This window comes from Cyprinus carpio, chromosome A3 (genome assembly GCF_018340385.1).
Source record: "Cyprinus carpio isolate SPL01 chromosome A3, ASM1834038v1, whole genome shotgun sequence".
Lineage (NCBI taxonomy): Eukaryota > Metazoa > Chordata > Actinopteri > Cypriniformes > Cyprinidae > Cyprinus > Cyprinus carpio.
In genome coordinates this window covers 37,077,425-37,137,997 of record NC_056574.1, presented here as the reverse complement: position 1 = coordinate 37,137,997, position 60,573 = coordinate 37,077,425, and the positions used below count along the sequence as shown (strand labels likewise).

The 60,573-nt window shown below is 37.9% G+C and overlaps 2 protein-coding genes across 6 annotated transcripts; one reads left to right on the top strand and one right to left on the bottom strand.

The window, feature by feature from the left end:
* Nucleotides 1-19,532: 19,532 nt before the first annotated feature.
* On the bottom strand, nucleotides 19,533-43,323 carry LOC122138545. Of its 5 annotated transcripts, none has more exons than XM_042731905.1 (8): nucleotides 42,679-43,323; nucleotides 42,198-42,283; nucleotides 41,374-42,019; nucleotides 20,668-20,841; nucleotides 20,281-20,311; nucleotides 20,126-20,195; nucleotides 19,919-20,010; nucleotides 19,533-19,796 (listed from the first exon to the last, which is right to left on the bottom strand). In XM_042731905.1, the coding sequence occupies exons 3-8, from the start codon at nucleotides 41,386-41,388 to the stop codon at nucleotides 19,576-19,578; spliced, it is 603 nt and encodes a 200-aa protein (XP_042587839.1). In that variant the 5' UTR covers nucleotides 41,389-42,019; nucleotides 42,198-42,283; nucleotides 42,679-43,323; the 3' UTR covers nucleotides 19,533-19,575. The 5 variants fall into 5 exon arrangements, 4 of the variants coding, with proteins under 4 accessions (XP_042587839.1, XP_042587846.1, XP_042587824.1 ...); XM_042731912.1 differs by lacking the exon at nucleotides 42,679-43,323 and having other exon boundaries at nucleotides 41,374-41,845; nucleotides 41,908-42,019; nucleotides 42,198-42,646; XR_006155666.1 differs by lacking the exon at nucleotides 42,679-43,323 and having other exon boundaries at nucleotides 20,126-20,187; nucleotides 42,198-42,641.
* On the top strand, nucleotides 30,146-33,369 carry LOC122138541 (E3 SUMO-protein ligase ZBED1-like). Its single transcript, XM_042731878.1, has 2 exons — nucleotides 30,146-30,523; nucleotides 31,412-33,369. The coding sequence occupies exons 1-2, from the start codon at nucleotides 30,501-30,503 to the stop codon at nucleotides 33,090-33,092; spliced, it is 1,704 nt and encodes a 567-aa protein (XP_042587812.1). The 5' UTR covers nucleotides 30,146-30,500; the 3' UTR covers nucleotides 33,093-33,369.
* Nucleotides 43,324-60,573: the final 17,250 nt, after the last annotated feature.

The following is a 60,573-nucleotide window of genomic DNA, read 5'->3' as shown; positions in this document are numbered from 1 at the left end:
CTGAGTGCGACGCACATTATTTATTCTTATTTTTCTACTTATTTATTATTAAAGTGAAAAAAAAAAAAGTGAAAGTGACGTGACATACAGCCAAGTATGCTGACCCACACTCGGAATTTGTGCTCTGCTTTTAACCCATCAAAAGTGCACACACACAGCAGTGAACACACACCCGGAGCAGTGGGCAGTTGGGGGTTCAGTGCCTTGCTCAAGGGCACCTCAGTCGTGGTATTGAAGGTGGAGAGAGCGCTGCACACCTTTTTACACTCAAATCCCACTACAATCCTGACGGCTCCCGAGACCGAACTCACTAACCCTTGGATTGCAAGTCCACAACTCTAAACCGTTAGGCCACGACCTTACTCCCCCCCGCCGGCCTTATCCCCCGACTTATTATTATTATGGTTTATTGGATAATTGCATGCAAAAAAATACAATAAAATGATTTTCTTGTAAGCATATGCATAAAATTTGTGAATTATGATACAAAAATTAATAATGTGCATTCATGCACAGGGAGGCGCCCTCTCAATCACTTGAATTTTTTTCCTGCTAAATTAAATACTTCAAAATCACTTACAATCCGGCTCGCTCCCTCCCGTTTTGGTGGACACCTACTGTACTATTAAACATCGTAAGATTTCTAAAAAATCTCTTGCTATTTCTTATAAACCCGGAATGGTTTCGCACCTTCCGTACTTGAAACAAGCTCCTTTTACATTATAGCCTCCCCGTCCGCTGCATTCTCACAACTCTGGCATTTGAATAATACCTAGAATATCAAAATCCCAACCTGCAGTGGCAGATCCTTTCCTCTTTAGTGCCTACACTCTGGAATACCTACCTAACCTGTTCACTGAGGAAGACACAAACTCTTGCAATTTATATTCTAGATTAAAGACTATCCCTTTAAACCTTGTTTACACATACACCACGAATACGCTCCTATGTTCATAGATCCCTTAAAGATTTTAAGGCTGACATTATTAGGTAAACCTGAAATCATGGGGAACACTTCCCATACCACGCGATGTACTTTTTTCATTGTTAGAAAATGCTGTACGCTAATATTAGTCCGTTTCCTCGTAAGCGGGTCAACCGGGAGCCACCAGATCCAGTACGTATCCGGCCCAGATGGTTGATCAGCACCTAGAAAGGACCTCTACAGCCCTGAAAAGACAGCGGAGAACCAGGCCGACTCGAGTGAGCCCAGAAGATACAGATCCCCTGTTAAAGACCTTGTTCTCAGGACAACTTGGACAAGACCAGAAGAAAACAGGATGAATCTTCTGCAAAATCTGACCATTGCTGCAGCCGGAACCTGACCTGCTGGTTTGGTATGGCCAGGAGGAGAAAAATGGGCCCCCGACTGAAGCCCTGGTTTCTCCCAAGGGCTTTTTATCTCCATTCTGTCCGCCGATGGCAGTTTTGGTTGCTTGCTTGCTGTCCGCCTTCTGGCTTTGCTGTAGTTGGGGACCACTTTATTACCAGCGTATATCGTTGACTTGAATTGCAAATGATTGCAAAGATACTATTTAAAATGAAGAGAGCTGAACTATTAATGATGAATTTAATGATGAACTGCTTGGACATTTTGCATTATTGACACTGTTTTTCCTAATTAATGTGTTCATTTGCTTTGACACAATCTGTTTGTATAGAAGCGCTATATAAATAAAGGTGACTTTACTTGACTTGTTGGGAAGAAACCCAATTGGAGCCTCATGTGTAACTACAAAAGAATGAAAGAATTGGTTTTCAAAGTTTTATGGGGAATAAAGGGCTAAGATTGCGTATAAAGACTACTTGGAAACACTAAGGAGGGGGAACTGGGACTTTTAGATCCATTTTTAAGAATGAGAAACACTGAGAATTAAAACCAGTTCAGAAGTTTCTAGAGGGAACCAGTGATGTAAGTTGGAAAAGTGTCATGGAATATAACCTGAAAAAAATGGAATATGGGATGTAATGTTTTATGGATTGAAAATGACAAGCTGGAATGTTAACAGGTCTGGCCATTGTTTATGTGGAGGTTTTCTGGAATCAATGGGAGGTAAATTTTTAGAAAATGTGCTGAATTTTGTACCTGAAGGAAGGGCCGCACCTTTTAAGAACAACCAGGTGTTTTTAAATCTTTCAAATAGTTATAAGCGGAGGTTGAGGAACATAAAGAAAATGGTGGGATTGTGGTTGGAGACAAATAAAAGATTTGTTTTTTATTATGAGGTGATAGAGGGTTATTACCTTTTAAGGTACAAACCCGCATTCCCAAAAAGTTGGGACACTGTACCAAGTGTGAATAAAAACAGAATGCAATGATTTGGAAGTTTCATAATTTCAATATTTTATCAGAATGCAACATAGAGGGACATAGTCAAATGTTTTTAACTGAGAAAATTTTCATTTTTAAGGGAAAAAAAATAAGTTGATTTTAAATTTAATGGCATTACCACATCTCAAAAAAGCTGGGACAAGGCCATGTTTACCACTGTGTGGCATCGCCCTCATCTTTTTATAACAGTCTGCAAATGTCTGGGACTGAGGAGACAAGTTGCTCAAGTTTAGGATAGGAATGTTTGGGACCCCCCCCCCGGGTTGTCCCATTCCCAATGTTGTCTAATAATGACTTCTTGTTGCTCCAACTGTCTTAGGTCTTCTTTGTCGGCATCTTCCTCTATATGATGCGCCCAATCATGTTTTCTATGGGTGAAAGGAATCCGGGACTGCAGGCTGGCCATTTCAGTACCCGGATCCTTCTTCTACGCAGCCATGATGTTGTAATTGATGCAGAATGTGGCCTGGCATCGTCATGATGGAAAATGCAAGGTCTTCCCCGAAAGAGACGAAGTCTGGATGGGAGCACATGTTGTTCTAGAACTTGGATATTCCTTTCAGTATTGATGATGCTTTTCAAGATGTGTAAGCTGCCCATGCCACACGCACTCATGCAACCGCATACCATCAGAGATGCAGGCTTCTGAACTGAGCGCTGATAACAACTTGGGTTGTCCTTGTCCTCCTTTTAGTTCGGGCAGGACATGGCGTCCCAGTTTTCCAAAAAGAACTTCAACATTTGGATTCGTCTGACCACAGAACAGTTTTCCACTTTGCCACAGTCCATTTTAAATTAGCCTTGGTCCCAGAGAAAATGCCTGCGCTTCTGGAATCATGTTTCGGTATGGCTTCTTTTTGACCTATACAGTTTTAGCCGGCAACAACAGCGAATGGCATGGTGGATGTTGTGTTCACTGAAAATGTTTTTTCTGGAAGTAATCCTGAGCCCATGTTGTGATTTCCATTACAGTAGCATTCCTGTATTGTGATGCAGTGCCGTCTAAGATTCAAGATTCAAGATTAAGGATCTAAGGGGCCCGAAGATCACGGGCATCCAGTGTGGTTTAGAGAGAATATAGTGCACCTTGTCTCAAAAAGTTTTGATTGATGAGGGTCATGAAAGACCATCTGTTTTGTACACCTGTTTGGACCCACCCCCCCTCCCTGTACAGCCCTGTGTGTGACCTTTTTATGAACCTCAATTTATGATTCGGAGGGGAAAAGTGTTTTTTGTGTGTGCGTGTGTGGGGGGGGGGGGGCTGGGGCAATTTGAAAACTGTTCAAAAACTATGTGCTTTAAACTTTTAAAATGGTGGAAAAACGTGAAAATGGTATAACGGAAGTTTTTATTAAGGTTTTACATACACAATGTATTTCAAGAAAAAGGTTAAAAACATCAGACGAAATAGAAACAGGGTAATGATCATATTTTTGTACTTGAAAAAAGAGTAAACAGGTTCAAAGGTATGTATTTAAGAGATGTTTAAACAATTTAAAAAGGTGTTAAAGTTTGTTACAAATTAAATAAAAAAAGAAAACTAGGTTATTGATTATCTATCTATCTAAAATAAACACACGATATGGCTTCTTTAGTAAAAGTTTGTAACATTTACAATTTAAACAAAGGGGGATGTTAGAGTTTGTTACCAGTTAGAAAAAGAAAAGAAAACATAGGTTACAGAGTTATATGCATTTGTATCTTACCTCAAACTAAAACAAAAAGAAGCGAACGTAAAGCAAATGGCAGTTTTTCAATGTTACAAATCAGGAAAAGTTAGCGTATTGTCACGCCGGTCAGAAAAAACGTTAAACAAAAGAAATAACACCACACAGCAGAGCTTATCCGGTGGATCGACCTCACGAACTGCTGTCAAACTCAGAATGAGCTCAGGAGAGCTTCGATCAAGCCACGCCTACAGCCCTGCCCCTCTAACGATAGAGAAGAAACCAGCGCAAAATGGATTTAAATGTTAAAAGAATTAAAGTAACGTTTGTTTAATAACGTTTTACACCATTTCTTAATTGTTGAAAACGTTCTACCTGTTTAAACATTAGACCAATGTTTTTTACTTTAAAATGAGTTTAGTCTATAGGTTTTTTCGTCTAAACAAAAGTTCTTGTTGGGAAAAAAAAAAAAGTTGTGATTGTTTTTATATTTAAGTTCAACCACTCACACTAATCGAGTCTAGTCGAAATCTAGAGTAAAAATCCTTTAATATGTCTTTTATTTTGTCATATTAACTTCTGAATGAAATTTTACACTTCATACACGGTGTAGGTTTTTAGAGTTTAAATGTATGTTAAAATAATTAAACAAAGTAACGTTTTTAATAAATCGACATCAGTTCCATAATCGATAAAAACATCTATACTGTTTTTGTTTTTTTAACATGAGGACGAGCGATGTTTTTTACTTTTAAAATTAGGGTTAACCTATACGAATTTTATTTTTTTTTTCGTCTAATAAACAAAAGTCCTTGTTGGAAAAAAGTGTTATTTTCTTTTATTTTAAATAAGCCACTTACACTTACTTTATTAGCCTAAATCCTTTAATATGTCTTTTATTTTTGTCCATATTAACTTCCGGCATTGCTATAAATCAGCATAACACATGCGTACGGCATCCAAAACAAAAAGCTAACTGGAATGAAATGTTTTGGAAAGTCTTTGAGTTTTCTTGCCATAAGACTTGTTATTCAGTTGAAATAGATGTAGAATGTCTAAACTTTTACAACATTACACCATCTCTACAGTAGGTGGGACATCCAAACGGTACTTTCGTCTCTAATACGGTCTACCGCCGCCGCTCGTGATACCGCCGCAGCGTCTGCAAAGTGCATTGCAGCTTTTGACCGCATGAGTGGCGCTTTAAATCACAAGTTTTCAAACAAGCGCAATCAAAGCACATTTTCGCAAATAGACGTCACTTTTGCCTAGCTGATGTGTTACATTTGACGGCTGCAGTCAGGGAAAATGAAAGAAAAACACTATAGTTAAAAATATTTAATATTCACAGATGAAAGTTTGGTAATTATGAAGTTATGTTCATTTCTTAGAACGAATTCAAGCAGGAGACAATGTCAAGCCTGTGCCTGTGCTTATATTGTCTCTAAGCTACAAAGTATTACACCATATTTTAGATTTGACACATTTAATAGGTGTGCAGTATTATTTATATAATATGAATTGTGTTATATTATTCAAAATAAAATTGTGGTTTACTTTGCATCAGAGCATTAAAAGTGGTAGCCTATTTTAGTGAGCTTGGCTACATGGATTTTATATGCAAAATGTCATATTCTCATATATTAGGCCTATAGTTTAATTTATATTTTAAAATTTCCTTTAATAAAAACAACATGCATTTTTGTTATTCGATACCTGTCCCTTTATTTTGACAGACAACTTCTTGGGGAAAATATATTTGTCTGTACACTCATTAAGAAATTACTGCGTGTTTTAATAAATTATTTTTCTTTATTTTAGTGTAAAACGTGAGGCACTGTATAAATTCGTTCCCATTATTTAGGCTAATTAAACAAGAAACGAATAATCATTAAACCTGCACACGATTTAGCTAAATCATTGAAGTCTAAAGAATGGACGGATTAATAAAACGTTCTCATGTTTAAACTCAAGTTCTCTCTTTATAATCAACAAAATACACACGATGTAAATAAGCAGCTTCATTTTTGACAACTTCAGTGATTTTAAAGGGAGCCTTCTTTACTTGCTTTCATATAATTAAGTAAAAAAAATTTTAATTGCAGCAGGCATTTAAATATGCAGGTGTGTAAATTTGTCTGGTGCAAAATTTGCGCGGCGCGAGTCATGCTGAGTGCACGCGCAGCATTTATTCTTATTTGTTTTATCTTCATTACAAATCTTGTTTTGGCTTTATTTTGGATAATTGCATGTAAAAAATAATTTACGTTGTAATGCATATGCAAAATGTGAATTATTATTCATATTCAAGTGTTTGTGCGAAAATTTATTAATGCGCATGCAGGACAGGGGAGGCGCCCTCTAGATCGCTTGAAATTTTTCCTGATAATGAATTAACTTAAAATTGTGGTGTCTCACATACATGAGAAATATATCTACAGAAAGCTTGAAATGTCTTCTTTTAAACGAATCAATTCAGAACGAAAGCATTATGTAATCTGTGAAGGTTGTATTTCTCTTTAAAGGTAAATCCATGTGGAGAGAGTCAGCACTGTGAATTTCATCTTGCAGCCGACAAGAAAACATTTGTTTATATTAATAAATAATTAAAATGTCTCCTTTTTTACAATTATTGGGCTACTTCTGCCTGTGCTTGTGGCAAACTTAATGCATCTGCTTGAGCACAGAATATATTAAGGTTCATTATGGATTATAGATGTAAATTTAATATAAACCTCTGATTAGTTGAATAATGACACAATGAAGGACTAGTAACTAGAAAAATCTTATGTGGGGGGCAGACCTATTAAATACCCTCTAGACATCTCTGTTAAAGCTTTTTAAAGCATTTTATACATTAAAATTTGTTTACTGTGGGTTAACAGTAATTATAATTTTATTATATACTTAGGAACAGAGTCTGGGCCTAATAGGCTATCCAGGGTTTTTTTTTTTTTTTTTTTTCATTGCATCTGAAAATGACTTTGTGCAGCACATTCACTTCGCACGCTCAACCTGCCTCGCGTGTTGCTCAGCTGTGGACGATTTCAAAATGTTTAATATAAAGGTTGGTGTCCCATTTTATACCGGAATTGTTTATTTAAAAAAAAAAAAAAAAAAAAAAAATCGAATTATATTGTCAAATGAACTTGTTAACAATATAATTAGAACTATTTAACATGCACTGTGACATTTTACCCTTTTTAACTTATAAACTCTTTGAGATTTTAAAGTTAGTTTAATAGTATTGAAGTTCAAGTTTTAAAAAAAAAAAGGTTTTAATTGCTAAAATTATTTCTATGAATTGATAATATGTTATCAGGTTTTAATTGCTTAAATTATTTCTATGAATTAATAATATGTTATCAGGTTTAAATTGCTTAAATTATTTCTATGAATTAATAATATGTTTATCATGTTTATTCTTGTAGATAATTAGTGTTTATTCTTTAAGGAAATAAGGGACTATCCAAATATTTTTCATATGTTGTTTTGCTTCACCTATTTATGTAGGCTACAATTTAAAAATAAATAAATAAATAAATAAATAAATAAATAAATAAATAAATAAATAAATAATGTCATTAAAAGTGCCATCGGCCTGAGTAAATTTGACCATTATAGAATTGTGACTTTAAAGGTTAGTGATTTAGGAGGTGAAATACTGTGAAATTACAAATGGTATGGGATTTTAAAGCATAACAACTGAAGGTCTGTGAAACGTTAGCCAATAAAGCATTTTTTTTTTAAACAATGGCACTTAAAGTTTTGAACTAAATATTATTTCAACCATATAGCCTGTGAATAAACAAAAAAAACATACTTTTCAATGAAAGAACACTGAGAGTGTAGGTTGCGTCTGGTGTTTGGATTTGTACTTCAATATAATGAGCTCCAAGGAATAGGCCAACACGGTTTCTCTCTCTCTCTCTCTCTCTCTCTCTCTCTCTCTAACACGGTGTGTGTGGGGCGAGTGGAGCGTGGATGTGAGAGCGTGGTGGGTGCGTTGGAGATAGAGCTTGTGGTAGTGTGAGTGAGTTTTCTAAACTTTTCTCTTTCTTATTTTGTTTTTGATCGTTGTTTTTGTTTGAATTTTAGTGTAGGATATTGTGAGTTGTTTAGAGCGGCGGCTGCAGCATGGCTGCGGGCGATCAGCTCGGTTTGTTTAAGCTCACACGCCGGCACGCTATTAAGCTGTCTCCGCCGCCCGGTTGTTCGGTGGAGGATTGCAGTTTAGCGGTCGGAAAAGAGGTCGGTTATGGAAGCATCAAATCTGCTTCGCGGATGAACAGCGCGGTTGTGATTTTTTTGGATGATATAGATAAAGCAAATCAGCTAATTGAGAATGGAGTTGTAATTCAGGATACGTTCATACCTGTTCTTTCTTTAGTGAATCCTGCAAAAAAGGTAATTATTTCTAATGTTCCGCCTTTTTTCAAAAATGAAGTTTTGGCTAAAGAGTTACAAAGACACGGACAGTTAGTGTCTCCGATTAAATTGATCCCCATGAGCTGTAAATCCCCTCATTTAAAACATGTCATGTCTTTTAGGAGGCAGATGCTCATGGTGCTCAAAAACAATGATGAAGAGCTGAACTTGGTGTTTAAGTTTAAGATTGATGGATATGATTACACAGTACATGCAACATCAGAGACGATGAAGTGTTTCGGCTGCGGAACTGTAGGGCACCTGGTCCGGTCATGCCCAGAGAGGTTAGCGGAGTCAACCGCTGACGCGGTGGCGGAACAACCGAGCACAAGTGGAGCCGGCGTTTCAGTTACCACAGAAGGAAATAAACGAACTGCAAGTGAGGAAAGTGACTTTAGAAATCCTGTGAAGGAATTAATGAGCAAGCAAAGGGAGTTGGAAGTTCAACAGGATCCAAAGGTAGACGCTAATAGTATTCATATCGTTACTAGATTAGCTGAATCGGCGCTTCTTGATGAAGAGAATGTGGTGTGTGATAGCGAGCTGGCTAAGCAGTCTATCAAAAGAAAGGAGCTAGATAACACGAAGAACGCAGAACAGGCCAGTAAAGTATCAAAGCTGACTTTAGCGCACGGCTCGCAGTCTGAAGAGAAGTCGATGGACTCGCAGGAGAGTGTGTGTGAGTTTAGTGCTGACACACAGGTGGAAGCGGACAGCGTTTACTCTTTCACTAGACTCCGTTCATTCCTACAGGACACTAAAGGCATGAGATCAGTTAGAGTTGATGATTTCTTCCCGGATTTAAAGTTGTTTCTCGATTCAGTTAAGCTGTGTATGAAAAATACTGATCGGACTGATCAGTCTATTTTCAGTGATCAGGAAGTCTATCGTCTTAAGAAATTGATGCTCAAAGTTAGATCGCAAATAGCTAATGATGGTTAATTTTCTTTTGTACTTCTCTTTTCTCTGTGCTCTTTTCTCTGGTTTGTTTAAATTGCAAGCTCAATACAATTCTTCATCTAATATGTGTGAAGTAAAGCTTGGATCTTTAAACATTAATGGGGCAAGGGAGGATGTGAAGAGGGCTGCTCTATTTAATCTATTTAAAGTGAGAAAATGTAATGTTGTATTTCTGCAAGAAACACAGTTCAGTAGAGAATGAAACAGAGTGGAAGAAAGAATGGGATGGGGAAGTTCATCTTAGTCATAAGAGCAATAACAGCGGTGGAGTTGGCATTCTTTTTTCTAAAGATTTTACTCCAATATCTTCTGTTACTGAGGAAATTATTAAGGGCCGGTTATTAAAGCTACATGCTGTCTTTGAAAATGTAAAATTGATTTTTATTAATGTGTATGCTCCAACTGTGGGAACTGAAAGGGTGTTATTTTTAAACACTTTAGATAATGTCATAAGAAATTGTTCTGATGATTGTTATATGATTCTGGGGGGTGATTTCAACTGTACTGCTGCATGTGCTGATAGAAATCACATAGAACCTCATGGTCCTAGCAAAAAGTGTTTAATCAATTTAATTGAATCCAATAGTTTATGTGATGTTTGGAGGTTTTTTCATCCTTCCCAGCATCAATATACCTGGGCTCATGCTAAAGATAACTCTTTGTCTTTAGCTAGACTGGATCGATTTTATTATTGGTTAAATCATATGATGTGTTTTGTGAGATTTTTTTATATATATTGTTTTTGTTTTTGTTATTTTTTTTTTTTTGTGTTTTATTTTTTTAAAAGATGTGAAATGTAATAGTGCTTTTTGGCATTTTAATGTAGCTTTGCTTGATGACATTTCTTTTAGAGATACTTTTAAGTTTTTTTGGGATGGTTTTAAAAATACAAAATCTGAATATGTTTCTTTGCAACAGTGGTGGGACATAGGAAAGAGTAAAATTAAACAGCTCTGTTTACAATATACTCTAAATGTGACAAAAGATATGACCAGATCTATGAAAGCCTTAGAGAATGAAATAGCGGAGCTGCAAGAGTTGGCAGACTCCACGGGAGAAAAAGAACACTTTACAAGTCTCAAAAGGAAAAAAACAACTCTGTCCAACCTGTTGGGTTTTTCTGCTCAAGGTGCTTTGGTCCGTTCGCGTTTTCAAAATGTGGTTAAAATGGATGCTCCTTCTCATTTTTTCTTTGCCCTGGAACGAAAGAATGGGCAAAGGAGACTCATCCATTCTTTGCGAAACAATAACGGACAACTACTGCATGAATCTGCAGAGATTCGTAAATGTGCTGTTGACTTTTTTGAGAAACTGTTCAAGAAAGAGTCTCAAGACATACAAGAAGAAGCACAGGACTTTTATGAGGGCTTACCACAGGTCTCAGAGGAGACTAGCATGGAGCTGGGTGGTCCAATCTCTGAAGCTGAAATATACGCTGCACTGCAGAGCCTAGAGAGTGGCAAGTCTCCAGGTATTGATGGGATTCCTGTGGACTTCTATAAAGTTTTTTGGAATGAAATTGGTAAAGACTTGTTACTTGTGCTAATGGACAGTCTTGAAAAAGGTTTTTTACCACTAAGCTGCAGGAGGGCGATCCTTACTCTTCTTCCTAAGAAAGGTGACCTGCAAGAGATTAAAAATTGGCGACCAGTGGCTTTACTGTCAACTGATTATAAGCTGCTCTCGAAAATATTAGCCATGAGACTGAAAAAAGCAATGGAGCAAACTATACATGTGGACCAGACATACTGCATTCCTAACAGATTGATCTCGGACAACATTATTTTAATTCGTGATGTTGTGGACTTCTCCAGCTTTTTGGGTTGTGAACTTGGTTTAATTTCAATAGACCAAGAAAAAGCGTTTGAGTTGAACATCAATACTTATGGCAAACGTTGGAAGCTTTTGGTTTTAGTCCAGGTTTTATAGCCATGATCCAGGTTTTATACAGAGACATTGAGAGTTTACTAAAGATTAATGGAGGATTAAGTGCTCTTTTTAAGGTTCAGAGAGGAATTAGGCAGGGTTGTTCTCTCTCTGGAATGCTTTACTCACTAGCCATCAAGCCTTTCCTACACAAACTAAGAAGGCTCCTTTCAGGTGTATTTCTTCCTGGTTGCAATTCTGTTTTTAAATTATCTGCGTATGCTGATGATGTGGTGATTTTTGTCAAGAATCAAGATGACATTAATGTTCTTGTTGAATGTATAAATGATTTCAGTGTTTTGTCATCTGCAAAAGTCAACTGGGGAAAAAGTGAAGCCATATCTTTTGGTGTTGAATTAGTTAAAAAGACTGTATTGCCTAATGGGTTGTCTTGGGTTAAGGGTGGTTTTAAGTATCTTGGTGTGTTTTTAGGAGACCATTCTTTTGTGTGTAAAAATTGGGATAATGTCTTAGAAAAAATTGAAGGACGTCTCAAGAAATGGAAGTGGATTTTACCGCACATGTCTTTTAGGGGGTGTGTATTACTGATCAACAACTTAGTGTCATCTATGTTGTGGCATCGCCTGATGTGTGTTGATCCTCCCGCACAGTTGCTGGCAAAAATACAAGCAGTGTTAGTTAATTTTTTCTGGGATCATTTACATTGGGTCCCACAGTGCCTTTTGTTTTTGCCTAAGGAAGAAGGGGGTCAAGGACTTGTTCATCTCACTAGTAGAGGTGCTACTTTCAGACTTCAATTTATACAGAGACTTCTGTTTGGACCAGAAAACCTTGTCTGGAGACCCTTGGTCCACACCATATTGAGCCAAAGTGGGAATTTGGGCCTAGCTCAGTCGTTATTTTTAATGGATCTGAAGACTCCCAAACTTTGCAATCTTCCTAAGTTTTATCAGGGGGTGTTTACTGTGTGGGGGATGTTCCAGAAATTGAGGACAAGCAGTGATTCACTGTTTTGGTTGTTGAAAGAGCCAGTGCTGTATGGGACACGTTTCAACATAGAGCTCTTAGCTGGGCCTTTTATGGCACAGCGTTTCATTTCAGCGGGAGTTGTTACTCTGAAACATGTCTTTGATATGACTGGCCCAAACTTGTCTAACACTGAAAAACTAGCCTCTCATATAGGAGTCCGATCTATTAGGACTGTAAATCACTTACTTAACAGTTTGAAAGGTGAACTCACACAGACTGAAATCTCCTTGTGCAATGAATATTGTAATGGACATTGTCAACCGGATAGTAATGATATATTCCCCTCATTAATTCTTGCTCCTGATTTTAAAAACTGCACTGGTCCAATGCTAGAGTTAACTGAAACTCTCAATGTGGTCAGGATGACAGGGAAATCTATGTATAAGTCTTTGGTCAAGATTTTAAATAAAGACAAATTGAATGGGCGAGTTGATACTCCCTGGAGAGCACATTTCGGGCTTGATGATGAGGTCAAGCCTGAGTGGAGAACTCTTTATAAACCACCCCTAACGAAAAAAAGTCGGGGATTTACAATGGAGAGTGTTACATGGAATTGTGGCTGTCAATGCTTTTATCTCTGTTATTAATTCTAATGTAAATGAAAATTGTCCTTTCTGTTTGCAAAGGGAAACAGTGTATCATTGTTTTTCAGAATGTAGCAGACTTTGTAATTTTTTTACATTGTTACAACAATTGTTCACAATGTTTGGAGAAGTTTTTACTAAAGAGATGTTTATTCTGGGATATAGATACAGTCAAAAATACAGACAGAAATGCCAGCTTTTTAATTTTGTTTTAGGTGAAGCAAAAATGGCTATTTATATTAGCAGGAGAAATAAAGTAGATGGGTCTCTTGATTGTGATGCAAGCACTTTGTTTGTCAGAATGATGAAAGCCAGATTGAAGGTTGATTTTGATTTTTATTCTTCTATCAATAATATAGAGGAATTCATTTTCATCTGGTGTTATAAAGATGTGTTGTGCTCTGTTGTAGACAATATGTGGTACTGTGGTATGGGTTTGAGTTAAATGGTTTTTATGAAATCACTCATAACTTTTATGTTTTTTAAAATTTTTTATTCTATCTTGTAGAGAAATCTTGTTTGTATAAATAAATAAAGATGTTAAAAATCAAATCTCTCTCTCTCTCTCTCTCTCTTTCCATTTTAACTCTCTATTTAACAGCATTAACTTACAATGAAATACATCTTCCTTCAGGTAGACTAAATGTTTTTCTGTCTTGCTAAATGTTGGGCTCATGATCAGTAAGTTGTATTCGCTCAAATTGATTTAGTTAAATCAAAACTTGCGGACTTTGAAGCTGGGTCAGTTTGCGCGAGTCCCGCGCGCTGTGAAGTGGGAGCAGCTGATGGAGGACTCCGCTTGGTCTTAAAGCCTTCCGCATACGCTACGTTCACAAATAACAATGATTTTTCGTAAAAATAATGATTAATTATCAATTGAGAATTGTTATTATTTTGGTCTAGTGATAATAATAATATGGGCTGCGGGAAAATAATGAATAAAAAGAGTAGGTCTGCTGTGAGTGCAGGCATGTTTCACCCCAGTAACATGACAACACACCGTTCCTCACAGCCAAATAAAACAGACCAAATTCAGTTCAGCTGGAGGGGGTTGGGGGGTAGTTCTGTATAGCTTGTGGGGGTCGAGATAAAGGTGTAAATCTCTTGGTCTTTCATATGCACAATGTCTTATGAGGGTATCAAACTTGCAGAACAGGTTTAGATAGGACGATTACAGACATGAAAAAAACATTTTTGGAGTTTTTGGAGAAGGATTGGCCGTTCTCAAAACATAAAATATAAATTTTATTTCAATTTTCGTTTTTGTGTTTCAGAGGAAAAAACAGTGTTAAAGCATCCCTCCATTACAGACTGTTCTGAAAGAAGAATTTATGCAAACGCGTATAAAATGCTTTAAAAGCTTTAACAGAGATGTCTAGAGGGTATTTAATAGATCTGCCTCCCACGTAAGTTTTTTCTAGTTACTAGCCGTTCATTTGTCATTATTCAACTAATCGCAGGTTTATATTAAATGAGCCTTAATATATTCTGCGCTCAAGCACATGCATTAGGTTTGCCACAAAGCACAGGCAGAAGTAGCCCAATAATTGTAAAAAAGGAGACATTTTAATTATTTATTAATAAACAAATTTTTTCTTGTCGGCTGCAAAATGAAATTTACAGTGCTGACTTTATCCACATGGACTCGCCTTTAAAGAGAAATACAACCTTCACAGATTACATAATGCTTTCGTTCTGAATTGATTCATTTAAAAAGACATTTCAAGCTTTCTGCTGATATATTTCTCATGTATGTGACACACCACAATTTTAAGTTAATTCATTATCAGGAAAAAATTCAAGTGATCTAGAGGGCGCCTCCCTGTCCTGCATGCGCATTAATAATTTTCGCACAACCACTTGAATATGAATAATAATTCACATTTTGCATATGCATTACAACGTAAATTATTTTTTACATGCAATTATCCAAAATAAAACCAAACAAGAGTTGTAATGAAGATAAAACAAATAAGAATAAATGCTGCGCGTGCACTCAGCATCACTCGCGCCGCGCAAATCTTGCAAGCAGACAAATTTACACACCTACATTTAAATGCGGCTGCAATTTTATTTTTTTACTTAAATTATATGAAAGCAAGTAAAGAAGGCTCCCTTTAAAATCACTGAAGTTGTCAATTAATGAAGCTCTATATTACATCGTGTGTATTTTGTTGATTATAATGAGAGAACTTGAGTTTAAAAATGAGAACGTTTTATTAACCCGTCCATTCTTTAGACTTTCAATGATTTAGCTAAATCGTGCAGGTTTGATAATTTATTCGTTTCTTGTTTTAATTAGGCCTAAATAATGGGAAAGAAATTATACAGTGCCTCACGTTTTACTAAAATAAAGAAAATAATTTCTACCAGAAAGACTCAGGAGGTAGAGATAAGACTGAAGTATTTATTTACAAAAAAAAAAAAAAAAAAAGTAATTATTTTGGCGTAGGCCCCATCCGTAGCATGGATCTGAAGTTTGTAGATACCAGCTAATCCTGCCGAAGACGAAGGCAGGGCGGAGCCTACCCCAAAAGAAAGAAGAATAATGTAATACGCACCATATGAAGTATTTCTTAGAGGATCCTGTAACATGAACGAAAGAGATAAATTGAGATAATTAGCCAGACATAAGAATACAACATCAGATTATAGCTAAAGTATTTGCTTATATGGCAATGAAGATAGACCACAAAGCCTTTGAGAGAGGCCACGATAGGCCGGACAGTGAGAGAGAGAGGCAGGCCACGATAGGCCGGACAGTGGGAGAGAGAGGCAGGCCACGATAGGCCGGACAGTGAGAGAGAGAGGCAGGCCACGATAGGCGGACGCCAGAGCAGGCCACGATAGGCCGGACAGTGAGGCAGGCCACGATAGGCCGGACAGTGAGGCAGGCCACGATAGGCCGGACAGTGAGGCAGGCCACAATAGGCCATAGAAAAGGCCCCGGCGGGCCACAGTTGTTAACGGCCCCGGCGGGCCACAGTGGGAACGGCCCCGGCGGGCCACAGTGGGAACGGCCCCGGCGGGCCACAAAAGAAAGCCAAGAAGGCCGCAGAGAAAAGGCCTAGCTAGGCCGCAGAGGAGGATGTCCAAATTGACCATAGTGAGAAAGCCAAGAGGCCGTAGAATGAAGTGAAATGCAGTATGCACAGAGAGGAAGGCCATGTAATTAGACCACGGTGGGACACACACGAGATGGGTAACAGAGGGGAAGGCCACGGAAGACGAGCCACAAAAAGAAAGGACAAGTTAAGCCACAGTAATCAGAGGTTGATCGGAGTAATATGAAGAGGAATTGTACCACCACCATTATTTGCATATAGATTACTTGAGGACAGCTTGATATACCTTAAGATGTTTAGTATTTCAGGTCTAATGTGGAATTCAAATGCGGAGGATGACCATCTTCCCAGTAGCTTCATATCTGATGTTTGTACTCCGAGTTCAACAGCATTAGTGACCAGTGTATAGAAGCGGTGACAGACCGCAGCTTCTAAACGTGACTACATTGAGCTGAACCAGCCGCAGAGACAAAGGCCCCGATAGGCCGTGAAAGAACGCTACAAGAGGCCATAGAGAGTATAGCTGCCAAGGCCATGACGGAAGCCTGCGAGAGGCGGTGGAAGAGTAAATGTAATGAATAGGTGTAACACCACCACCACCAGTATTTGCTTAATTTACCTTAAACACACGCATTACGTTGATAGGCAATGTACTTTAAGCTATGTGATGTGAAAGCCTTGTGTGTAGATGACAACGATAGACCATTGTGTGTGAAAAACCATGGTAAACTGGACATGGGGAGCATGTGAGAAGTAGTCACCGCCACTAGTTTGCTAAGAGTATTATACTGTACCTTGAGCATTACGTGAAATAAAGTCTGATCTTGACGGACATCCGATGAGGAGGATCATGTACATAGCAGCCTGATGGCAAATTACAGGAATTCTAAACCACCCCATTGAGTAAGAAAGGTGATTAGGTTAATTGATAAGAGGTAGAATTAGGGTTCTAGCAGACATAAGAGCATATACGCATATACAATTCTTTAGGTTAGACTCCTGCGCACTCTTGATAAAACTCCATCTAACTGCCAGAAACTGCAGAGCAACCTATCCCCCCCCCCCCAAAAAAAATAGAAAATGAGCCAGATCAGCATGACCATAAAAAGAGATACTCAATTTAAGCAAAGTCGTTGTGACATGTGAAGGCCACAAAAGGCCAAACTTCATAAACTGTAATGGACACCGTCCCTGATGACCATCATAGCAGAGTTATGCAAAGTGCCTCAGCAGTCTGTGTAAGGTGAAGGCAGCAACAGCCGGGTAAGACCAAACAAGCCTCGATTATAACTTAAAGTCTGAAATCAAAATTGACTTTACTAGCACACATGGCTAGTATTGATGTAAATGATCTGTGCAAGTTAATCCGCTGAAAAAGAAAAAATCTTCTTTGTAATCCTTAATCAAAATCTGAACATTTACTTCCGCTGTGGAATGCATTCCTTTTCTAATGACGTCAGTTTGACGGCATGGCCAGAATATCCTTAAAACACACCCCTCCAGCCATTAGTTTGCGATAAGTGAAAGACAGAGACTAGAAGTGCAAACAAAAACCATGCCCTCTATTCAATATTCCGTTTCAGCTGGAAATACGTCACCACACTGAAATAAAGTCAGCAGCGACCTCCAGTTCACATGGACTTTAAAGATGAGCCGACTCTTACCTAGAACTCAAATGAAAGATGACCATATACATCAGCTTGATAGAGCCTGCTTCATAATAGCGCCAGTCCAGAGAGTGACCTGTGTAAAGATGAGGTGAGAGCCAAAGTTCTCTGCATCTGCAGCCGTGGAATTCCCACGAAGCTTGATGACTCCATATAACCATGGGAACCCGACAAGTGACCCCCATTCCTATACGAGGCATTCAGAATTATTGTAGATAGATGCAGATGAAACAATGACTGAATCAACAAAGACAAAAGCATATGATTAAGACAAAAATACTTAAAGGTGTGCAAAACATAGCCCATTTTTCAGAAGGAATAATGCGAGCAACGATCTTTATCAGTAGGCTATAAAGATTGTAAGCCTTTAATAACAAGCCTTAAAATGCCTTATTACGAAAGAGTTGTTCCAAACATTCACTGCATGAAAAGAGGTGTATCCGTACTAGGAAACTCCTGTATACTCCACTGATTTTCGGAAGTATCTACTAGTTCCACTGAGGGTAAACTTCTAATTCCACCAAGTTAGGAAACTCCCGTAATGATACCAATTCAGATGTATCTTGCTGAAGGGATATCCCCGGGGTATATGCAGGCATTTGTTGCCATGGCAAGTAATCCCCTGAAGAATGTTGTCAGGAGACATTTTCACACCTCAAGAGCCCTTTCACTTCACACCTTGACACACCTCTGCTGTCCTTATTGGTGTTTTTTTTCTCAACATTGATTGGTTGTTTTAAAAAAAAACACAGCCCCAAACCCTGACAACTATTGGGACAGTGACCTGTCAATTTCCTGATACTAGTATTTGATTGGTCACGGTTTTCATTTAGCCCAACCCAAGCCCTCATAGCATAGTGACTTGATTGGTTTTGGCCAGCTATGTTAATAAACCATAACCACCCCACCCACTATACAACCCAACCCCCTCAAAAATGGAAAACAGAATGGATTCAGAATTTCTTTTTATTAAAATTAAACCAAAACACTTAAAGCATTAAATATATAAAGCATTAAATATATAAATAAAACTATAGGAACTGTACACAAAGCAAAGTACTTTTATAAAATTTTACTAAACACAAGCAATATTATAACAGTTAGAGAATATAAAACTAAATATGTACACAAAGCAAAGTACTTTTATAAAATTTTACTAAACAAGCAATATTATAACAGTCACAGAATATAAAACTAAATAAACTACTTAATATGTACACACAGCACAAAGTATTTAAAATGTAACCAAACACAGCAAACACACACAATATTAAAAGAAAATAAGTTGCAGAATATGAAACTAAATAAATGTAACCTAATAAGTATACAAAGAATAAGATAAAATAGAAGAGAATAAGTGAAAATGTGCAGTTTGTGGTGCAATTATTAAAATTGCAAAACCAGTGCAGTTTAGTTAAAGTTGAAGAAAGGAAGGTCCATCATGTCCATTTCCATCAGCCTTAACACGCTGATGATGCAAAATAGTGTAGCGCATGTCTGCTTCCAATCTGCGCTGAAGCTCCTCACAAAGTTCTGACAATTGTGGGTTCCTGTGAGATGGAGACCTCACAATCCACACTGGCCTTCCATCAACAATGGCATCCTCCTCATCAGACATCAGCTCCACTGTTGCAGTCTGCCAAAGCTCAATCTCTGCATTGGTTTGAACAACCTTGGACCTGGAATCCCGCAACTGCACAAAACACACAATTTGTGAACCACTAAAAACACCCAGAAATGGTATCAAACTTAAAGGAATAGTTCACTCAAAAATGAAAATTGTCAATGTACTCACTCTCATGTTGTTACAAACCTGTAAATGTCTTTGTTCTGATAACCACAAAAGATGGAATGTTTATAATCCAACCAATCATGAGCCCCATTGACTTTAAAGTAGAAAAAAAAAAATACTATGGAAGTGATTGGAGCTCATGATCAGTTTGATTTCAAACATTCCTAAAAATATTTTCTTTTGTGGTTATCAGAAGAAAATAACAGAATTTTCAATTTGGGGTGAACTATCCCTTTAAAGACAAGTTGATGAATTTCTACACTTACCCGTCTTTTCCTTTGTCGGTTTTTAGCTCCTGTTTTAATGGAATCTCTTAGCTGGGACTTTTCTGGCTGAGACAAATTGTACTTTCTCCGAAGTGTTTCAAAGTATGTCTTGCAACACGCTGAATAAAAGAAAATTCAGATAAGTGACAGGAAACTACACTATTGAAATCATAAGATGGACAAAATATAAGAGACTAAAATTATGGACATTAAAATTGTTAAACAAACATTTTAAAATTACCTTGTATACACTCAGGGTCTGCATCTGCAAAAGTTGTTTTCAATTCCTCTAGCAGATAAGTCATGACTGCTTGGTTACGAGGCGAACTTATTCTGTGTGGAAAGAGAGAAGTGTGTCATTAAATACATTTAAAAGGAATATGTAAAACCCCATAAACAGCATGGCCACAAAGGCCAAATAAACATAGCAGAAAAACATCAGTCTTACCCAGTTTGTGGATCATATTTATGTGGGTTGTTTTCCGAATTGTGAAGGCGCCTTACAGCTTCCTGTAACACTGAATGAAAAACGCTTTAATACATGCACACATAACGTTACATTGGCTGGAAACAAAAGTTTTCAAACGACGTTGTGTAACTTACAGACGTGACAAACTGTTAAAAGGCCGGACAACTACAACAACGAAAGGGTCAAAAATAATTGATTAGTCAAGGTGATGTATAATTTAACTGTTACTAATAGATATGTATAATAAAGGATAGATGTCTTACGACGGAGTCTCTAACCTCATCACCTGGCGGCCATCTTACCACGGGGAGCTCGCTCGCTCACTTGTAGCATTGTGTTTTAATGGTGCATGTACATTTAAATGACATAATAACTTGCTCAATTTTCTACACAATACTACGAGTGAGCGAGCGAGCTCCCCGTGGTAAGATGGCTGCCAAATGCGGTGCGGGCCAAACATCTAGCCTTTATTATACATATCTTTACTACTATATTGTCCGCTAAAATAAAACTCAACTTACCGCAATGCCCATGTTGTGCGCCCTCTTTATCCTTTTATGTAATGGCTCTTCCCGCGGTCTTTGTTCCTCTTGCGGTCTTTGCCCGTCAAACTTTCGCTCAAGAGCACAAAGACGCTGGATAGCATCTTCGAGAAGAACAGTGTTTGCAGCTTGCTTCTCCATCAAACCCTCAAGCTGACGAGACAAAGTGTTCTGACTGGAGATCAGCTGTTTCATTAAATCATTTATGCTCAGTGGGCTTGCTGCTGGTTGCAAAGCCCTATTACTCACGGGAGTAGTAAAACTCAGGTTTCTTTTACACGCCATCACAAACAATAGTCAGTTTCACCAAGTCGCAATTCACAAAAAATGACTTCCGTACACAATGCCGACAATTTAAATTGTGTCCGCGCGAATGATGCTGTAATGTCATTGGTTGCATTCCCTTACGTCACCGACATAATGGCCGGAACTCTGTTATGAGTGGATACTTTACAAACACAACCTTCCCCATTGGATGCTTTCTGCGACACCCCGCCCACCGCTTCCATATGGTTTGTATTTATATCTGTAGGAAAATGATACTGTCTGATATGTTGCATGTCATCATGGAAGCGCGTTTGAGGTCGTCAGTGGATTTAGTGAGAAGAAAGAGAGCACGGCAGTTTTGTGATCACTGCAACGATTTTGTTTCACATGCCAATTTTTATCGTCACAAAAAAATTTTGCTTGGCTGTGTCGCTTGATACGATATACCATAAGTTATTTTGATATAGCAATTAAACTTACATAAAATTTATAATATGTGTCCCTGGACCACATAACCAGTCATACGGGTAAATTTTTTTTTTTTTTTTTTTTTTTTTTTGAGTTTTACTTTATAAATATTTGGCAGAGATACAACAATAAAAAAATAAAAAATAAAAAATATTGAGAAAATCCCCAGTTGTCCAAATGAAGTCCTTAGCAACAAATATTAGGCTACGAATGATAAATATATTTTTTGATAAATGTAGTGATCTTCACACAAACACCAATAAATATATTTACATTACTATTATTTTTATGGAACTTTTTTAATATCCTAATATTTTTTAACAACAGAAAAATCAATTATTTTGATCCATTTAATGTATTGTTGGCTATTGCTAATGCTACAAATATAACCTAGATGTGCTACTTATGAGTTTACTTATGTTTTGTGGCCCAGGGTCAAATGTGACACGGATATATTATAAAAGACCAACTTTGGCCTGCGTGCCCTAGTTTCGGCATCTCTGGACTAGAAGTACAGTAGCTGACAGGTATCTGCAGATATTTTTACCCGAGTTTGTCAGTCTGTATCACCCAACATGTTTTGCATTCACATGTGAAAGACTTTTAGATTATGGACCTGTCTATTGATTTTCTTTTTTCTATTTTAAAAGATTTAATGAAATGTTAGGGTAGAATCATAATAACAATAGAAACAGTGAACTTCAAATCATGAGACATCAGCAAAAACAAGAAGCTTTAAATTTCACTGACTTATGAATATGGTACTGAATTTATCAACATCCTAGCTAGCAATATGTGTTACATGATGTTTTTGAAACAAAATGTCTCATTTGAACTGCTTCTTTTATACAATGATGCAGCATTGAGAGATACGTGCACAACATACTGACATAGGGCAGTTGGAGCCATGTTTTCAAAGTGTTGAAAATATATATTCTGAAATAACATTTGTTGCATTCCTCTAGACTACATTAAATATGAAAAGTCAGAGACATAATTTTCACATATTAAAATGGTAATTGTGTCCATTGAATTTCAGTTAATTTGGATGCTAAGTTTCTTAAATAGACTAATTAAATTATATTAATAATAAACGTATTTAGCAAACACAGTTTTTATGTTCCACAATACTGTATGTGCTGTCTTTACGAGACATTGTCCCCCCCCCTACCCACACCCAGCTCTGAAAACAGAGAAGGCACCTCTACCTGGGGGTCATTAACCATATAAAAAGCCCTTCACACCTCATACCACCCCCTCCTCACAACCAGCTGTAAGGATTCCTGGAAACTTCCACCAGTTCCTATATACATCCACATATGTAAGGTTTCTGGATGTTTCACGAGTTTACTTCTGTGTATTACCTTTCCAAGCACTCTGCCTCATTTATCTGGCAAACCTACAGTTTAGCAGAGATTTCCCATCCCGTATTTGTCCGTATACAGCTCTTTTCATGCAGTGATTGAATGTATTAGTTTGATTAACATCTTGATCATGCAGCGCTAGTTTGCTAGATAAACCATCACGCAACACCAAACGCTTTATCTTAAAACGTTTGAGCAAATAACCTTGCAGAGAATAAAATGTATGCCCAAGCGCATAAAACAAAAATGATACTTATAAGGTGTAGGCTGATGAAAGCGAGATGCCGAAAGAGACCGTCAGCAGGCCCAGAGAGATTTCATGCGTGCAGGTTCACGTGAGCGTACAGATGAAATATTTTTATACAGCGCCGACACGACAGCTCGGAAAGCACCGGCATTGCCATGTCCTCGACTTTTCTGAGGAATTGGGATATTGTAACACTGTTGCTGCGGGTTGCTTTACATGTCCGCGAGTTGGAAGCGACCCCAATAATGTGATATTTAGCGCCTGGAATGTGAATTTTATTTATTTATTTTTTTTTCGTCAGGGAACCCTTCTCGAAACGCGATTGGGATAGTTTTGAGTAGCAATTGGTGGTTTTGAAAAAACCTGGCAAACACTGGAAAGCACTCGGAACTCCGCCAATGTTTCACTTCCTCTGCCGAGAAAACTCCGAAGCCTGTGTATCATCCAACACTACTAACGACCAAAAACATTCACGACACCAGAGCAAAGCCAACTATCTAATGTGCATCTTGAGAGGAATGTCAAACTCACAATAGCTTGCAGGAGACGAACTTAACTGCAAGTAACCCAGTGAAAATCAGGCAATAGCCTAAACGACAGTTTGCGCAAAAATGACAGCGGTATCTGCAAAAACCCTGGATAGCCTAGATTAGGCCCAGACTCTGTTCCTAAGTATATAATAATTATAATTACCCCACAGTAACAAATTTTAACCGATTAATCGCCTATTTTCGTTTGCTGCATTTTTTATTTATTTATTTATTTATTTTTAAACAGGCTAAAAAATAAATTAAGTTTGTTTTGTGAGAGGAAATATATATAAGTAATGTATAAGTTGCATTTTAGTACATTCAGAAATAATAACGGCTGGCCTAATAATTTTATAATGTGCCAACAGGATATTTTTAGTTCCCTTCACTTTACAACAAATCCTTTAAATTTAACAAATTTATCAGAACAGAACAAGAATTAAAAATATTTAATTCTAATGGATAAATAAAATTGCAGGTATATAATAATATAGGCTTAGCTATAAACAAAATTCACTAATAAATGAATAATAATTTAAAGCGAACCATAAGGTAAGGTTGGGCTCTCATTCGGGAGAAATCCAAACGTTTCCATATTCGTGATGTTGCCTATTTCAAGCTTAACTATTATTCATTAGGTAAAATAGGCTTTGTAGTTCATGCATGTTTCAGTATCAACGAAAAAAAAAATCATAATTAGCAAAAATATGCCAAAGTGGACCGCTGCTCGCGGCGAATGGCACGGTGAACGGCTACTGTTTCCAATGAATGTGCGTGAGGCACCAGCGCGATCAAACAGCTGAAACAGAAAATACTCAATTTTTGGTCACACAGTAAAGGCATAATTCAAAAATGCAAAGTGTTAGCAGTTTGAAAAATCAAGAATAATAACAGAATTAATAATAATTATTGCTAAATGCTGGACCGTTCTCATTTCGATCTGCAAATGGAACCTGAAGGATTTTTTTTTTTAAACCAAGAATGAACCGAAATGAAAACATTTAGCTTTTTATCCGTATATATAGGCCTTATATTTAATGACTGTTTAATAACAAGATCCTTTGTGTAAAGGTCTTTCTTTTAATTTTTGATGAGTACCTAGACTGTAGCCTAAGACTATCCTACATTTTGAAATTAACTCACTGTACATTTTTTAATGGTTTTTAAAGATGGTACAATGTTATATCATAATGTTATTGTTGTTTTACCTCCTCCTTTTATCTCATTTTACAATTACATTAAGTTTGCAATCCGTCCCTTTGCGCCACCTGGTGGTAGTTTCGCGAATGAATTTAACACGCGACTGACTTGCAGTTAACGCCGCGTCCCTGCGGCAGCGGTACGCGCGGCGGTAGTACCCATTTTGGTTGTCTACCATCTGTATATCAGTTAAAACCTGTATACGCATACAAATATTAAACAGGAATGAATGTGGTAAAATCAAGATGGGATTTTCTTGACATAAGACTTGTTTTCAGTTGAAATAGACATAGAATGTCTAAACTTTTACAACATTACACGAAAGGCTAAATATTTCATCTCAAGTAGTGCATCGAAACACGTCTGGGGACTGTGTGATTACTGGTACGACCAAATCAGCGAAAGGTATTTTGAAAGATTGTAAAACATCTAAAGGTTTTCGGGGGTTTGCAACTCAATTGTAAACTAATTAGTTTTGAGGGGCACTGTAAATGGTGGTGCTGTGGATCAGCTAAAGCTCAACATTTTGCGTTCAGTGATCAAAGGGTGACAATTTAAACTATTTATGACATAGGCCTGTGAGCGTGAGGTTAGCTGAAAGTTAATTTACTGGTCATAAGGATGTGAGATCTATGATTGTCTTAACAAGACAGTCTATGCTGTAGGAAAATGTTGTTTAATTTGAGTTAATTTAGTTTATTTTAGTTACATTTATTATTTTTATTCACACCTTGATTTTTCAAGCCTCAATACAAACATACACTGCAAATGCAAACAAGTACACAAACACAAGTATACAATCACAATCACACACACACACACACACACAAACGTAAACATACAGAAAACATGAACATGCACACAAACACAAACAAACATACAGACTAAAACTTACAAACAAACACAAATATACACCCAAACTCAAACAAGCACACAAATATGCAAACAAACAAACTAGATCACAAACACAAACATACAAACATAAACCACAAACACAAGCATACAAATGCAAACATACAAACAAAAAAATTACAAACAAGCATACAAACATAAACTGCAAACACAAAACGCACAGTTGCAAACATACTGTACAAACAAACATACAAACTAAAACTTACAAACAAACACAAATATACACTCCAAACTCAAACAAGTACATAAACAAACAAATTAGGGCACAAACACAACATACAAACATAAACATACTGTACAAACAAACATACAAACATAAACCACAAACACAAGCATACAAGTGCAAACATACAAACTAAAAATTACAAACAAGCATACAAACGTAAACAGCAAACACAAACATACAAATGTAAACATACTGTACAAACAAACATACAAACTAAAACTTACAAACAAACACAAATATACACTCCAAACTCAAACAAGTACATAAACAAACATACAAAACAAACAAATTAGGGCACAAACACAACATACAAACATAAACATACTGTACAAACAAACATACAAACAAACCACAAACACAAGCATACTAGTGCAAACATACAAACTAAAAATTACAAACAAGCATACAAACGTAAACAGCAAACACAAACATACAAATGTAAACATATTGTACAAAGAAACATACAAACTAAAACTTACAAACAAACACAAATATACACTCCAAACTCAAACACGTACACAAACTAACATACAAAACAAACAAACTAGGGCACAAACACAACATACAAACATAAACATACTGTACAAACAAGCATACAAATGTAAACCATTAACATACAAATGCAAACATACAAAGATACAAACTAAAATTACAAACAAACACAAATATACACCCCCAAACTCAAACAAGTACACAAACATACAAAAAAACAAACTAGGTCACAAACACAAACAGACACGCAAAAACAAACACTTACACAAAACACAAACACAAAAACACAAACATACTGTACAAACAGGCATACAAACGTAAACCACAAACACAAACATACAAATGCAAACATACAAAGATACAAACTAAAAATTACAAACAAGCATACAAACATAAACCACAAACACAAACATACAAATACTAACATACAAACTAAAAATTACAAACAAGCATACAAACGTAAACCACAAACACAAACATACAAATGCAAACATACAAAGATACAAACTAAAAATTACAAACAAGCATACAAACGTAAACCACAAACACAAACATACAAATGCAAATATACAGAAAACATGAACATGCAAGCAAACAAACACAAATATACCCCAGACTCAAACAAGCACATAAATATACAAACAAACAAACTAGGTCACAAACACAAAAAGACCTATATTAGATTGAAAATGGGTTGTCATAAGGTTTCTTTGAAACCAAAAGTGCTTCTTATACAAGTTGCTACAGATGTCTCACAGAACTTTTACAACAGATTAGACTTTCTTTCTCACTTTACAATTGGCGTTGGTAACCATGCTGTTTAAAATAGTTTAAAAAAGTATTCTTTTTAGCTTTCATGTAGGATTCATGTCCGCACTCAAGTGTTTTTAGTAAGAGTCCTGAGACAAGTGAAAATAGATGCGTGAAAAGACTTTTCTCTTTAAGATGTTTTTAAGGACAGACTAAATGCTTTAGATTGTTTAAAACAATCGAGTTTATGCATTTCTCTTGAATATGTTTACAGTGACCGATGAGTACATGAAGCAGAAGAAACACATAACCTCATAAATGCATTGTGGGTGATGTTAATCAATAAAAAAAAGACTTAATTGATATATCACATCTTACTATCTTTTCAAAACACAATAAATATTCTTATGACTTTGTAAATGCGAACAACCAGTTTTGTTGGAAATTAAAATAAAATAAATAGATGAATAAAAACATAGTGTTATGTTTCATAGTTAGAATGCTTATAGTTTGTCGTAAAATCACATATTTAAGATAAAACATTTTTCTTTCAAACACTCTCATGCACCACGCAGTTTTCACAGACACTCCTCACAAACTGCCAACAAGGTCCTTAAGTTTTTTGTTTTAACATTTAGCTGTAGCTGAGACCCTGATGGAATTATTTTACGCACAGTTTTGGGAAGGTTATAGATTACAAATTACCCTATTTAAAATCTAAAAGGTAGTGTAACTATTTCAATTTTTTTTTTAAAAAGTAATGTAACCGATTACATTTGATAACATGTTTTAAGACTTTTCTAAATATGTAATGTTTTCAACCGTTAATCTTTTGAAACATGTAAACCGGCCAGGGTTAACTTTAGAGTACTCAACAGCTAATGACTGTCAGACTTTTAAAATCCTTCATCACTTAAAGAGCAGGTCATATGGTATTTTAAAGTGTCCCAATATTGTATTGGAGTCCCCTATATCAGGTTTAAATGCATCTAAGGTCAGAAAACATTGTAATTTTCTCAGAATATACATTTAATATTAGAGTCATTTGCCAATGATTAGGAAATGATTCGTTTCAAGCAAGTTCGGAGCAAGCCCCTCCCTTCCTCAAGCCTACTCTGCTCTGATTGGTCAGCTGGCCAAACCTGTTGTGATTGGCACAGAGATGAGTCCTTGAGCCAGTTAGCCAGCGCTACCATTGACAAAGCACCTTTACATAAAACAATAATATAGTCAAGCCGTTCTTATAATGACATAAAATACAAAAACACTTATGCAAGCGAATCGTGCCCACAGCTAAAGTTTAGCTGCTAAACTGTGAACACTAGGTGGATACGTTAGCCGAGTGCTAACGTGACTAACTGATTAAACAATACAGTTTGTAAAACAAAATATGTCTACTGTAGTGTTTGAAGAACGACAGACAAAAGACGCTTGGTCTTAACTTTTAATCAGAACGCAGAACAGTTGTATCACAGGAGCACCAGCCGAAATCACTCATCTCCCCCGCATCCCAAGCAGCAACAGGAGCTTCATCACAAACAGCTACATGAGAAATGACAGAGACTCCGCATGTGACAATTCATCAGTGACTGGCATTGTGGAATCAGCCAGATCACATACAGATTGAGAAGGTGTGGAACATGTACCATTACCCATATTTCCACTGACAGCAAAATCAAACTCAGTTGTGGGCAAAGGGAGAAAGTTAACTGGCAACAAGAGATTCCGATGCACTACTTTCTCTCGACCAGATGTGTCACAGATCTTATAAATGTGCAAAGACGGGTTGGACGAAACAACGGAATACATGTTGGACTCCCATTTATCGGCAAGCTTCCGTTTACCTCTACAGCCTTTGTTTGCAACGAGAACATGGTCACCAACCGACAAAGGTAAACCTCTGACTCTCTTATTGTACTGATCAGACTGATGCTTTTGTTCTGCGGTAGAGTTCTTTTGAGCCAGCAGCATAGCAGACTGCAGATCTTTGACAAGGGATTGAACGTAGTCGTTGTAATCACAGATGAACTCATCACGAAGAACACTTTGAAACATAAGGTCAACAGGTAATCTCGGCACCCTCCCGAACATCAGGTAAAAATGGGCAAACCCAGTTGTTTCAATGGCAGTGCAGTTATACACAAATGGCATTGTTTGCACTAACTGTGGCCACTTTTGTTTTGATCTAGGAGGAAGGGATCGTAGCATGTTACCTAACGTTCTGTTGAACCTTTCTGTTCCTCCATTTCCCATTGGATGGTACGGGGAAGTTCGTGGTTTGTCCACACCCACAAGATCGAGAAGTTCTGCTATCAGCTCACTCTCAAAACTGGCTCCCTGATCTGAATGGATTGGTTTTGACAAGAAAAGCATGTGCTAGCTTGGTGAAATGATCTGTTATTACCAAGACATCCACAGATTTATTGTTCCTATCCTCAGCAGCCCAGAAATCAATACAAACAAGCTCCAAAGGGGCAGCGGTCTTGATGCTCTCCAAAGGTGCTCTTGCTGCTGGCTCTGGCATTTTACTGAGGACACAACGAGTACAAGTCTTGACATAATCCCGCACATCATGTTCCATTCCAGGCCAATAGAATCTCTGGCGAGCTAAGGACAGGGAACCAGAGGTCGACCGATATATCGGTCGGCCGATATATCGTTCCGATATTTGTCATTTTTTAATATATCGACATTGGCCGATATCCGTGTTTAGTAGCGCCGATTTAAATTCAGGCACGTCGGCGGGCAGCCCCGTGTTATTGGTGCGGTGGAAAGTGCTGCTGCCGCATGTGAAGGACCCCAAGCCAAAACTTTTTGGAAGATTCAACAACAGTCCTGGGAGATAAAGGTAGTCAGAGAATTTCACTCTGTAAATGAGGTGAAGTAGGTGGCAGTTCTCACAAACACTGCAGCGTTACTCCGCCCCGCTCACAGACAGCACCGTGCTCGGAGAGACAGCTGTCCTGGAGCAGCACAGAACGGTGAAGGACATTTGTTCTAGGGCTGCAACAACTAATCGATAAAATCGATAATAATCGATTATGAAAATCGTTGTCAACGAATGTCATTGTCGATTAGTTGGTCTGCTCACGTCACGGGGAGCGTTACTGATGACGTCACTTTCATGACAACAGTCACACGCGAAATGGCAGAGAGTAATGTTAATCGGAGAGAAATGACAGATCAATCGGCGGCAGAAAAAAGTGTGCGCCCCAAGTCATCTAAGGCATGGGAGCATTTTACATTAAATGCAGCAAATAAGACTGTAATCTGCAAGTTATGCAAAGCTGAGCTTGTGTGGCATGGAAGTACTACAGTGATGCACGAACACATGAAGAGGAAACACGTTGTCACGGATGAAGGGTGAAACATCAGCACGGTAAGCAAAAACTGTAGCCTATATTCTCATTATATGAAGATGTGAAAATAGTATAGTCTGGTTTAATTCAATGCTACTGTGTAAACAGCTTTGTTTACCAACTTCGGGACAGTCACACTAGATCTATTTTGTCTCGAGCATCAGGTTGCGCAATCAGTTCGCTCGCAACATAAGTGATGCATTATAATAGCGCTACCGCAGAAATAGGTTAAATTAAATGGTTAAAGGCAAATTAAATATAAAGGCAGTTAATAACAGCAGTAGTAAAAGATTGTTTTTTTAGTCACTATAGTCAGTGGTTTTTAGCGAATGCATAATTTTTCCTGTCCTGAGTTTATTGATTTAAAAACGATTGTATTGCTTTCACTAAAGAAAATAGTCCGTTTCGTCTCTACGGTTAGAATCCTGCGTCCATAGCAACGCTCTGTTTTTCATGGCAACAATGTGTTATATTTCGCAGCGAGCGGTCTGTTATCAAGAAATAACAGACCGCATTCTACATTGGAATTCAACCAAGCCATGTAATAAAAAGTTTAAAAAAAGTTTCGATCTACTGCGGCTCTACTACGTTCACACGCTTGTTTTCATTCTTTCTATATTTAATTGATCAATATATCCTTATAATTCATTTAATTTTAAATAAAAATTGAATTTATTATATATTTTAGATGTTTTGGTTTATATCTTTACATCTGAACATCATGTCTGTGTAAATTTGTTTTACCAAAAATTGTTAAAACATAATATGTTGTATATAATTTTTATTTTTTTTTCATTAATCATGGTTGTCAACTTGCCAACAGTAATTATCATTAAAAACAATGCAAATATTGATTTACACATAAATTGTCTCTCCTTGCATACTCAAATGTTGTTTTTTTATTTCAGAAAGAAACAGCTCACCATGAGTGAATTTGTTCAGAGGAGAAATCCCCCATGCACTCCTCAACAAGCAGCCATTGTAACAGATGTCATACTTAATATGTTGGTAACTGACATGCGGCCAATGTCAATGGTGGAAGATGAAGGATTCAAAAAAATGGTAGGCACACTCAACCCAGGATACATTCTTCCCTCAAGGACCCACTTCACAAAATTAATGGAGAGGAAGTATCAGGAGGCATTCCAAAAAATTAAGAGTGCTATAAACACCACCAACAGTAGAATGGCTTTAACTACTGATATATGGACAAGTGTTGCCACTGAAGCTTACCTTGGCATTACATGCCATTACATTGGGAATGACTGGAAGATGACATCTGTCTGCCTTACCACCATGCCACTCGAAGACAGACATACCTCAACCAACATTGCAGAGTGGTTGGAAGAAGTAGCAGTCAAGTTTGAAATCCCTTCTGAGAAAATTTGTGCCATTGTACATGACAATGGTGCTAACATTGTGGCCGCTGCAAAATTACTGGAGGAGAAACATGGGTGGAGCAGTATACGCTGCACTGGCCACACCTTACAGTTGGTGATTAATGCTGCATTAAAGAACACAGGCATTCAAAGAGCTGTTGGAGCTGCAAGATGTCTTGTGGAGCATTTCAAAAAAAGTGAGCAAGCCTGCAGCAAGCTGAAAGACAAACAGAAACAAATGGGCACACCTGAGCATAAGCTTGTTCAGGATGTAAGTACTAGATGGAACAGTACATTCTACATGATTAACAGACTGATTGAACAGAGGTGGCCTGTAACTGCAACTCTATCTGACCCATCCCTCACTCACAGAGACAAACGCTATCTTGACTTGAAACCAGACCAGTGGAGTCTGCTTGAAGAGCTTTGCACTGCTCTTAAGTCATTTGAATGTGCCACTGTTTTTATGAGTGGGCAGGAATATATAACAGTCTCTTCATTGCCTCCACTTGTGAAAGGGCTCTTGAAGTCCACTGAAGGTGCTGCCTACGATTCAGCTTCAGTGAAGTCCTTCCAAGTCACAGCATTTGAGCAGCTTCAAAACAGATGGAAGGAAACACTCTTTGATCAGGTAGATAATCCTGTGGTTCTCTCCTCTGCTCTGGACCCAAGGTTCAGAAGACTGAAATTTCTGTCACCTGAGCAAATTATAACTGTTCAAGCTAAAGTGCAAGCTAAAGCACTTGCAGCAAGAAGGGAGATGGTGCAACAGCAAATTACCACCTCAACCATAAGAACTGCAGCTGAACCTTCAACATCTTTGCTTGACTCACTCCTTGAGTCTGGAGGCAGCAGTGATGAAGAGAGCAGAGAGGAGAAAGCTGAGGAGGACCTCAACACTCAAATAAGAAATGAAGTCCTGGCTTACTTTGGTGAGAGGCCCCTAGCCAAGGAAGAAAATCCTTTGGATTGGTGGAGAGATAATAAAGATAAATATCCCACTTTGGCAAAATTAGCTAAATCCTACTTGTGTATCCCAAGCTCCTCAACACCATCTGAACGTCTGTTTTCCGCTGCAGGTAACATAGCTTCCAAAAAGAGAGCCAGCCTCAGCCCGGAGCATGTGGACATGCTGACATTTTTGATTCCAATTCAAAGTTTTGGAAGAGTGAATAAGAAACATGTTCTTATGAACAACACTGAACAGTGACAGTTTTCCTCTTCTTCTGCATTCTACCTCTGTATCAAACAGTAACGTTTGTTTGTTTATTATTTATAATTTTGATATTTCAACAAAATACGCTGCTTAATATATTATTACAAACATCTTTGTGTCCTAATTTCATAATGTGAAGTTTATATGAACAGCACAACTCAATATTTTGTTTGGTTTATTTATATTTTGGATATTTAAAGAAGTTTTATTGTTTAAAAACTGGACAAACTTTTGTGTTTTAGGTTTTAAAATGTAAAAATTAAAGATTATATTAGTAAAACTAAATGTGTGGCTTTTGCACTTTTTAAAGTACACTTTTAAACATTAATACCCTGATTTAGGGTTTTATTTAGTTATAATAAACAAAAAAATCAAACTGAAAAAAAAAAAAAAAAAAAAAAACTGTATCCGATTAATCGATTAATCGAAAAAATAATCGTCCGATTAATCGATTATGAAAATAATCGTTAGTTGCAGCCCTAATTTGTTCGGAAGCATGGTTTGATGCAGACAATAGCCAGGTTTCCATCCAACTCATTTGCATTTAGGGATGTCAATATTTGATAATTTCCATGATCGATCGTCATTTAAATTAACAATCAATGAATAAGCTTAATGCTGCAAAATGCGTCTGCAGCGGTATTATTATGTGCAAAAGCCACTCGGAAAAAAAGCTTTCTCACCCAAATTAAAGGGGTTTTAGTCTGAAGAAAATGCTAGTAGCAGGACTGTAAAATGAATATGTGATTATGATCATTTGATAAAATGAAGGGAGCGCGCTGTACGTTTCAGATCATTTTACTTAGTTGACTGTTTCCCGTCAAGGAGACCGCTGAATGCGCCTCTTTAAATGGTTTCGTGGTGCTCGTTGTTGTATTTTAAAACACAATTGCAATGTTTTCAAATGACACTATAGTATTAAAAATAAAATGATCCCAAACGTAACTGTGGCGCTTGTGACTGTGCTGTGCAGTCAGTGAACCACTTTGGCTGCATTTACACTGCAGGTCTTGATGCCCAAATCCGATTTTCTGACTATATCCGATTTTTTTGACGACCCGCTTACATCATCTTTTAAAAGTGACACGTAACCGATTTTTGCATTTACAGTATACACTGCTGAAACTACCAAACGTAGACGTTCTGACCCGGAAAAGGAAGTAAAACAGCACGAAATACAATGGATGCAGATGCAAATAAAGTTATACAGTGTTTTGCTTTCCACAATATTTTGAAAAGTCAACAAAAAAAACAGCAAAACATTGGTCTCGTACGGCGGAGAAAAAAGCGCTTAAACCGTGCCTCCCCATATCTCGTGAAATGTCTTCAAACACAGATTTATTTCTGCAACAACCCTGCATTTTTGCCTGCACTGTCTCTTCGCCCCAAAGACTTAAAAGACGTGAAACCTCCGCATTGCTCCACTGTGTGTATCCTTAGTCTTCCATCGCGCCTATAATAAGTCATGTGATTTCAGTTCCACCTGAGTTGACGTCACTTTTTTTAAGACGTACGACTCGCATTTACTGGGGAATATCCGATTTGTCTGCTTACATGGCACACGCAAATGCACGTATCCGATTCATATCCGATTTATTACCACATATGAATGAGGCCTGAATCCGATCTGAGAAAATCGGAATCCATGCGGTTTTTTTTCCTGCTTACACGTTAACCGGTCATATCCGATCTGTGCCACATGAGAGGAAAAAATCGGAATTGGGTCACTTGAACCATGCAGTGTAAATGGGGCCTTTTTTCACATTAAACATTTTATGCGAGTATTAATGACCAGTACTTTATTTGATCCTGTTCTGCAAAATGTTCGATTTTGAATTTTTGCCTTCCGGTAGGCCCTTTTTGTTTTAAACGATCATTTTCAGCATTTACAGTGCATTAGATCGTGACAGTGCATGCGTGCGTGCAAACGAGGACGAGCGAGTGGGAATTTGGCTAGATGTATTTGGAGGTTGTTGCTCATGTCTCGTTCTGCACATATCCAAATGTTTCCATATTCGCAATGTATCTGAATGTTAAACTATAATATTTTTAATTTTTTTTAATGTAAACTAGACTGAAAAGATGATCCTCTTCACATGAGCAAAAATGTCCTTGGCATAACAGCAGAGTGGACCGGTATACTGCGGTCTATTTAAACTGACCAGTGTAACCTTTTATATGTTTGGTTGACTGTACTTTATTTTAATAATGAACAGACTGCGATGTAAGTTTGAAGTTAGAATGCACTTTAGATGTTCTGTGTCATTTATACAAAACACAAATGTTGCTGGTTGCTAGTGTTTTTGCAGCACTACTATTATTTATTTTTTATATATATAATTTTTTTATATTTTTCAGTTTAATTGATTTTTATTTATAAAATTTTATTTATTTTATTTAAATCTATATTTAAGTTTACATTTATGTTCCAACAAACTTGAAAAATTCTGCTTGATAAATGCTCTAAAACTTTTATGTAAATGATTGACTTATATATATATTTTACCTGTTTTATATATTTAATACTTGGTCAGTTTATTGATTTGTTTGGTTAACTTTAGATATTTTTTTTTTATTTGTAATACCGTGCAGTGCACAAAATTAAGATTCGAGAGATGGTTCAAGTCAGTGCTCAATAAATGATGATAAGTTTAGAAATGTTGTGCATCCACTTATTATTAGTGTGACATTTTAGCATGCAAATGAGGGGAACTTCAAGATATCGGCCCTAAAAATCGGCAGCACATATCGGCCATCAGCTGACCCTGACCTCTAAACATCGGCATCGGCTATAGAAAAACCCATATCGGTCGATCTCTACAGGGAACATGGCTGATCTTGGTGACCAGCCAAATCATGAACACCAAAAAGAGCTTGCTGTTTCAGGGAATCAGGCAGCACAAACTGAACCTTCTTATGCTTTGTGAAAGGATCTTTAACAGCTCTGTAAAGAATGTCATTAAGCAAAAAAAAGTTTGTCCCACTGCTTCAACAACCTCAAAACATGCAAATCCTCATTCGTCCGCTCACGCCTGGAAGGTCTGCCCTTTCTGCCAACATAAAAGGCCACCCTCGAAATAACGGAATCATTGTGCTGATGACACTGCAATTCAGACAATAAGAAGGCATGGGTTACATCTGGACAGTCGGGAATCAATGAACTCAAGTGATCAGCCAGGGATGTTGCTCTGGATACAGCTCCTGAATCCCAATCATCACAGGATGACAAGATAGACAACACATCCTCAGCAGTCATGGAAATATCCCTCTCAGAGCTTTGATTGAGTTTAGGGTCAAGTGACTGAGGCTGGCATGTAAGACAGAAAGTTTTCTGCACAGATTCATCTTCCATACTGTGTATGTGCTTTAGCAGTTCAGAGTAAGGTTCAGACAGAAGACGTGCTTTATCCTCGCCAGTGGGAACTTGAGAAAGCACTGCACCTAGGCCATCCAACGATGCGTCAGTGCAGAGAATAAAGGGGCGCTCAAAGTCAGGGTGAGCGAGAACGACGCTCTGGATAAGGGCTCTTTTCAACTCCCCAAAGGCGACATCACAGGCAGGAGTCCAGTCTTGGGGAGGCAACTCTCTGAAAGTGCCAGCTCTATTGCAACCGATTCTGCCTCTTGCCAAACGTTTTTTTCCAGCCGTCAAATTGAACAGCGGCTTTGCGATTCGTGAACATCCAGGGATAAAGCTTTGGTAGTACAGAACCATGCCCAGAAACGATCTTATTTTCTTCGGTGAAGGTGTGAAGCCATCCTCCTTCATTAGATCCTTCTTCTGAAAGGCAGAAATGACCGCTACCTTGTCTACATCCACAGAAACTCCAGAACTGCTGATCACATGGCCCAGAAACTTGATGGAGCGCCTAAGAATATAACACTTTTTTTGAGCCAACTTCAGATTACTAGCTCTCAACCTAGTAAACACCACTTCCAAGCATTTCAAGGCCTCCTGCTCAGAACGGGCAAAAACCAGCAAATCATCAAGATAAAGTAGGCTGGAAAAGTTGAGATCTCCAAAAATGCTGAGCATCATGCGCATAAAGGATGCCGGACTGTTGCACAGCCCCTGGGGAAGACGGTTATATTCATACAATCCCATGGGTGTTGTGAACGCTGTGTAATGCCGATCAGACACATGGAGTGGGATGTTGTAAAATCCCGATGTTAAGTCTATAGAGCTGAAAAGAAGATTCCCACCAAGAGCAGCCAAGCAATCCGCTTGATGTGGCAAAGGATGAGCATCCTTGATAGTCTTCGCATTAAGCCAGCGAAAATCAGTACAGACTCTCATAGAGCCATCCTAATAAAGTACCTTTCCGAGTCATTAATGTTAACCAACAAAAGATGTTAAATAAATATGTAAAGTGAACCTACTGTATCTTAAAAATGAGTTTAATTTGTATTAGAGTTTAATATCTCTTTCGTATTTGTCTTATTGTCTTATTCTGCTTCTTTCTAAAATGATAAATTATATATATTATATATGAACAACTATAATTGTTATTAGTTTCTCCCTTTTCACTACTGTTAAAGGAATAGTTCACCCAAAAATGAAAATTGTCATCATTTATTCAAGTTTTTTCAAATTCAATCCTTGATTCAAATTTCTCATAAGCTTAATTGATTCATTCTAAAGAGAGAAGAATTAATTACTATTTTTGTTTGAAGACTACATATAAAATAGCTACCAAAATAAATGTTGGTAACTGCAGTTTGACTAAAAGTAATGAATAAAAGTTGAAAAAAATGCAGTGACTTTTCATAGACTAAAACTATGAAAGACTCAAAAGACTAAAATGTGACTAAGACTATTAAGCATTTTCGTCTCAAGATAAAGACTAATACTAAATCAAAAATGCCTGTCAAAATTAACACTGGAACAGATACAGTCTTTATTGATTGGACAGCGCAAGTACTTCTATTTAAGTGGGTAGAACAAAAGCCATCATAGCAGTTATTTGAGAATTGGCTTACTAGTCATATGGAGCGTAGCTTCCTGGATATGTTGACCAACAGGAGCTCTGCTCCGACTCTGCTGGGGTGCAGGCCATCAGCCCTTAAAAGCCTAGGACACTCCCAGAAAAGATTCCAATTATCAGAATCAGAATCAGAATCAGAAAGAGCTTTATTGCCAAGTATGCTTGCGCATACAAGGAATTTGTTTTAGTGACATAAGCTTCCAGTACACAAAAGACAACAACACACAGTCAAAAAAATAAAAAATAAAAACCCTTTGCAGATAAATAAGTGTATAAACAATTGTGCTATAAATGGTAATGGAATTGGATTGAGTAAGATGGAGGGATGTACTAGGATGAAGGGGTAACAAATAAATATAAGGATATTGCACATTTTTATTGTATAAGTGGGGAACATTTAACTGTTCATGAGGTAGATTGCCTGGGGGAAGAAACTGTTCTTGTGCCTGACTGTCCTGGTATTTGCGGCTCTGAAGCGCCGGCCAGATGCCAAAAGTTCAAAGATGGGGTAACTTGGGTGTGAGGGATCCAGAGTGATTTTCTGAGCCCTTTTCCTCACTCTGGATGTATACAGTTCTTGAAGGGTGGGCAGGGGAGTACCAATAATCCTTTCAGCAGTCCGAACCGTTCTCTGTAGTCTTCTGATGTCTGATTTTGTAGCTGAACCAAACCACACAGTTATTGAAGTGCACAGGACAGACTCAATGACGGCTGAGTAGAACTGTTTCAGCAGCTCCTGTGGCAGGTTAAACTTCCTCAGCTGGCGAAGGAAGTACAGCCTTTGTTGGGCCTTTTTAACAATGGAGTCAATGTGATCGTCCCACTTCAGGTCCTGAGAGATGGTGGTTCCCAGGAATCTGAATGACTCCACTGCAGCCACAGTGCTGTTTATGATGGTGAGTGGGGGGAGTGCAGGGGGGTTTCTTCTGAAGTCCACGATCATCTCCACTGTTTTGAGCGTGTTCAGCTCCAGGTTGTTAAGACTGCACCAGACAGCCAGCTGCTCAACCTCTTGTCTGTAAGCAGACTCGTCACCGTCCTGGATGAGACCGATGAGTGTGGTGTCGTCTGCAAACTTCAGGAGCTTGACAAAGGGGTCTTTTGAGGTGCAGTCGTTGGTGTACAGCGAGAAGAGCAGGGGGGGAGAGAACACATCCCTGAGGGGCACCAGTGTTGGTGGAGCAGCTGTTGGACATGAATTTCCCCAGTCTCACTAGCTGTTGCCTATCTGTCAGAAAGCTGGTGATCCACTGACAGATAGAACTAGGAACAGAGAGCTGGGTCAGTTTGGTCTGGAGGACTGTTGGGATGATGGTGTTGAAAGCCGAACTGAAGTCCACAAACAGGATCCTCACATAAGTCCCTGTTTTGTCCAGATGTTGCAGGATGAAGTGCAATCCCATGTTGATTGCATCATCCACAGACCTGTTTGCTCGGTAAGCAAACTGCAGGGGGTCCAGTAAGGGTCCAGTGATGTCCTTCAGATAAGCCAGAACCAGTTTTTTCAAACGACTTCATGACGACAGATGTTAGAGCCACAGGTCTGTAGTCGTTAAGTCCTGTAATCTTGGGTTTCTTTGGAATGGGGATGATGGTGGAGCGTTTGAAGCAGGAAGGCACTTCACACAACTCCAGAGATCTGTTGAAGATCTGTGAAAAGATGGGGGCTAGCTGGTCAGCACAGGTTTTCAAACAGGCTGGTGTAACGCCATCTGGGCCTGGTGCTTTTCTTCTTTTGTTCTTCCTGAAGACCTGGCGCACATCATCTTCACAGATTTGAAGAGCAGGAGGTGTGGAGAGGGGGATTGCAGGAGGTGTTAACGGTTGTGTAGAGAGATGGTCAGAATGGGTGTTGGGGGTTTCAAATCTACAATAAAACTCATTCAGGTCGTTAACAAGTCGTTGATTAGCCTCAGTGCAGGAGGATGGTGTCTTGTAATTAGTGATGGCTCTCAGTCCACTCCACACTGAAGTTGAGTCGTTGTAAGTAAACTGGTCTTCCAACTTTTTAGCGTAGGTCTTTTTAGCCGCTCTAATCTCTTTGTTCAGTGTGTTCCTGGCCTGATTGTACAAGACTCTGTCCCCATTTCTGTAGGCATCCTCTTTGGCCTGACGAAGATGTCTGAGTTTTGCTGTAAACCATGGCTTATCATTGTTGAATGTTAAATAAGTCCTGGTAGGAATGCATATATCCTCACAAAAACTAATATATGATGTTACGGTCTCTGTGAGTTCGTCCAGATCGGTGGTAGCAGCTTCAAAAACACTCCAATCAGTGAGGTCAAAACAGGCTTGTAAATCCTGCTCTGTTTCGTTGGTCCATCTCTTTGCATCCTTTATTGTGGTGTAACAGTGATCCAATATATTACTGTCTCTGGTGGGACATGTAACATGCTGTCTGTATTTTGGCAGTTCACGGGAGAGATTGGCTTTATTAAAGTCCCCAAGAATGATCAAAACAGAGTCCGGGTGTTGTTGTTCTGTCTCTGTGATCTGGTCAGCGAGTCTCTGTAAAGCCAGACTTACGTGCGCTTGCGGAGGGATATAAACACTCACCAGAATGAACGAGTGAAACTCCCACGGCGAATAGAACGGCTTGCAGTTAATGAAGAGTGTTTCGAGATCTGAGCAGCACATCTTCTTTAACAAAGTTACATCTGTACACCACCGTTCATTGATGTAAAAGCATGTCCCGCCGCCGCGCGATTTCCCCGTTGATTCTGCGTCGCGATCCGCTCTGAACAGCTGAAAGCCCGGCAGATGGAGCGCGCTGTCCGGTATGGCGTCATTGAACCAGGTTTCCGTGAAACACAGAGCAGCAGAGTGTGAGAAATCCATATTTGTCCGAGAGAGCAGAAGGATTTCGTCCGTTTTGTTGGGTAGAGAGCGGAGATTTGCCAGATGGATGCTAGGCAACGGCGTACGAAATCCGCGCTTCCTGAGTCTAACGAGCGCACCAGCTCGCTTCCCCCGTTTGCGCGTCCTGAAGCGTTTGATCAGCGCCGCTGCTCCGCCGACAACAACGCTCAGTAAAACGTCTGAATAATTGAAATCCGGTAAAAGATCTTGTGGTGTGTTCTGCCGAATGTTCAGCAGTTCTTCCCTGGAGAAACTGATCGTGTTTGTTAAACAAAAAACAGGAAAAACAAACAAAAACAGTACAAACACTGGAGAGCCAAGCACTGAAGCAGCCGTCTGCGGCGCCATCGAGAGCTATATTAACAAAGAGCAGTTTTTGTTCTTCACACCATGACAATAACCATTCATTTAGAGCAAAAAGTCTACTGAACCTTTCGTGTCCTCATCCATACATGGGAATCGGTCCTGACATGATGATCATCGTACAGGTGATATGCTGCGCACCGTCTCGATCAGGCTCCTGAAGTCCCTCTTTAGTGTCTGCGTCTGCCGCAGCTTGGCGTCGTTAACCCCGGCGTGAAGCACGACCGCTCCGATGCTCTCTTCACCCTTCAGGATCGCGGTTATCTGTGCAGAAATATCAAGAACACGAGCACCAGGGAAACAGTGAGTGTGCACATTACCTCCAGCTAACATAGCACGAACGTGCCGGACAATAAAGTCTCCGATGATCACAGCATCGTGTTCTGTCTCGCAAAGTCGAGCAAATCGTTTTCCGGTGGAGTTCCCGAAGACCGGAGGCAGCGGAGGGAGAGAGGTTGTCACCCAGGGCCTGGCTCATGTCTTACACTGTGGCATGGGGTGAAGGACATCTGGGAAGATCACGTCCTGGGTACACCGGGCCTGTGCAGAGAACCACACAGAGTAGAGGTGGTGGGAGAGTTAGCAGCGTGCTGTATACTTACCCCGGACTTATGAGCGTCAACCCCTGAATGTTTCCAGCATGGCTCTCCGCTCTCTCAGCTGAGCCTGCTTCTCCACGAGGTCACGGATCTGCTTCTCCACGGTCTCCAGCTCCTTATTAGAAATAAACAAACCAGAGAATAGGGGAAATGCAGAAAAGAACAATAGTAATATGGAAAACATACAAAAAAATCTTAAGATACCAGAATTCACATTTTTAGATTTTACAGATGCATGATGATATATTGTAAAACATAAATATGTAGTTATTTAATAAGCTTTCTCTGATCACCTGTTTTCTCTATATGTCTGTCAGCAGCTTCCATTAGAAATTTTCTTGGAACTTCCCCTCTGTTTTAGAGGGGTTTTTAGACACTCCTGAAATCACAGTACAAATTTTTATCAATATTTGTTTACAATGAAAAATTGAAACGTGTTTGAAACAGTGGTTTGAAATACTTTCAGCCCATTTTAGACTGCATGCAAGTGACGTCACTGATAGACTCTACAGTGCAGACTTTTAGGTTAAATTAATTAGCTTACTTCCATATATCTATTGACAAATTATCAGCAAAAACATTCACAAAGCTATCAAAACCGCTCCTTTACACATAAGATGTGATTAAAAGCCCAAACTTTCATTAATAAGAGCTCAAATCAATTATGCTATAATTATGTTCCTACGCTAGCGTAATGTGTGCTAGCAGACATTTTATAATTAAGGAAAGATACCATAATCACAGAGACAGAGGTATAAATATTAACAAAAGTACTTGGATAATAGACTGTCGCAGTTGTTTAACTTTTCTTTGGTATAACTGACGAGAAACAGAGAAAATGTCAGACGAGTCCTCTCCTCTCCAGCAGCTGATGTGTCCGCGGTTGTCATGGTAACTCTCAACGGCTAGTAGGCTAATAAAAACAATAATATTAAAAAAGGGTTTAGCGTCTTTACAGAGTTCAATACTTTTGTTATTACTTTGTTTTATACATTTTATCAACCTATTTATTTACTATAAATTGTAAGACTCAGCTCAGAAAAGCTAATTCTCCCGTCAGACACAGTTGAAGTGAAGTGCCTCAAACAAACGCGCTGTCCTCCTGATACAGTATCTTCGCCAGATGAGATGGTGTAGCCAGTCTGTCATTATTTCATGTTCATAACTCCTTATGAAATAGAAAGTTTCACAAAAATTATTTCCTTTCTAGTCAATACTATGCGCGCGCTGTCACGTCACTATATATTAAAAACATGTCCATATTCTGACTTAAGTTTCACCAATTGGTGAAAAGAAACACATTTTATCTTTAAGGAATGTTTAATCTTGTGTCTGAAGTTTAATTACACTTTTTAAATAGCACTAAACTCAGAGAGCATATAAAGAACGTACAAAAATTATGGCAATGAGAATACGTGCATACGACGTTGTAGTTACGTTGCCAGTAAGTCATGAAGTTAATATATTACGAATAGAGAACCTATCTGGGACGTTCTTGGTTATCTGGTCAGGTTGGAAGGACGTACTGACGACGTTGTGAGTTGGTAATGGGATGGTAACAAAATTACGGTCATGCGACGTCGTAGTTACGTTGTCAATTGTAACGGAATTACCAAAAATTACCAATACGTTATCTGTTACGTCGTGTGTTAGCAGGGAGTGTCCTCAAACATGACTCAGAATAAATAGTAAACACAGAAAAATGCAATAATTGCCTCAGAAAACTCAATCGCAAACTGAAATGAAAATAAAATATACTTAGAAGAAATACACTAATAAAGACTTTCAAAACAGTTCAGAATTCAATATGAAGGATACAATGCTTGATGGTCACTGAAGCTTTCCTTAACGCAAAGTCTCTCTTAATTAATGTGCTTTATAGCGATGAACCAAAGTCTTCCGGAGAAGAAAGAAAAAAAAATGTTGATCAGAAAGTCCATGAAACTCTGTACCGTCCCTTTAAAAAGCAACAGTCTGTCCCGCGATGTTTACACACGCGCCCTCCTTATCCACGAGCACCGAGCTGCTGCGAGCGCAGTGAGCGAGACCGGGAGAGGCGATCGGCGAAGCAGGCGACCCGTCACGCACCCACGGCGATCTGCGAAGAGCTGATCAGATGATCCGAAATGGACACGGCACCACGTGTAACCGGTGTAGTCTGCGTTGTTTTTTTTTATGGAATGACCAGACGGACATCAGATGACAGCTCGACTTTTCTTTTATTCACTGATAGGGCTGATAAGACACAATATTATTTTTAGACTGTTTGAATTCAGAAATTTAAAGGGGAAGGTACACACACAGAGACAGGCATATCAGGTACACGTTTGAACATTTTGAAGACAATACTTTCAATACCTGTTACACGCGCACATATTCATTGGAAACAGCAGCCGTTCATCGAGCCATGCGGCGCGAGCAGTGGGCCACTTTGGCATAATTTTGCTAATTATGATTTTTTTTTCCGTCAATACTGAAACACGTGTGAAATCCAAAGCCTATTTTACCTAATGAACAGTGTTGGGCAAGCTACTTGGAAAATGTAGTAAGCTAAGCTAACAGTTACTCTTCATTAAATGAAGCTTCACTACACTAAAGCTACAGCCCTGTGAAATGTAGCAAGCTAAGCTACGACAACACGGCAAAAGTTTTTTTATTATTTTTATATTGAACCAACATCATACCAAGTCAATGCTCTCTCAGTGATCAATACAACTGTCAGTCAAGCAGATAGACAGGCATAATAGTTCAGTTTAGTTGTTTATTCAACAGCTGTTCCAAATCAATTTGGCAACAAAAATCAGTCTTAACCATCTTCAAGAATCAAGAAATAAAAGACTTGCACTCTAAAAAACTATTTATTTACTAACTGCTTGTTTTCTTAAAAAAACTAAATTTAAAAAAAACTAACACTTGCTTCTCTAATCTTTTTGTATTCTATCTTTGTTTTCTTTTTATTTATTAAACAATTAACAAAAGCAAAAAAGGCCTCTAAATTAAAAAAAAACAAAAAAAAACCTTGCTACGTGTACTGCGTTAAGCTAACTGAGACTTTTTATAGCACTTATATATCATTGCTCTTTTGTTGATTTTGATTTCTTCCATTGTGCTCATTTGTAATTTTGCTTTGGATAAAAGTGTCTGCTAAATGACTAAATGTAAATGGTAACCCTTCACAGGTTCATTAGTTAACATTAGTTCACTAGTGTAGGTAACACGAACTAAGAATGAACAATACTTTCAACATTTACTAATGCATTATTAAAATCAAGCTGTGTTTGTTGTCATTAATTAATGCACTGTGAACTAACATGAACTACAAATGAACGACTGTATTTTCATTAACAAAGATGAATAAATACTGTAATAAATGTATTGTTCATTGTACGTTTCATGTTAGTTACATTAGCTAACATTAATGAAATCTTACTGTACAGATGTATAGGCCTACAAATAACTTAGGCTACGTTTATTTGCATCGTTGCATGTGTCATTCATTATATTATTAACGTTTCACCAAAATCAAGTTCAAATACTAAGTTTTTGAATGTTTCGAATGTTTTCCCCCGTCATTAACGAGAGAACAAGAGAACGCTGTACTTATTGAACGCTGTACTTATTCAATCAACAGTTATTTTTATTTACCTTCATACTGCAAACAAACTAAGATCGTCCAAACTGCGCGCCGCACTTCATTGACGAGAGAGGCGGGAAGAATAATGATGTTTGACTGACAGTTTGAGGAGCCAATGACGTTCCGAGGATTAGTGGTGGTGGCGTCACTTTTACTGGTCCAGGATCAGTGATCCTTGGCAGTTATATTTCCGATTTGAGCGTGAGTTTCAGAAATGCTTTGGATAATGTAACGTCAGCTTTTGTTGACGCTACCACGCTACTTGATCAAAAAAAGAGCTTAGCTACTGAAAAGCTATTTGATTAAGAAAGCAGTGACGCTACCACCACGCTACTAAGAAATGTAGTTAAACTACTAGCGTCACTACTTGTAGCGACGTTACTGCCCATCACTGCTAATGAATAAGAGTTTAGCTTCAAATGGGCAACATGTTTGGATTTGTCCCGAATGAGAGAGATAAGCCCAACCTTATGTATTGCTTTAAATTATTTTAAATTATTATTATTATTGTTGTTGTTTATAAGCCTATATTATTATATAGCCTGCTGCAATTATATTTATCCATTAGAATTATATATTTGTAATTCTTGTTCTGTTCTGATGAATTTGCTGAATTTAAAGGATTTGTTGTAAAGTGAAGGGAACTAAAAATATCCTGTTGGTACATTAGCCTATAGCATTATTAGGCCTGCCGTTATTATTTCTGAATGTAAGAAAATGCAACTCTCACAAATGTAATTAATTTTTTAGCGTGTTTTCGTGTATGTTTTTATCCAGCTTTATTTTTCCATTGCATCTAAAAATGACTTTGTGCATCACATTCACTTCGTGAACAAACAAATATAACTTCAGATCTGCCTCTCACGCTGCTCGTCTGTGGACAATTTCAAAATGTTTGATATAAAGGTTGCTGTCACATTTTATACAGGAATTGTTCATTTAAAAAAAAAAATCAAATTATATTGTTAGTTTTATGCTAACATGTAATCAAGGTCTTCGGATACTATACAAGATACAAGTTCATTTATTTATATTTAATTTGAACTTATAAATTCCTTGAGATTTTAAAGTCAGTTTAATAGTATTGAAATTCAAGTTGAATCTAGTATAAAAAAGGTTTTAATTGCTTAAATTATTTCTATGAATTAATAAGTTAGCATGACTTTTTCATCATAGCATTTTTTTACGAGCTGTATTCGTTTTCTGAAACCAAGCACCCACTTTTTTCTTTTTTAAATCTATGAATTGCTCGCATATCTTCTACAACCTATAAATAAGGGCTAATAGAGGTTCTTTCTTTATTTATTTATAATGTTTATTCTTGAAGAAAATACTTATTTATTCTTTAATAAAATAAGGGACGATCCAAATATTTGTAATGTACAATAATATAGGCCTATATCTACCTGCAGTTAAAAAGTTATATTTGTTTTGATTCATCCATTTATGTAGGCTACAATTAGCCTATTCTAAAAATAAAAATAAAGAATGTCATAAAAAATGCCATTGGTCTGAATAAATTTTGCCATTATAGAATTGGGGTAGTAATTTAGGAGGTGAAAATACAGTGAAATTACAAATGGCATGGGATTTTAAAGCATGACAACTGAAGGTCTATGAAACATTTGATGCATTTTTTTAAACAATGGCACTTAAAGTTTTCAACTAAAATATTACTATTTCAACCATATAGCCTGTGAATAAATAAATAAAATGCATACTTTTCAGTGAAAGAACGCTGAGAGTGTAGGTTGCTTCTGGTGTTTGGATTTGTACTTCAATATAATGAGCTCCAAGTTAGAATAGAATAGCCTACACTATTTTTTTTTTTTTACACTCTATTTAACAGCATTAACTTACAATGAAATACGTCTTCCTTCAGGCAGACTGAATGTTTTCCTGCCTTGCCAAATGCTGGGTCAGTTTCGAGCGGCAACCTCGCGCTCTCTCTTGTGAAGCCAATAAGGAAGTGACTAAAACTGCAATTCATCGACTGGCCGCTTGAGGCTGGCTGCAAAAGGGAGTCAGTCCCATAGACTCCCCATGTTAAAATGACCAACTTTACAGCAGAAAAAAAACATGCTTACAGCCTGGTTCAAAAAATGATTTTGGTCTACATTGCTAATTTTGCCCTTCATGACAACTGTGAGGGGGGTGAATTTTTTTATAACTCATCCGTTTAAATTATATTAAGCCTTAAAGTTCTGCATAATTAAGGGCGTGGCCACTTGAGTGACAGGTGGATTGCCACTGCTGACAAAGCCGTCGCGCTAGGTGGGCGTGGCTTCAGCAACGAGCTCCCGCCTTTTTGCCCATTTTCGATTATCCGGGAGAGTCGCGCGGTGACGCGCTGCCAAGATGGCGACGGCCCGCTCTGCACACTTTGAGCTTCAAAACCGCTCTTGAGGAGTCTATGGGTGACGTCACGGACACTACGTCCATATTTTTTTACAGTCTATGGTCAGTTTGCGCGAGTCCCGCGCGCTGTGAAGCGGGAGCAGCTTATGGAGGATTCCGCTTGGTCTTAAAGCCTTCCGCAAACGCCTACGTTCACAAATAACAATGATTTTGGCAAAAAATAATGATTAATTATCAATCGATAATTTGTTATTATTTTGGTCTAGTGAAAATAATAATATGGGCTGCATGAAAATAATGAATAAAAAGAGTAAGGCTGCTGTGAGTGCAGGCATGTTTCAACCCAGTAACATGACAACACACCGTTCCTCACAGCCAACAAACAGACCGAATTCAGTTCAGCTGGAGGGGGCTGGGTTTTTGGGGTAGTTCTGTGGGGGTCGAGATAAAGGTGTGAATTTCTTGCTCTTTCATGTGGACAGTCTTATGAGGGTTTCAAACTTGCAGAACAGGTTTTAGGACAACTTTAAAGAAAGGTTTGATCCACTTCAAATGTTAACTACTGTATAGCGCAATAAAGTTTATAAGTTATTATAACTTAATTTCAGAGGAAGTTGGCTTAACGTTAAAAAAAAAAAAAAAAAAAAAAACTGTTGCATTAGGGCTGGGCGATAGGCCTATGGTCTAAAAAAATCCCTGATTTTTTTCACAAAAAAATCCGATTTACAATTTAAATAGATTTTTTTGCCTGCCTGCTTAAAATCAATATTCAAATGACAAAGAAATTGTTCAAAACAAGTTTTAATATAACAATATATTATTTTCTTTAATACTAGCCCATCATGCATCTAAGCATCCACTCGGCGTTAAGAGCTGTTCAGATTAAAACTGGCAACTCCGCAGTGAGTCAGTGTCATGGACGTAGGACAGACCAAGTGTAAGCCTAAATCAATTTTCTAGTCTATATTTTCATCTTGTTATGCCGCTGGTTTAGGTTATGTATTTATTTTTATTTCTTATATAAATTATTTGTAAATATAGCAGACACTGTCTAACCGTGTCTACACCGGACGGTCTTGTTCATATAGGGCGAAACATCTCTCTCACTCGGCAGCAGAGTATGTGAGAGTGGATCACCAACAATTTCCCTCCGCACTCCGAGCATTTAATAATCACTCCGCTCCGCGTTTATTGATACCAGAAACACTGCTCCGCCTTCACTCAGTGGCTAAAGTTGAAATGTTATGTTCATAATAGCTTATAAAAATAAAATAAAAATAAATAAATAAATTAAATTAGAGGAGAGTTTCAAAGGGGATTAGGCTATTGTGTGCAAACTTTTTGTACCAAACGCCAAACTAATACAATTGTCAGCATTAAAAGGTATAATTGCTGCTTTCTGCTGTGCAAATTTTGTTTGTGATGAAAACAACAGTTTACATTTTCGTCAGTTATTTTATCTACAGATCGATGCATTTGTTACAGATTTCTGCTCATACAAAATCAGTTACAGATGAAGTAGCACTGTAAAATTACATTTGTTTGAATGCATTATTGTGACAGCGATTACGTGTGAATGTGCTGTAACTGTTTAAATCATGCTTTAACCCGAAAATAATCAGTAAAAGGAAGACAAACTCCTTGAGAACTAGCCTGTAACATCCCGCTCGACTATTGCCGTCATTATAGTCTTCTGATCGGAGAGATTATGTGTATCTAGCTATAGCTAAATATGTTTATCATGTGAATTACTGCTAAATATGCAGTTATATTACGGGCTGTTGGCATGACTTGTACTCGTGATGGAGTGGTGCTGGAGCGAGTGAAAACCATGACGCTCCGACTTTTAAAAATCCGCTCCTTGCCCCAGTCAGAATCACTCCGCTCCGCTCATACTCGCCTCGGCAGCGTGTCTCAAAAGCCCGGGGAGGGTTGAGCCCAATCATTCTCAAAACATAAAATATTTATTTTATTTCAATTTTCGTTTTTGTGTTTCAGAGGAAAAAATCAGTGTTAAGGCATCTCTCCATTACAGACCGTTCTGAAAGAAGAATTTATGCAAACACGTACAAAATGCTTTAAAAACTTTAACAGAGATGTCTAGAGGGTATTTAATAGGTCTGCTTCCCACGTAAGATTTTTCTAGTTATAGTCGTTCATTTGTCATTATTCAACTAATCGCAAGTTTATATTAAATTTACAACTATAATCCAGCCTTAATATATTCCGCGCTCAAGAACATGGATTAAGTTTGTCACAAAGCACAGGCAGAAGTTGCCTAATAATTATGAAAAAGGAGACATTTTAATTATTTATTAATAAACAAATGTTTTCTTGCCAGCTGCAAGATGAAATTCACAGTGCTGACTCTCTCCACATGGACGCGCCTTTAAAGAGAAATAACCCTCACAGATTACATAATGCTTTCGTTGATTCGTTTAAAAGACATTTCAAGCTTTTTGTAGATATATTTCTCATGTATGTGAGACGCCACAATTTTCAGTTATTTCATTATTAGGAAAAAATCACGTGATCGAGAGGGCGCCTCCCTGTCATGTATGTGCATTAATAATTTTTCGCACAAACACTTGAATATGAATAATTATTCACATTTTTCATATGCATTACAAAGTAAATAATATTTTTTACATGCAATTATCCAAAATAAAACCAAAGAAGATTTGTAATGAAGATAAAATATGTAGACAAATAAGAATTAAAGGGATAGTTCACCCAAAAATCAAAATTATGTCATTAATGACTCACCCTCATGTTGTTCCAAACCCGTAAGACCTCCGTTCATCTTCGGAACACAGTTTAAGATATTTTTAGAGTTAGTCCGAGAGCTTTCTGATCCTCCATTGAGAATGTATGTACGGTATACTTTCCATGTCCAGAAAGGTAACAAAAACATCATCAAGTGGTCCATGTGACATCAGTGGGTCAGTTAGAATTTTTTGAAGCATCGAAAATACATTTTGGTCCAAACATAACAAAAATTACGACTTTATTCAGCGTTATCCTCTCTTCCGGGTCTGTTGTGAATCCGCGTTCACGACTCCACAGTGACGCTGCTGACGTAAGACGCTGCTGACGTGTTATCCGTATGTGCGCCCGAGCTTCGTTTACAGTCTGAGGGAGAAACACGCTGTATTCAAGCTATTCTACATTGTTTGTATTTTGGTATTGTTATATTTTTTTAAAATGGTGCGTAAGTGTGCATGTCGTGGACGTCCTAATTGCCAAAAACAACCACGGCAACGTAAACGTGCATTACCAAAGCCGACAGATGAAAGGATTCACTTTTACTCTTTCCCAGTAAACGATCCAGAGCGACTAAAGCTATGGTTGCTATGTGTTCAGCGAGATGTTGATTTACCTCTTCAAATCGTCCGTCTACTGACATTGTGCAGTGAGCATTTTTCACCAGACGACTTCATTTCGGGTACAGGAAAGATACGTCGAAAACTGAAAAAAACCGCTGTGCCCAGCCTGTGTTTACCACACACAAAGGTATGTATGTGAGCAATATAGTGAGATCTTTCAGTGTTACAGTTAATATACAATTTATTCAAATTGCTTGACTTCTTAGTTTTATTAAAAATGGTTGTTAAAAGTTTTGTAATGCTATGCTTTGGATTAAATTGTAAATTACATCCAAAATAAAACTGTACAATGAAATGTTTTAGGAGACTCCGACTTATCCACTGCAGCTAAGCCAGGACACCAAGTCAGTAGGCCCTACCCCCGTACAGGGTGCAGAGTCACAATCACAGGAATCTCAGGCAGAAGCTACATCTTCTACCAGTCTGCTTCCAGTATCAGCTGAGGAAGAGGGGAACAGAGAGGAATTTGTAACCACAGTTTTAGCTGGTGTTCCCCAGTCAACCCTTACTGAAATCATATGACAGACAAAGTTCTCTGCGAGAAGCTAAGGATTCTGTGTCAAAACTTCGGTTGGTGCTATCAACTCCAGAGTCAGCGAAGGACCCATCGCGTTTGTCAACATCTGGAACATACTATGCCATGCCTGTCATAAAGTCCTTTCAATCTGTAAGTATATATCAGAACTTGATATGTTGTTTACAAAATAGCTATGCAATCTACTGTTTCACATGTAAAGTTTTTTTTTTTTTTTTTTGGTTCTGTTGTATTCTTATGGTATACTTGTGTTCAATTTATTTTTTTAACTGAAGGACTACAATTTTAATCAGTGCATTTTTTGCTAATTGTAGGATGAACAAGCATTAGCTGCAAAAATCTTTCTGAAGAGCTTTCTTTGGATGTCAGCATGCTTTCTCTGGATCCTCCATCACACAAGAAGGACTTGAGTTTCGCTCCACTAAGTTCCACTACGTCTACACCAACTACAAATACAGAGGAAGAAGGAAGTGGTACATACAAAGAAAGAAAATGGATAGTCAATGAGTCAAATTTGATGCAGTTGTTTACCAGATGCCCTCAATGTGGACAAACTGTCATTGACACTAAAAAGTTTTCATTTGGTAGCCTCCTTCGTGTCAGTTGGGAATGTATAAACGGCCACGAAGGGTCTTGGAACTCATGCAATGAAACTCGCGGAATGGCAGACAACAACCTTCTTGTGGCAGCGTCTACTCTATTCACTGGTGCTACTATGTAGACATCGCAGATTTGGGCTGCCTGCCTCAATGTACAAATCCCGCAGAAAACCACCTTCTATGCGATCCAGTCCTCGTATTTAATCCCTGTTGTCGATGTTTTCTACAAGGAGCAACAGGCAAAACTACTTGAAGACTTGAGATTGCAGAACGTTTTGCAAAAAGGTGCAAATTTATCAGGGGATGGAAGATCTGATAGGTAAGCAAAAATAAAAAATGTTTAAAAGTTCAACACTGTTAAAATACGTGTGATTTCTAAATTTGCATCTTCATTCGATTGTCTTTTCAGTCCTGGATTCTCTGCCAAATACTGCACATACAGTATGATGGATGATGTCAACAAAAACGTTGTCCACTTCGAGTTGGTGCAGGTCAGTGTGCACACGAGTTTTTCCCCTCTTTATGACATGTGATTGGTGATGTCAACAAAAACGTTGTCCACTTCGAGTTGGTGCAGGTCAGTGTGCACACGTTTTTTTTACCTATTCCCCAAAATTAATCTGTCAAAAGTAGTGAAACTATTGAAGATTTAAAAATTTGTTTTTTTAATTATTTATTACAGGTTACTGAAGCTACAAGTTCTGTTGCACTGCATGGAACCAGTAGCCTTCAAAAGGTGTGTAGTACTTTTCTTTTGGACAGTGGATTAAAAGTGAGACGTGATCACCACGGACAGGTCCCCCCTCAAAGAAAAAGACTACGAGGGTCGATTACCCTCGTATACAACACGAGTTTTGACATCTGGCATGTAGTAAAGGGTATGTATGCTTGCTTTACAAGTTATTAATGTTCTTCTAGAGTGGTATTACAAGAATGTTACATATACTGATTTAAATGGAGCTTAGATTTGTGGTGCTGTGAAAACAACGGGTTCACAGTATTTTTGAAGTACAGAAAGTATTGTCTACATGCTGTTTTGACCCAAAAACTTATTGATCTGAACTAATCAAAATTTTCAATTTTTTTTGGAAAGGTTTCTTCAAAAAAAATGCTGTCAATTGCAAAAAAAAAAAGAGAATCAAGACCTCCAGCCTTGGTAAAAAGTATATGCAACACCATTTTGTGGTATGCATGTGCATCCTGTGGCGGTAACCCCCATGTATGTTAATCTGCAATATTTCAGCAGTAAATATACTTTGTGAATAAATAAATGTAATTAAAATTTTTTTTTTTTCAGCTTTTAATGAGAAATGGAAATCCCTTCTCCACCACATTTGTGGTGTACATAGATGGACAGAAGATGGACGGCGAAAAGAATGTGATCACGATGACCTAAGTGCTGACCAACAGCGACGAAACCGTTGGCTGGAAAAAGGAATCTCCTTCTTTTCGCACTCTGTCAATGCTAGTATTAAATCCAAGTCTCCTGAAAGACCTGAGACAAATGGCCTTATTCAAGGATACAGGCAAGTTGCTTGTAAACAACACATTTTAATATTTGCTATGTAATTGTCATTGTACATTGTTTATTTTGTTTTTCTCAAGGCAGTCTTGAGGTGTACCACTCTGTTTCTCCTGAAGTACTGGTCGGAAGAACCTCCACTTTCACTACTCATCAATGGCTGCTCGCCACACCAACTGGCTGTCATTGATCACAATGAAAATGTAAACCGTGAACAGGCCACACACCTCATCAGGCAAGTACAACAGCATAAAAAACATGTTATACGAGTAATTTCATATTTTAAAGTACACGTACAAATAGATATATCTCTGAGTAGGTGAAATGGACAGGTACATAGAGGGTTACGCTTGGTTATTTTTTCTTGCAGTAAGTAATTCTTGACTTTTTTGTGGGACTGTGTGTTTTTAGGTGTTCCACGATACAATGTGGGTTTTTCCCAAACATTCTAAGGACTGTGTGGCTAGGAAAATTTACGACCCCCGAGACCCACAACCCAGAACTTTAGGGAGGAACTTGTGGTAAAAGTTATGGAGCGGGCGCAGTGACCCCACTGTTGTTTTTTCAAGGACCCAACCTCGCCAAGTTGTTTGTTCCGGAATTTTTTTTACCACCAAACATTGCTACAAAACTCCCAAATTAACAAAGCAGAAAGCAATTGAAAAAGCATGCTTCAAGGTTTTCAAAAAGTAGACGGCCTTGTTCTACATCATTCGTTTTGATCTTTTTTCCCCCGTTTTCTACATTTTTGCAGCACATATGTTTCTAGGTCTTTTTGTAGGATACATATCACAATGTAAAAAAAGAATGCTGAGAGCACAAGAGAACTGCATGCAAATATCTAAATGCATATCATGAATAAATTTTTTTTTACTATGGATTGACTCTGACTGACGTTGATTGTGCTACTGTAACAAAAAAATTTGATTTGTAGCCTCTAGGTAACAAACTGTACAACACATACTTTTTTTTTCTTTTTTATTTAAATATAAAAAAAATTAAACTTTACACATAAAGGGTTAGTCTTCAGTTACAAGAAAAAAAATTAAAGTCATTTAAAACAAATCAAAATCAGTCCCAAAAGCTTCTTCAGCTTCCTTGAAACCCACATACGTTCCAGGATGATGATGGGTATCTTTCACGTATGCCACTGCACCACACACACGATGGCAGAACTTTCCTGGTTGGTCTCTTCCCAGTTTTTCTCCTCCTTCAGTATCCACTCCAGTACAACACGGTATGCCACCAGTCTACACTGACTGTAAACGATAAATAAGATACATTGTTACTACAGAGGCTTATGTGTAACAAGTAATATGTAATAATAACATTGAATAAATACTTTACTACTTACATTTAGTGTGCCAACCTGGGCCTTCAGGGCCTGCGTCTGTCGCGTCCAATTCACTTTAGGTAAGTGAAAAAACCGTCTAAAACACTGCTGGCTGCTCAGCAGGGGCGGAAATCCGGTATCCTCCGTTTACATTTCAATGCAGATGTCATCTCATCTGCTGAATGTTCCACAGTTCCAGCTGCGGCATTACTATGTCCCACTCTGTGCAGCACAAGCTCTCCAGTTCTGTAGGCATCGTATTGGGCAATGAAGACATTTACACCACAGGTCTCCATTGCTCTTTGCCTTTCCAAAGCTTGTGTACAGCGGTTGCTGCTGTGTAGAGCTTCTTCTTCCATCGCTCTTAGTTCCTCGTCCGTTGTATTCGGGTTCAAAATAATATGGCTGGGCAAAAAAATGCAAGTCTTTTCCTCTGGAGGTCCGAAATCTTCAGCCATGGTTTGCGAAGGATTGTTTTGTTTACGGCGTGCGTCTCCTCACGACAAAAACGAAAAGATCGGGCGCAGGATATAAACCGTCAGCAGAGTCTTACGTCAGCAGCGTCACTGTGGGAGTCGTGAAGACGGATTCACAACAGACCCCGAGATAGAGGATAACCCGGTGAATAAAGTCGTAATTGTGTTTTATTTGGACCAAAATTGATTTTCGATGCTTTCACAAAATTCTAACTGACACACTGATGTCACATGGACCACTTTGATTATATGTTTTGTTTACCGTTCTGGACATGAAAGTATACCGTACATTAATTCTCAATGAGCCAGCGATCAGAATGCTCTCGGACTCTAAATCTAAAATATCTAAAAAAACTGTGTTCCGAAGATGAACGGAGGTCTTAACGGGTTTGGAACAACATGAGGTTGGAGTCATTATGACCTAATTTGATTTTTGGGTTGAAAACTATCGCTTGAATGGCTGCAAGTGCACTCAGCAATTATGCGCAGAGCAAATCTTGCACTGTATTTTAAACGAATATTATGCAACACCTGCATTTATATGCGGCTGCAATTTATTTATTTAGTTTTATTTATTATTTTTACTTTAATTTAATGAAGCAATTAAAGAAGACTTCCATTTAAAAATCCTGAAGTTGTCAAATTAATGAAGCTCTTTTTTGTTTTACATCCGTGTGCACTTTGTTGATAAGTTATGACGTTTTAATTAAGTCAGTCCATTCTTTAAGCGTTTCAAATGATTTAGTTAAATCGTGCCGGTTAATTTATTCGTTTTCTTGTTTTAATTAGGGCCTAAATAATGGGAGCAAAAAAATTAATACAGGGCCTCTCACGTTTTACTAAAATAAAGAAAATAATTTAATAAAACTACCCAAGCCTGGCTCACCACAATAGGCCTAACCCTTGTAAGGCTCCGATGCAAAGTAATAGGGAGGGATTGTAACACATATGCATAGTATATAAATACTAACTTGCACACTATTTAAATGTGTCAAAACCTAAAATTGGGTTTAGGGAAAATATAAGTACATCGGCTCATAGGCTTGATAATTTATACCTGCTTGACTTCGTTCTAAGATACGAGCATATAGCTTAGTAAGGACTAAACGTTTCTTTCATTTTCCCCCGACTGCAGTCAAATATAACAACGTCGGTGAGGCGAAGCTGACTCTATTTGTGAAATGTTCTTTGATGCGCCTTTTTTGAAAACTTGTGAATTAAAGCCACACTCAGCAGTCAACAGCAGCGCGGTACGAGCTGCGGGTATAACCAACGTTTTGGAGGCCCACCTACTGTATATGTAACTAGTTGCTCCCTAACTGTTTAATTATGCATTTTACAATCTAGATTGGTGAAAGAGTTCATTAACCTCTTTAACGTTAAAATGCGGGACAATATCACTTAACCAGTTTGGCAAACAAGGTTTTCTCATAAAACAAGCCAGACCAAAGAAAATTATTTGGTTTCAGGAACACATGAATCCTAACGCCTAAATGCTTTCACAAGATACATAACACGGTTTTCTATTACACATAGCCAACACTTCAAGCCTGTTTAAGCACATTTATTCATAGTATTCTTGACTATAATCATCTAGTCTAAATATGTTTTAAACATTATTTTTTGTTTTTGTTTAACAAAGGGTGGTTCTTGAACAACCTTTCAACTAAACCTCATCAATCAGCGCTGTAGACCTCAGGTCATTGACCTACAATACCCAGCATACACCTCAGACTTCAACATGGCCCCCTCATGTATCCATATCCCAAATTACTCATACCATACATGGCAGCGCTCTAAATCATTGGTCTTCTGATTAAATGCATGCTCAGATAACCTATCATATAAAAAGACGCACACATTCCACACTACTTTGTAGTGTATACGCTCCTTCTATGTTGTGATGTTACAAAGCCATTTTTGTGAACCGTTTTAGTGATGCAAAGTCCGATTCATTTTCTTTACAAAAACGATTCATTTGGACAGTTCGGTTCAATGAACCGATTTTCAATGAACCGATCATAGGCTCCTTAAGTCATCTCGCAGGTTTTAGGATCAGTAACACATTTTTTTTCTTCTAGAACAATCTTTTCTTCAAACAAAGTGTCATTTTAATCAGTGAATCAATTTAAATAAAGTTAAACTGTGTGAACACATATTGGTGGTCATTGTCTTTTTGTTCAGTTAAGTTAATGATGTTTGTGGTTACAGTTTTATGCACCGATCCTTTGTTGTTTGTTTAGCTTATTTTTTTTGTTTTTTAGTCAGTTACAAAAGTGTCAGGTATTTAAAGTTTATTTGTATTTTTCAACTAATTACCGGTAGAGTTACAGTTTCGGGTAATTGGGTTCGTTCAAGCGGTGAGAAAACTTCAATGTGACAGTAAATGTGACAGAACGAGTGTGTTAGCTACTCAAACAGTTCACCGTGTTATCTTTTAATAAAATATACCATCGAAACACACTAAGACAAATTATGTAAGTGATTCATTAAGATGCTGAAAAATGAAAACAAAGAGTACAAATATTCATAATGACAATAAGTATAACCAATAACAAAAGTCGTCTAAGGCCCTAAGCGTAAGACCAAACAATTACAATTAGGTCGGGCAAATAAGATAAGAATGGTGAAACTGCGTGTAAACAAATTCACAACAGCAGATCGGAACAAAAGTATGGAAACATACATATCTTTTTTTTTTTTTTTTTTTTTTCCCTTCTGGTTTCAAAGTGTAACGCTATGAAAAAACATTGTGGTTTATATCTCACAAACTCTAGCAATTTAGGTGTACTTTAGCAGGTCTATTGTGTTGTAGGGTATATTGTACTTATTGTCATTATGAATATTTGTACGCTTGTTTTAATTTCAGCATCTTATGAACACTTACATAATTTTTCTTAGTGTCTTTAGATGGTATATTTATTAAAAGATGGACACGGTGTACTGTTTGAGTAGCTAACGCACTCGTCTGTCACATTTACTGTCACATTTAAGTTGTCACCGCTTGCACGAACCCCAAATACCGGAACCTGTAACTCTACTCGTAATTAGTTTAAAAGACAAATAAACTTATTGACCTGACACTGTTGTAACTGACCTAAAAAAAACAATTTAAGCTAAACCAAAAAACAAAGGATCGATGCATAAAACGGTGACCACAAACATCATAAAATAAATGAACAAAAGACAATGCCCCACCAATCTTTGTTGCACAAAGTTAACTTTATTTAAATCATTCACAGGATATAACAATGACACTGAGTGTTATAATAAAAAATGTGTACTTACATAACTGCGAGATGAACTTAAGCCAGCCTATGAATCGGTTCATTGAATCGGTTTCAGTGAACCGAACTGTCCAAATGAATTCTTTTGCAGAAAGTGATGAATCGGACTTTGCATCAACTTAAAACCGGTTCACAAAAATGCTTTGTAACATGCCAACATAGAATGATCGTATACACTACAAAAAGTGTGGAATGTGCGTCTTTTTATATAGGTTATCGAGCATAGCATTTAATCAGAAGACCAATGAGTTAGAGCACTGCCATGTACGGGATGAGTAATTTGGGATAGGGGATCCACGAGGTCCATGTTTGAAGTCTGAGGTTGGGTTTTTTATGCGGGGTAGGTAGTTTTCCCTACCGGAAGGTCCTACAGCGCTTGGAATGAGGTATTTAGTTAAGGGGTTCAATTGAACCCCCTCTGGTTTGTAAAACAAAAACAAAATTAAAGCTGCAAGCAGCGATGTAAGGGCCTCGCACGGGGCCTCACACCAACCGGTGGCCCTCGGAGCACAGCGAAACGTTGTCCAGATGCTATACAAAAGGTAATATTGTGCCACATTTCCTGCTTCCAACTGGTGCGCTATGATTATAACAATATCGGCATGTAAAAATGTCTTCAGGCCAGGACTCTTACCAAACATGCAAAGTTTTGGGCAGATCAGACATTGTATGTTTAAGTTAGTGTAAAAGAGTAATTTCCTGTTGCCAGCAGGTGGCGCTAAGACTATAAACAAATATTGGCCTAAAGATGAGTTCAGGCCAGGACCCATATCAAACACAAGAACTCTGGGCAGACCGGATATTGCATGTTTAAGTTAGTTTAAAACAAGTAGTAATTTCCTGTCGCCAGCAGGTGGCGGTATGATTATAACTGGAAATATTGGCCTTAAAATCTGTTGAGACTAGGAATCTTATCAAAACATGTGAAGTTTAGGGCAGATCAGACATTTCATGTTTTAAGTTAGTTTAAAATAAGTCATTTCCTGTTTTTGCCAGCAGGTGGCGCTATAAAATTATAATTGAATATTGGCCTTTAGATGTGTTCAGGCCAGGACTCATAAAACGTGTGAATTTTGGGGCAGATTGGGCATTGTATGCAAGAGTTACAACAACTTCTTGTTTCATAAGTATTAATAGCATCCTTTAGCACATAGTAAGTGTTGCTAGCATGTTTGGAGAATATTTCTTAGCATGATTAGCACACAATTGCATGCACAATTTTTACGGTGTTGCCTAATAGTGCATAAAAAGTATTAAAACGTCACTTCCTGTTGTCAGTAGGTGGCACTAAAATAGACTATAAACCAAATATGAACATGTAGATGTCTTCAGACCAGGACTCGAAGCAAGACTTAGGTATTTTTGAGGCAGCTTGAGACATTGTATGGAGCTTACATTTACAGTAATTGTTTCATTTCACTCACTGCTTAAGTCATGCTTTAATTAAAACTAATTACACTAGCTAACTGTTTTCTATCTGTTTTAGCGTGCTTCTAGAATTTTGGCCAGCGCTTTTCTAAAAAAACACATGTTGATGCT

Bases quoted from the DNA above. Each gene is read 5' to 3' on its own strand.
- LOC122138545 (XM_042731890.1), bottom strand. From the start codon at position 20,973: ATGGCGTGTAAAAGAAACCTGAGTTTTACTACTCCCGTGAGTAATAGG. The intron at 20,312-20,667 runs GTAAGTTGAGTT...TCGTTGTTGTAG, and splicing joins CGCACAACATGGGCATTGCG to TTGTCCGGCCTTTTAACAGT. The intron at 19,797-19,918 runs GTAATTTTAAAA...TCTTTTATTCAG, and splicing joins AGACCCTGAGTGTATACAAG to CGTGTTGCAAGACATACTTT.
- LOC122138541 (XM_042731878.1), top strand. From the start codon at position 30,501: ATGAAGGGTGAAACATCAGCACG. The intron at 30,524-31,411 runs GTAAGCAAAAAC...TTTTTATTTCAG, and splicing joins AAGGGTGAAACATCAGCACG to AAAGAAACAGCTCACCATGA.